General features: G+C 38.8%; 4 protein-coding genes and 1 long non-coding RNA gene across 5 annotated transcripts in view; 4 read left to right on the top strand and 1 right to left on the bottom strand.

Annotated features, from left to right (window-relative positions):
* Positions 1 to 30354: 30354 nt before the first annotated feature.
* On the top strand, positions 30355 to 31944 carry LOC133792178 (zinc finger protein BRUTUS-like). The gene is made up of 3 exons (XM_062230093.1): positions 30355 to 30958; positions 31055 to 31192; positions 31692 to 31944. Exons 1-3 carry the CDS (start codon positions 30723 to 30725, stop codon positions 31942 to 31944), a joined length of 627 nt encoding a protein of 208 aa, XP_062086077.1. The 5' UTR covers positions 30355 to 30722.
* Positions 31945 to 32839: 895 nt separating this feature from the next.
* On the top strand, positions 32840 to 33797 carry LOC133789902 (uncharacterized). Its single transcript, XR_009873775.1, has 3 exons — positions 32840 to 33065; positions 33151 to 33267; positions 33350 to 33797. It is a non-coding gene; the product is annotated as an uncharacterized LOC133789902 (long non-coding RNA).
* Positions 33798 to 33813: 16 nt separating this feature from the next.
* Positions 33814 to 36216, top strand: LOC133792177 (uncharacterized). The gene is made up of 7 exons (XM_062230092.1): positions 33814 to 33853; positions 33979 to 34229; positions 34778 to 35115; positions 35198 to 35368; positions 35446 to 35550; positions 35643 to 35811; positions 35890 to 36216. The coding sequence occupies exons 1-7, from the start codon at positions 33814 to 33816 to the stop codon at positions 35980 to 35982; spliced, it is 1167 nt and encodes a 388-aa protein (XP_062086076.1). The 3' UTR covers positions 35983 to 36216.
* Positions 36217 to 46280: 10064 nt separating this feature from the next.
* On the bottom strand, positions 46281 to 48048 carry LOC133789900 (protein CHROMATIN REMODELING 5-like). Its single transcript, XM_062227573.1, has 5 exons — positions 47464 to 48048; positions 47309 to 47386; positions 47139 to 47204; positions 46813 to 47004; positions 46281 to 46717 (listed from the first exon to the last, which is right to left on the bottom strand). Exons 1-5 carry the CDS (start codon positions 47467 to 47469, stop codon positions 46646 to 46648), a joined length of 414 nt encoding a protein of 137 aa, XP_062083557.1. The 5' UTR covers positions 47470 to 48048; the 3' UTR covers positions 46281 to 46645.
* A 23705-nt stretch (positions 48049 to 71753) lies between these two features.
* LOC133792176 (uncharacterized) overlaps positions 71754 to 72089 on the top strand; it is a 402-nt gene continuing 66 nt past the window's right edge. Inside the window, exon 1 of the mRNA XM_062230091.1 lies at positions 71754 to 72089. This exon is cut by the window's right edge and continues 66 nt beyond it. Within this exon, the coding sequence (XP_062086075.1) occupies positions 71754 to 72089 (336 nt within the window).

Genomic DNA, 72089 nt, shown 5'->3' with positions numbered 1-72089 from the left:
AATGCCGCGGCCCTTACCTGTTTTTGTACCTTAGATGGTTCTGTTTGGGGGCCATGCCGCGGCATGGGTGGCCTATGCCGGGGCACTTAAGGGATTTTGGGATTTTGAGATTTTAGGCTTGGGAATTTAACCTAGGGTGCTCGGGATTGAATCTTTTACCATATTTGGTCTAGTTCAATGTTCCGGGGGACTAGAACTTGGTTTGAAAAATCATTTAAGATTATTAATGGTATCTTTCATCATGGTTGTGACTAGGTGCTAAGCTAGGGCTCGGGGATTGGATCGCGCTCAAGGAATAATCGCCCGTAGCTAATTCATCTAGAAGCTAAAGGTAAGAAAACTACACCTGGTTGAATATTTGAACGGGACTAAGGGCTCCTTGATATATATGATTGAAAGAATGGTATTATGCCATGTAAATTGTAAACCAACGGCCTAAGCATGCCACGGTTAACTTGTGCAATTGGCACGGCTCGAACACTGGTATCCGAGGACAGCTTATTATGCACTGAGCTCGGTTTAAGCGGGCCGGAGTCAGTGGGTTAAACAGAGGGTGCGACCTAAGGTGTCAACCCTAGTATTTGTGTTAATTGATTATTATACTTGGCTATGAATGTGATTAATGAGATTGTTGAATAATCTGAGTATAGATGAGGTTACTTGTACCTTGAAGTGTGCTTATATGCTGTGGATTAGATATCTGAACATGCTTATTGGAATGTCTGTTTGATAATATTGTTTATGCTGTGTATGTTGTTTTCTTGCTAGGCCTTGGCTCACGGGTGCTGCGTGGTGCAAGTAATGGCAAGGGCAAGATCGATCAACCTTGAATGGAGAGCTCTGCAGGGTGAATGTACATGTCAGGCCGCTCAACCGCCACGATTGAGGAGACTACAGGGACGAGAGGACCAGAACCTTGCCTTAGTATGGCTAATGTTTACTCTTAACTGCTGAATTTTGTAAACCAACTTTTAAACATTGTTGATTTTTGGGGATCCCTTCTGTAAACTGTTTATAACTTATAAAATGTATCTTTTGAGGCCAAAATGTCTTTTAGCCCTAGAACACTTTAGCTAATGACACATTTTGATTAAACGACTTGATTAGCAAGTCTCACACCTTTATAAATACACAGTGTAGCGGTCTTGGCTATCCAGGGCGTTACAAAACATGTCTATACGAGTGATCAATAAGATCTTACACTTATAAGCAATCGGTCACATAAAATGACTAACCCTTTTTCAAAACTTGTAAAAATTAAAATTAATACAAGCCAATTCTTTTAGAAGAATTTTTTATTGATAGTACTTGCGCAAGTGTTCTCCATTCCAATAGTGAGGAACGAGATCTCCGTTTAAGCGAGCAAGTTTATAGGTACCCAGGTGAAGGACTTCTTCAATCTGGTATGGCCCTTCCCAATTAGGTCAGAGTACTCCAGCAGCTTGGTCGCGGGTGTTTAGAAAAAATCTTCGGAGTACAAGATCTCCAATGCTGAACTTTCTTTCTCGCACTTTAGAGTTGAAATACCAGGCGACTTTCTGCTGGTACGCAGCAACTCGGAGTTGGGCTTGTTCACGTTTCTCATCGATTGAGTCAAGGGATTCCATGAATAGCTGTCTGTTCGAATCTTGATTGTATGTTATTCTACGATGCGAAGGCGGATCTAACTCAACAGGCAACATAGCTTCATATCCATAAGCCAAAGAGAATGGAGTATGACCCATTGTTGTTCGGTGGGAAGTTCTGTACGACCAAAGTACTTCAAGCAATTGTTCTGGCCACGCCCCCTTAGCTTCTTCTAGCCTTTTCTTCAGTGCATCCTTCAGCGTTTTGTTGACTTCTTCAACTTGTCCATTCTCTTGGGGATGAGAAACTAAAGAGAAGCTCTTGATAATACCATGTCGCTCGCAGAAATCCGTGAATAAATCACTGTCAAACTGGGTGCCATTATCCGAGACAATCTTCTTTGGCAATCCATAGCGGCAAATGATGTTTTTGATCACAAAATCCAACACCTTCTTGGTCGTTATGGTTGCAAGTGGTTCAGCTTCGGCCCATTTGGTGAAGTAGTCGACGGCAACCACAACATATTTGACACCGCCTTTTCCCGTGGGCAAAGATCCGATTAAGTCAATACCCCAAACTGCAAATGGCCATGGGCTTTGCATCTATTTAAGCTCATTAGGGGCTGCTCATGGGATTTTGGAGAATCTATGGCATTTATCACACTTATGCATAAATTCCATCAAGTCTTCATTCATCGTTGGCCAGAAATATCCTTGCCTTAGGATCTTTTTTGACAAACTCTGCCCCCCAGCGTGGTCTCCACAAAAACCTTCATGTACCTCTTTCATCAATTCTTTGGCTTTCTCCTTTGTAATACATATGAGGAGTGGCATTGAATATCCCCTTCGGTACAAGATTCCATCGACCAGGATATACCTAGCAGCTTGCTGCTAAAGGGTCCTGGCTTTGTTTCTGTCCGTTGGTAATACGCCGTGAGTTAGATACTCTACATATGGTGCCATCCACGTATCTACCATCTGGATTACCAGAGCGGTCTCCTTTGCTTGGATGCTTGGTACAGATAGTCGCTCAACTGGTACTATGCTCAGAGTATCAGCATCCTTCGCACTTGCTAATTTGGCCAAAGCGTCCGCATTGGAATTTTGATCGCGAGGTACTTGCTGGAGACTGTATTTGTCGAACTGAGCCAATAGATCCTTTGTTTTGTTCAGATAGGCAACCATCTTTAAACCTCGTGCCTGGTACTCTCCCGTGACTTGATTCACCACCAGCTAAGAATCACTGTAGATGTCGAGCACTTTTATATTCATATCCTTAGCTAACCGCAATCCAACGAGTAGTGCTTCATACTCGACCTCATTGTTAGAAGCAGTGAAGTCAAATCTGATTGCGTAGTGAAATCGATGCCCCTCCGGCGTTATCAATATCACTCTTGCCCCAACGTGGCACTCGTTAGAAGAACCGTCTGTAAATAATTTCCACGTGGGTGCTTGGATTTGACATTCAGGCTTGTTGGGCTCTTCAGTCTGCTCGCCATTCGTAAGTTTAGTGAATTCCCCAATGAAGTCAGCCAAGGCTTATCCTTTTATCACTGCTCGCGGCAAGTAAGATATGTCGAACTGCCCGAGTTCGACTGCCCATTTTAGCAATCTACCTGCAGCCTCTGGTTTTTGTAAGACTTGCCAAAGAGGCTGGTTGGTCAAGACCGTAATTGCATGAGCTTGAAAGTAAGGCCGCAGCTTCCTAGAGGCCAAAACTAGGCAATAGGCTAGTTTTTCAATGGGCGGGTACCGCTGTTCTGCTCCAATCAGCCTTTTGCTTACGTAGTAGACAGACTTCTGCACGCCTTCTTCTTCCCTTACTACAACGACACTAGTAGCGTATTCCGTGATTGCTAGGTAAATGAACAAAGTTTCTTTATCGACTGGCTTTGACAGGATGGGTGGTTGCGCCATATGTGTTTTTAGTGCTTGAAAGGCCCGTTCGCACTCCTCTGTCCATTCAAACTTCTTATTGCCTCTAAGTAGATTGAAGAATGGGACGCACTTATCTGTTGACTTTGAAATAAATCTACTAAGAGCGGCAATTCTTCCAGTTAAGCTTTGAACATCCTTGACTTTTGCTGGCGACTTCATATTGATCAGGGCTTTAATTTTTTTGGGATTGGCTTCAATTCCTCTCGAGTTAACTGTAAATCCCAAGAACTTCCCTGATCCTACTCCGAAGGAGCATTTAAGGGGATTTAACTTCATCCGATATTTATTCAAGACGTTGAAACATTTATGCAAATCCCTTACATGCCCTTCTGCTTTCTTCGACTTGACTAGAATGTCGTCGACATAGACTTCCATGTTTGTACCGATTAGCTCCTTAAACATGTGGTTGACGAGTCTCTGGTAAGTCGCACCAGCATTTTTTAAACCGAAGGGCATCACATTGTAACAGTAGAGCCCTGTATCAGTCCGAAAGCTAGTGTGATCTTCATCAGGGGGATGCATACTAATTTGATTATACCCGGAGTACGCATCCATGAATGGGAGTACCTCATGCCCTGCAGTAGCATCGACCAGCTGGTCGATCCTTGTGAGTGGGAAACAGTCTTTGGGGTAGGCTTTATTTAGGTCTATAAAATCCACGCACGTACGCCATTTTCCATTCGACTTGGGCACTAGTACTGGATTAGAGACACACGTGGATAAAACGCCACCCTGATAAACCCATTCTCCTTCAGCTTCTCGACTTCCTCTTTCAAGGCCCTCGATATATCTTTGTCGAGAAGCCTTCTTTTTTGTTGTACTGGTGGAAAACTCTTGTCGATGTTTAGGACATGGCTGATGACTACAGGATCTATCCCGACCATGTCTTTGTACGACCAGGCAAAGACCTCATGGTTCCTCCTTAAAAACTCCACCAGTGCTTGTTTTGTTGTTGTCTCTAAGTTTTTACCGACTTTCACAACTCTGGTCGGATTTTCTTCATCGAGTTGGACCACTTCAAGGTCCTCGATGGGCCCCACTTCTTCTTCAAAATCCCCAAAGTGAGGATCTATGTCCCTATACTCACTTTGGGCAACGCCCTATTTGGTGACATTATCACCCGAGTGGGCCTGGAAATTTGTCGCCACTTGCAACTCCTTTACGGTGGTGTCTCTCGATACACCCTTCTTCGCCTTGGTGATCGAGGCATTTTAGCACTCCCTCGCTTTCCTCTGGTTTCCCAATACGCATCCTATCCCTGCGTCTGTTGGGAATTTCATGGCTAGGTGCCATATCGAGGTGACGGCTCGTAGGTCGACCAAAATTGGTCTCCCGATTACAGCGTTGTATGCCGAAGGACAATCAACTACTATAAAAGTAGTGAGTAATGTCCTATTAGTAGGTGCAGTGCCTGCTGTAATTAGGAGTATAATCAACCCTGTTGGGGCGAGCCCTTCTCCAGAGAAACCATAAATGGTTTGGTTGCATGGCTCCAAGTCCTTCACGGAGAACTTCATCCTTTCCAGCGAAGAATTGTATAGGATGTTGATCAAACTTCCTGTATCGACCAACACCCTTTTCACCATCATGTTTGCAATCTGTACGTCCACGACCATCGGATCTGAGTGTGGGAATCGCACGTGCTGGGTGTCGTCATCAGAGAAGGTTATCAGTTCCTCCTCTGTTAGAGCCTTTTTTGGTGCTCGATCCTCGACACTCATCATCTCGATGTCCTGGTCGTGGCGCAGGGTTCAAGCATATCGTTCCCTTGCCTTCCCACTATCCCCTGCAAGATGTGGGCCTCCGCAGATGGTGAGTAGAGTTCCTGCCATAGGAGCTAGCTGTAAAGGTGGCGAGCATTGGCGTGCAGGCGCCAGCTCGTTGCCACCTTGAGCCTCTCGCTGAGAACCTCCCGTGCCTCGCACATATCTTCTTAAATGTCCCTGCCTTATTAGGAACTCAATTTCCTCCTTCAGCTGGTTACACTCGTTAGTGTCGTGCCCGTAGTTGTTGTGAAAACGACAGAACTTTGTGGTATCTCTCTTGGAGATTTCTTTCCTTATAGGTGCGGGTCGTTTGTAGGGCATGCTTGAGCTGGTCGCCTGGTAGACCTCAGCTCGGCTTTCAACAAGGGCAGTGTAGTTGGTGAATCTCGGTTCATACCGATTGCCTTTGGGGCGCTTACTCTCGGAGGTCGAGGGTTCGTTGTTCGCCCGCTTTCCACCATTTCTACCATTGCCATTCCCATTGCCTTTTCCATTGCCATTGGGTTTTTACGACCCATTGGCGGCTTTGGCGGGTTCTTCCTTGGGCCCCTTATCTTTTGTTGGCGATTTCCCTTTGTTGGCAATCGCGTCTTCGAGCTTGATGTACCGATCAGCTCGATCTAAGAACTCTTGGGTGCTTCTTACCCAATTCTTTCTGAGGCTACTCCAGAGGGGTGAATGGTGTCTAACCCCAGCAGTTAGGGTCATCATCTTACCTTCATCGCCCACAGTCTTGGCTCCAGCTGTAGCTCGCATAAAGCGCTGAACATACTCCTTCAAGGGCTGTCCCTCTTTCTGACGTATCTCGACCAGTTGGTTGGCCTCAGAGGGGTGCACGCGACCTACATATAACTGTCCGTAAAACTCCTTTATGAACATTTCCCATGATACTATACTAGCAGGAGGGAACTTAAAGAACCACTCCTGGGCGGTGTCAGACAGTGTTGCCGGGAAGATGCGGCAGCGAACATCTTCTGACACCTTTTGTATATCCATTTGTATCTCAAACTTATTAACGTGAGATACCGAGTCTCCATACCCGTTGAAATTTGGCAGTGTTGGCATCTTGAATTTACTAGGGGTTTCAGCCACAGCAATCCTATGTACGAAGGGGGTGCCTCTCCTCCGATCATACTCAATGTGGGATGTTCGCCCCCCGACCAGCTATTGCACCGCCTGGTTCAGGGCATCGATTTGAGCCTGAACAGCTTCTGGGATTGCTGGGGCCACTGGTGCCGGGGGAACATACTCATCGTGCCTTTCCCGGCGATCGTTAAGTACGTCCCTTAGATCATCATCTCTTCATTGTTGCTCGCTGGCTCCCAGCCGACTAACGACGTTCTACTGCCTGGGCTGCCCCCCAACGTTATGGCCTGCTAGCCGGTCCTCTCTAGGTGGGGGGCTCCTGCCTCCACCTCTTTCTTCATTCCTCCGACCAGCATTTCTTCTGCCAGAATAAACTTCATTGTAGTCATGGCCATCTCTGAATTGTGGCTGACTATGGTGTGACCGGCTATTCACTTTGTTACCTCCTCGGGCTGGCATTTCCTGAGCGTTAGGGGGAGGCCTGCGCTGGTCGGTGGGTCCTCGTGCATTGTTATGTCGTGGGGGGGCCCTGACCGTAGAGCCTTTCTCGGAGTTCCTTCTGTTGGCAAAAGGACGCTGCCCCCTGCTTGGTGGATGTGGCTCTTCATCCCCTGGGCGTCTAGGGCTGCGGGGCGGTTGCTCAGCCCTATTCTGCCTCGAGCACTGGGGATTGTCTCGAACAGCCTGAAATGGAGGCTGCTGCTTAGGATCCCTAGGCGGGACATCTACCTGAGCCACAGGAGGCTGCTCCGGCCTTTGAGGGCTTATAGGCTGGAGCGGAGGACTAGGATTGGGACCCCTTTGAGGCGGCCCGTTTGGTGGCTGATCTGGCTGGGAGGCTGGCGCAGCCTGATTCCTAGCTAGTTGGATGGCTGCTTCAAGGGCGGCCATGGAATCCCTTTGCCGACGATCCATCTCAGCCTGCCGCTCGCTCAGCTCCTGACGCTGGCACTCTATTTCTCTTTGCTGCGACGCCATTATCTCTGCAACATTCTCTTGATTGGCCCTCAGATTGGCCAACTCATCCTGCAACACCCCCAGCGTTGCCTTCAAGGTTTCAGAATCTAACTCCTCTTCATCAAACTCCAAGTGTGGTTCGTCCTCAGACACATTTGGAGGAGGAGGCTGGGATGATGCAGCACCAGCGGGCTGTCCTGTCCTCTTGGATGTTTTCTCCATTAGATTCTTTCACAAGCTCTAAATGAAAGCACCAGAATGTTGACCCTCAAATTAGCCAACGACACCGAGTCAAGAATACGACAGGATATAGAACGACGCTTGAAAAGATAATCTAATGGAAAGGGAAAAAACACCAAGGAATTATAGTGGTTCGGCCCTAGTGATTGGTAATGACCTACGTCCACTTAGTGATATTGTTATTATTGAATCTTAAAGTCGTGATCAAAGAACTAGGGTTCTTGAGTTTCACAAACCTTAGGCGTAATACAATAAGATGGTAACAACTCACTTTAGCTCTTTTTCTCTCAATCTTAAGCAAAAAAGCTAATGAGTCCCAAGTCCCTTCCTTGAGCTATTTCATGCATATTTATAGGCTCAAGGAGGGTTACACATGCTAACGTGTCCTATCTTTCCTTAATAATTGCGTATCAAGGATTATTATGAAGAAATATTCAAATGCAGTTAATATTAGATTACAACTTAAGAAGGAAATAAATAGGGCTTCACGAATAGCCTGGTCGTATCAAAAATTAACACTGACGATAAGGCGCGCTTCTAGTTGATAGTCGAACAGCACCTTTGCCCTTTAATTTTGCCACATGTCAATCCAGTGTAAATAATCTTTGCCACGTCATCAAAAACCATTTTTGGGTAAACAGTTTAGTAAAAATATATTTTGTTTATTTATTTTAAATAGAAGATCCAATCATAGTAAGTGTGGGCTTCTTCATTTTAGTTTTAGTCTTGTAAAATATTCACATTTTTGATCTTGTAACTTGTAACAACCTAATTTAACTAGGACATATTCTTTGAATAAACATTTTAAGTGCAAAAGAAAGTAGTCTTTATAAATTATCCGAATTTGAGTTTCATAAAAGATAATGCCAAAACATGAAATTACATAAAATATGTCCCAACATAAAATAAATATATTTCATAAAACAAATAATAAACTATGGTGTTCTTGGGATCATCGCCATCCATGCGGTCCCCTCACAGAGCACATACACATTCTTGGAACGGTCCCCACTCACCATGCAATGATCAGTTCTTTCATGTGGAGAGTTAAAAGGGGGTGAGCTAAAGCCTAGTAAGGAGAATCAAACAAAACATCAACATAAAGAGCAAACCTCAAATAGCCAAACCATAATCTCATATCATAACAAGACATAACATCGTCAAACAGAAAACCTATGTGCGCACTACGCATGTAAATGGGAGAGATACTACGAGGAAGCACTTGTGGTCCTCTCAACGACCACTATGGTCAAAATTGCGGCTACCTTTATCCACCTTTTACCTTCCCAAGTACATGCCCTGAAATATTTAGCATACAACATGCATTCCATAAACATTAGCAATCAAGCAAACATGTCTAACCTCCTTACCTTGGCACATGTGTGTGGAGTCTTTGAAAAGATGAGAGTGATCCCACTTCAATGATCAAATTTAAACATAAAATAAGAGTCTTATTGTAAGAACCAACATCATGCCTAATACCTAAGCCACACGTCCAAACCATTTTTGCATGGGCCATGCACAACATGCAATGAATCCATAGTATCCAAACTTATAATCAAAATTAAACCTAAGCAACGTTAAGTGAGCATAAACTTAAAAACAATAACGATAATGATTCCTTTAGAGATCGAAATTCGAATCCTACCCTTCCTTGAATCCTTGGTATTCGAACACCTCTAAACGACACTCCAATGACCACCAAGAAGAAAAGAAGAAACTCATAACTAAATTCAAACCAACTATCGAGATCTTACCTTAACCTTTGATCCCTTCCTTCACGAAAAATCCCAGCCCTCAAGCTAGGCCTCCACATTCTCAGCCACACCTTCTCTTTCTTTCTCTCCTTCTTTTTCACGCTTACTTCTCCTTCTTCTTTTTCTTCTTCTTATTTGTGCGAAAATGAGAGCTAAGCTCTCTCTATTTATAGGCTCCAAGGCCAGCCATCAATTCCTCTCAATAATTTCTAATGGATTCCAATCACCAATGATTTGATCATATCCTAACCATAATGGCACGAACCTATTCCTCATTCTAGCCATGTTCTTCAAACACTATCACCATCCATGATTTCCTAGAATCAATCACCATTAAATCATTTTAATCCTTTATCAACCTAGCCTTAATCTTGCACTCTACACATGATTGATTTTCCATCATCAAATCCCATGAATGTCGAAATTCCCAAGCTAGAATAAAGAGACAACTCTTCCATTTATATCACCAAATCAATCAAGAGAAACAAGCATTGCTTGATTTTCGAAAATTGCTCTCTAAGTCTACTCTTGATGTCACTCAATCAAGAAACAAATCTTGCCATTCACATTGTCATCTTCTTCCCTTTGAAAATTTTAAAACTCAGCTTGTAGTGTGAACAAGAAATCCTCATTAATTCTCCACAATTTTATCCAATCATTCAAGCATTAATCCATACAAATCACTATGATCTCACCACATTTTTATTTCACACACACCACACGCCCAAGGCTTTTCATGCACACACATATAATAAATAATATAAACACACAATTGAATAATTAAACAAGACAACAATAATAAAACGATACTAAAATAAAATAATTAAAATAATTAAATAAAAAAAATAAATTAAAAATAAAATAATAAACAATAAATAATTAAATGTGTGTTCGGATATTACATAACTTTGGTTTTAGAATGCTTGAATTATGTTCAAACCATTTGTAAATATGAGTTTGTAATTTTAGAGTTATTTTTCGTATATTGTTTTGTTGACATATTTTTTCTCGAAATTTTAATGTATATGGTTTGGTGTGATTATGAGTTTTGTATTTGTTTTTTAGATTTGAGTAGATTTTATTTTTGTAAATTTTTTTAGAGTAATGCTACATACACTTGCAATTTACACACAAATTTTACATACTATGATGTGTCACAAATATCAACCATTTAAAATTTTTGGGTGGGACCCTCACATTTTAAATTGTGTGATTATAAAGAATTGACACATCATAGTGTGTAAGAGTTATGTGTAAATTGGATCTTTACTCATATTTTTATTTTTTGTGTTAAATTTTATAAAACATTTGTAATTTTCCTGGTGAAACTACTATGCAACAGTGTGAAATCGACGCAAAAACGTGGGTTTCCAAGTATTTGTGACAATTGGAAACTAACGAAAACTTGGCATTTGTGACAGTTGCGAACTGACGCAAACTGTCGCGAATGTCTTGTTTGCGTCAGTTGGAAACTGTCACAAATGCTTTCCAGCTTTGAGTCATGAGATTTTGCATCACTTTTTGAACTAACGCAAATAATCATTTGTGACAGTTTTCAACTGTCACAAATGACATTTCTTGTAGTAGTGATGAATAATTTCATGTTCCTCATAAAACATATTAAATTTAGAGGAAATTACATTTTATATGAGATTTTTAATAGAGTGTGCAAAAATATGACTTTTAAAAAAAAAAAGTTAAGCTATGGCTTTTTTTTTCTTTTAAGATTTTTCACTTTTATGGGTTTATTTTCCCATATTTTTGTATAAAAGTTTGTTTATGCCATAGTTTTACTCTTAATCAAGTTTTATTAATTTGGAAGGGTATGTTTGTAATTTGATTATTATTTTTTTTAGCTTATTTGTTTTTTTATATTATTTTTATATAACTAATTTTATATTAAATTTTTCTTTGGTTGTTTTGCAATTTTTATTTTTGTGATATGAATTGTGTTTATTATTTTTTTATTTATTATAAACATTTTTCCTTATTTTTATATTGTGTGTTTCTTTTTTCAAATCCTGTGTAAGGTAACTAGTTACTTGATTGATCTTTGACAATTATGTGAACATGTACCAGCTAGGTTAAATAACATGTACCAGGAGGAGTAACCAATTACCCTAAGATGAGTAACCCTCTGCCATAAGAGGGGTAACCAGTTACCATAAGAGGGGTGACGGGTTACTCATATTAAATATGAAAATAAACATCAAATTTGAATGAAAAAAGGAAGAACACTTCGTTAAAAAGGAAGAAGTAAGTATGATTTTAGTAACATAGGTAACCAGTTACCATAAAAAACCCAGAATTACACAGACATCATAACGTGAAGGTAACCAGTTACCCCTAGAAATATACACACACAAAAATGTGAATGTAACCAGTTACCCCCAGAAATATACACACAAAGAATGGGAAGGTAACGAGTTTCCACAAATCTGAAGATAGAAAAAAAAAAATCAGATCCACCCCTTTCCCTTCTCTCCCATCTTCTTCATATAATTTTTTTTTCTACATTTGAAGTTTCCCATTAGGGTAACTAGCTACCCATTCATGTTTTCATATTTTTATTAGTTTTCTTTCCAAATTTTGAAGTTCCTATAAATGGTTACAGTAAAAAGAAAATGTTGAAAAAATTGATTTGATTTTTTTTACATATAATGGAAAAACCTATAAAAAAATTAAAATAATTATGTAATGTTAAAATATGTGTGAAAAAGGAAAAAAGAAAAAGAAAATGAAATGAGAAAAGAATAAGCACAAAAAAAGGAAGAAAAAAGAAGGATGTTCATGTCATTTTTCGTCAACTTAAACAGTAGAGAAATTAAGCAAATGGAAAATGGAGCGAATGAATTTAAAGAGGAAGATTAGAAGGTTTTTACGTGGTTCAGCAGTTAATTTTTCCTAGTCCACGAGTCTATATTATTAAGACTTGGAGTTTTCTGAAAATTCTTCAAAGATGAATTACCCAGAGCTTTCTCCCAAGAAATTAGAAGTCAGAATTCGATCTCTTACAAGTGGTGATTCCTTCTCTATTTATAGGGAAGGTTACAGAAGTCATTCCCACATATTTCGGGAAGATATTCTATATATCAATTGAAATAATGATATTAAATGCGATATCTCCTATATACATGGAAGCGTCCCACAGAAATCGGGAACAGATAACAGATTAAATGATATCCCTTAAATATTGGGATTACACAACAATAAATATGTTCACACGTAATGGGCTATCCCAGGTGACTCATCAGGTCTTCGAGATCAGCAATCGACATTATGACTGTCAAGACTTACGGAACCGTTACGAACTTTTCACCTAACTTCAGGCCATGCTCGGAGTAGGTAGATACTGTCGAAGCTGTTACACCCGAGCTTGCACTTCCCAAGCTCGGACTGTCTTATCTGAAAACAATCGGCAACAGATATATCCCAGTGTCGTGCCATTTCGAACTCAGAAAATATCCCGAGGTTACACATCATTGAGGTCGTTGCTTTACTTCAGAGATTTTACAGCTGGACCATACGATGTTTTCATACATTTCGAGCTCACAATTGACGAGCCCAGTCTTCGGGGTCATAACCTCTTGTCTCAAAATTTGGGTGTAACATTTCCCCCCTCAAAAGTATCAGTTTGTATCCTATGAGAAGGAAACTTTTGAACTGCTCTTCTTGGAAACTGTACCATCAAATACACTCGAGTGTGGACATGCATCGTTCACCTGTCAACTTTATGGTACTATCATCTCATCGGTCCCTGATTGTCGGATCAGATACAAAATTTGGCCAATGGTCCAGATTAGTTCGGCTTTTAACATTCCCAGGGTTCTATAAATACATTTCCATCATCTTCCCCATTTTATTTTCGTCTTCAAGCTTTCGGAGAGAGAAAAGGAGAAAAAACAGAAGTTTCTTTGCCCAGCTCTTGCAAGTTCTCCAAGCTGAGAAGTCAAAGAAACGTTAGCCTCTTCGACTCCGTGAGATCGTCTTTGCAACCGCTTATTTGGTCATCAATCTCTCTGTTTTCGCCGACTACATTGTGTAAGTTTAAGCTCTTAGTTTCATATTCCCATGTGCATGCATTGTTTTTATGCACGTTTATATTGTTGCACCATTGGTTCACTTACTAGTTTTGCACACTAGAGTGTTTAGTCGATAAGTATTATTCTTAAGTTCTAATATCATGGGGTCCAAACCCGAATTCTGTGTAATAGATCCAAACACGGTTCTTTTACTGAGTTTTTGAATTTCAGATGACATATCGTGTACACCAAGATACTGGGCACAAGATTAGGGTTTTCAAATTGCACGTTTCCCAAAAATATCACTTTTTGAGTAACCGCCAACTTTTTGCCTTGAAATATCGAGATCTTCAAAAATAAATCCACCTTCCTTGTAATAACCCAAATTTGGTAATAGGGCTTAGGGCCTTGATTAGTGTGTCTGGAGGGCAATAAGTGAATTACGAGTATAATATGTGAATTTGTGTGAATATGTGATTAGTGATGCATGTTTAGGTCAAATAAATATCCATGCGGGCCATGTCTGGTTATTAGGGGCATGATTGTAATTTTAGCTCGTTGAGGGTATAAACATGATAATTGTGATATACTTGTGAGATAACTGTGTTGCACGACCCGAGATAGTTCAAGGGAGCAGTTAGCTAGAAAGTCACAATGGGGTCGAAGATCCGATTCGGAGCGAGTCGAGGGATATTTCGGGTGTTAGTCATTTTTGGAGTTATTGGTTTATGGAAATAAATATTTGGAGATATATTTGAGGTTAGAATGCATAGGAGGGAATATTGGGAAAATTTACCATTTTGCCTCAGGGACGTTTTTGGTACCCTGAACCTGGAGGTAACCACATGGATTTAAGTTAAATAAAACAAAATATAGGAAACCCCTAGACTTTTTCTAAACCGAGCCACTCCCTCTCCTTTGCTATGGTTTTCCTACACTCTTGAAGGCCTAGTGACATCTTGAAGAAAACCAGCCAAAACTAAGGAATTGAAGCTAGGAACCAAGCTAAAGTTTTGGAAGCTTGGAGCTTAGGAAACTGAGTTATGGATTCAATGATGTACAAGGTTAGCTTCTTAATATGTTGAGTTGTGTTAATTTGTAGCTGGTTTTACGTTGAATATTAGATTTTTGCATGTTGGAGGGATGAAGATTCAACTTTGATTTTTATAAGGTTTTTGGCTTGAATTTCTGTTGGGTTTTGCTGTTGAATCTATAGTATAACCCCTGTGATAATTGGTTAGGATTGTTGGCTTGATTTTGGGGATAATTGGACTAGTTTTTGAGGTGAAAATGGTGAGTTTTTCTGAGCTCGAGGGGTCGGGCCGCGGCCCTGTTCTTGCTGAGTCGCGGTCCCCTTGATCTTGGGGATTCTGGAATTGCAGGCGCGCCGCGGTGCCCTCCAGGAAGGGCCGTGACGCGTGTGGGCTATTTTGAGGCAGGGCCTCGGGATGAGCTGGGGGCCGTGGCATGAGTTCGTAGGGCTGCGACACTTAGTGCATTCTTGGGTTTTTAAGAGGTTCTAGGCTCGGGAATTCAATAGTTAAGGCTCGGGATGGATTTTATCGCCCGGATTGATAGAATTCAATGTCCCGGAGATTAGAGTTAAGACTCGAAGTTATTTAATGGATTAGAGCTTGATGGATGTATATTGTTAATACGTTGTGAGTAGGATTTCAGCGAGGCTCGGATTAGGGGACTGTGCTCAAGACATCGATGCCTAGAAAGCACGGGACATAGGTAAGAAAACTACTATTCCCATAGAGATTGTGTTGCAGGGCTCGACCCTATATGATTGTGTTGCAGGGCTCGGCCCTATGTGATTGAGTTGCAGGGCACGACCCTATATGACTGTGCTACGGGGCATGGCCCTTTGATTGAATTTATATGTGTTTAGATTTCTGCTTAGCTTTATCATATGTTTATGAAAATGATGGAACGGCAAAGGCCGGGAACGGCGAAGGCCGACAATGGCAAGTGTTCGAGTGCAGCGTTTAGCACGTGGAGTGCGAGCTGCCAGGGTGAGACCCCAAGGGATACATGGGATATCCTTACGGTTTAGACCGCGAACCCAGGGCCTGGTAAAGCGCCTGGGGCGGCATGGCCGTACATGTATGACCTGGTGTTGGCTTGATTTTATACTAAGTGCTTAATATGCGTTTATTATCTTCTTGTGAGGGTTTTCTTGTTGGGCTTCGACTCACGGGTGCTCTATGGTGCAGGTAAAGGCAAATGGAGAGTCAATCAACCTTGAGTATGGCAAGCGGAATGAGCGGTGCGTACATGTCCGCTCTGTCTGGCTGCCACGACCAAGGGTGTTTTTGGGAGATGTTTGTGCAAAACCTGAATTTCATCGTTTAGTCGACTCTAATTATATTTTGAGTTGTAAATACTTCTAAACAATATTTTTGGGATCCCAAATGTTAGACGTCTTATAAATTTTCAATAAAATGTTTATTATCAAGTTTATGACTCTGATTATGATTTAAATACACTTTTGTCTTAAAACACGATTAGCGAGTTAATTGCACATTTTAAACTCACTTAGTAACGACTCTAAGGTAGTAGGGCGTTACAACTTGGTATCAGAGCGAGCCAAGGTTTATTGTTTTTGGAGAATGACCGAACATGTACGCACGCTGTCAGTGGCAAGCTCGACTCAGGGTTGGTTTGTATGATTGACTATTATGTTGAAATATGTGCTTAAATGCCTTGTTTTCCTGCTTATTTGATATAGAGCATGATGAATGATTTAATGTATGCATGATGTCAGGGCATGGCCCGTTGTGTGCTATATGTTATTTGAATGTGATGTGGATCGTTGCTTGTGGTTGAATGATGTGATTGGGAGGTGGTTTTGGATGTTGTTATCATGCCTGATGAGCGGCGTCATTGAGTATAGGCATGTTTGTTGAGATGCCTCTTCAATCATCTAGACTCCGCAGCAGTCGGGCCGAGGATGATAACCAGGGTCAGGATCCTCCACCTGCCCCACAGAATTGGCAACATATGTTTGCCGAAATTGAAGCAAGACTGCAACGAACAGAGGAAGAACTTCACCAGTTGTGGCATCAGGCCCCTCCACAGGTTACTGGGTTGCCTATTCAGCAGGTTATGGCACCAGTGCTAGTTCAACCTGTTGTGGAGAATAAATGGGAACCTTTGTATGAGAGGTTCAGGATGTAGCATCCTCCCACCTTTGAGGGTGGACTAGACCCACTGCGGGTAGAGCAGTGGATGAATATGATCTCCTCTATTCTTGATTTTATGAGGGTTGAGGGAAACAAGAGGGTAGCTTGTGCAAGCTACATGTTCAGAGAGGATGCCCGCATCTGGTGGGATGTAGTAGTCCAGAGGAGGAATGTGATAGTTATGACCTGGGAAGAGTTTAGGAGCATTTTCAACGAGAAATACTATAATGTTGCAGTCCGAGCTGCGAAGGCTGATGAGTTTATCAACTTGACTCAGAACCGGTTGACTGTGACAGAGTATGCCTTGAAATTCGATCGTTTGGCGAAGTTTGCGCCAGACCTAGTGCCGAAAGATGTGGCAAGAAGAGATAGATTTGTACGGGGATTGAATGTTATGATAGCCCGTGATGTTAAGATCACTTTGGATCCGGAGACTACTACCTACGCTCAGGTTGTAGACAAGGCCCTTACAGCTGAGGGGGCCGAGGACCAAATTTGCAGAGAGAGCGCTGTTAGGCGTGATGCCAAGAGAACAATGCCTCCTTCTATTGGATTCAGTCGGGGTAGTGGCTCCAATGAGCAGAAGAGGAAGGCCCCAGATACCCTTGTTTCTCTCAGTTCTGATAGGAGGGCACGGGGTGGTTTTAGTGGCCGTCAGGGTGGAAGTGACAACTGGAGGAGCTTTCCAGTGTGTCCTCGGTGCAGACGACGACATCAGGGTGAGTGCAGAATTAGGGCCTACTTTATCTGTGGGAGTACCAATCATTTGAAGAAGGACTGCCCACAAGCCAGGAAGGAGGAACCAAAGTAGGGCGATGGTCTCGCTCCTGCCAGGGTGTTCACTTTGACTCAGACGGAGGTAGAGGCTAGCCCCTCAGTTGTGATAGGTTAGATCTCTAGTGCTGGTTCTTCTTATACTGCATTGTTTGATTCGGGAGCTACCCACTCGTTTGTGTCTGCTAGAGTGATAAATAAGCTCTGTAGACCTAGTGTTGTGTATGCTAGGGGTTTTCAGACATTGTTGCCGACTGGGGAACTGGTAGTCTCTAGGAGCGAAAATTGACTGCAAGCGCAAGATGGTGACCATTGAACCAGAAGGGGAGGTATCCTTTGTATTTGTGGGAATAGCTGGTGGACCGCCGGTACCTATGATTTCAGTGTTGAAGGCTAGGGACCTAATCCAGGGAGGTTGCATAGGATTCCTAGCGAGTGTTGTGGATACCTCTAAGGATTTTTAGGTTGGACTGGGGGAGACCAGATTGGTATGCGAGTTTCTGGATCTATTTCCAACAGATATTCCAGGGCTACCGCCGCAGCGGGAGATTGATTTTGTTATAGAGTTGGTACCAGGAGTGGAGCCAGTATCTAGGGCACCTTACAGAATGGCTCCAGTAGAGTTGAAGGAGTTGAAGATTCAGTTGTAGGAATGACTGGATTTGGGGTTCATCAGACTGAGTTTCTCGCCATGGGGTGCTCTAGTGTTGTTTGTTAAGAAGAAGGATGAATCTCTCAGCATGTGTATTGATTATAGGGAGCTGAACAAGTTGACCATCAAGAATAAGTACCCACTTCCTAGAATTAATGATTTGTTTGACCAGCTGCAGGAAAAGACGGTGTTTTCTAAGATAGATCTCCGGTCAGGTTATCTAACGACCCCAAATTCGCTAATGAGGCTTAAGGGCCTTGATTAGTGTGCCGGGACGACATTATTGGGTTAAATGTGATTTGAATGACTTTATTGACTTAAATGCATAATTATATGATTAATAATGCTTGTATGACTATATTGATGTTAATGTGATATATATATGGTATTGGTGAGAACCACATTATTATGTGGGTAGGCTTGCAGAGCACGACTCGAGGCGATCCTAGGGCTAGATAGCGGGAAAAGTCACAACAGGGCTTAACAGATGACTTTGGATAAGTCAGGGGTGTTTTAGGTATCGAGTAGCTATTTAGACTATCGGGTTATGAAAATAAATATATGGAGATATATTTGAGGTCAGGAAGTCTAGGAGGGAATATTGGGGAAAATTACCGTTTTGGCCCCGGAGACGTTTTTGGCACCCCGAGCCTCGGGATTGACTTAACGGGATAAGGTTAGACTAAAGCTTAAGGAAAACAGTAGAAAGAAATAAATATACCCTTTCTCCTTCTCAGCTCTTTTCTTTCTCTCAAGGAAACTAAGAAGGAAACACAAGGAACACTGAGAATTTTGGAGAAATTGGTGGAATTTGAGCTGGGATTTCAGAAGAATTCTGAGGGGGATTAGAGGCTAGCTCAAGGATTATCCAGGGAACATTTATTCAAGGCTAAGGTAAGAATTAAACTGTGTTTTGAAGTTAGAAACTTTGAGCTTTTGGCTGAGTAATGAGGTGATTGTGAAATTGATGTTTAAGGTTGAATTGGAGCTGGAATACTTGGGAACTAACAGAGATTCTGCTTAGGAAAGGCGTTTAGCGGAAGAGGTAAGTTATAATTCATGATTTAGAGGCTTAAATTTGAGTTTTGCATGGTTGGTTTTAGTGTTTGAAGTTCTTGAGTTTCAGAAATTGAAAAGAGATTTTAATGTGTGTTAGGCTGGGTTTTTCTGTTGAATTATGTTGTTTAAGTCATTCTAAAGGTGTTGGGATTAATTGGTTTGAATTGGGGAGATTTGGGATGGCTTTGGATGAGGTTTAGATGTTGGAAATGGTGGGTTTTCTGGGCACGAAGGGAAGGGCCGCGGCTCTGTTCTAGAGCGCTGCAGCCCTAGGATGAAGATGAGCCAGGAGGGCTCGGCCAAGGGTGAGCGCCGCGGCGCCCAAGGCAAGGGCCGCGGCGCGTGTCTTCTTTCAGGCATGCCCTTGGTTCTATTTTGAGGGCAGGGCCATGGATAAGCTTCAAGGGTCGCAACCCTTAGGTGCACACTTGAACATTTGGGGATCTTAGGCATGGGAATGTGGTCTAGAATGCTCGGGATCGATTTCACACTGTGCTTGGTGGAATTCGGATTCCCGGAAGTTAGTTTTCTATCCATAAACCCTTATTTGAGTATTAATGGAACCCTATACCTTGGTTGTGACTAGGTGATAAAAGCTAGGGCTTGGGAACAGATCATGCTTGAGAAGCGTTGCTCATAATCAGTAACCGCAAAGATTAAAGGTAAGAAAACTGCACCTGTTTGAATATATGTGATGGGACTAAGGGTTCCCTATTGTGTATGCTTGAAAATATGGTATTATCCCATGCAAGCTAATTAGTGATCCAACGGCCTAAGGGTGCCAAGGGGTATTCTAGCGCACAGGGCGCAGCTTGGCCACTGGTAGTCGAGGACAACTTAATATGCACTGAGCTCGGTTTAAGCGGGCCAGAGTCAGTGGGATAAACAGAGGGTGCGGCCTAAGTTGTCGGCCCTAATTATTATGTGATATGAATGTTATAAGTGTTTGATTGCATCCATGATTCTGAGTATATGCTGAATGATTAATGTGGATTATATGATGAGGGTTCATGCTTAGTGAGTTTATTATCTATTATTACTGCTTGTGTTGCACATCATGTTTTCTTGTTGGGCCTTGGCTCACGGGTGCTATGTGGTGTAGGTAAAGGCAAGGGCAAACTTGATCAGCCTTGAATTGGAGAGCTCTGCGAGCAGAATGTACATGGCCAGTTGCTCAGCCGCCACAGTTGAGGTTTAGGCAGGGACGCGAGACCCAGAAATTGTCGATTTTGCCTTAGTATGGCTGACAGTTGTTTGTATTATTTTTAAGTCTGTAATCCAACTTTTAAACTCTGTTTCTTTTGGGATCTCGTGTATATAACTGCTTAATTATATCAAATGAAACTTTTGAGACCAAAACCTTTTTAACCCTAGGCTATACATGTTTAGTGACACGTTTTTAAATTATTGACTTGATTAGCAAGTCTTGCACCTTTATAAGTACACAGTGTAGTGGTCTTGGCTATCTAGGGCGTTACAGGTTACCATCAGTTAAGGATCAAAGAGGAGGACATACCAAAGACCGCTTTTTACACGAGCTATGGACACTATGAATTCCTGGTTATGTCCTTTGGATTAACCAATGCCCTAGCAGCTTTTATGGATATGATGAATAGGGTTTTAAAGGATTATGTAGACAAGTTTTTGATTGTGTTCATCGACGATATTTTGGTGTACTCACAGTCAGAGACAGAGAACGAGCAGCATCTATGTTTGGTATTGTAGCGATTAAGAGAGCATAAGTTATACGCTAAGTTCAGCAAGTGCGAATTCTGGTTACCACAAGTTACATTTCTGGGCCATATTGTCAGTAAGGAGGGGATTCTGGTTGATCCAAATAAAATTGAGGCAATGAGAGACTGGCCTAGACCGAGCAGTGCTCCTGAAGTGAGGAGTTTTCTAGGATTGGTAGGGTATTATCGGCGGTTTGTTGAGAGGTTCTCCAGAATAGCTACACCATTGACAGAGTTGACAAAGAAGAAGACGAAATATGTTTGGACAGATAGATGTGAGAACAGTTTTAAAGAGTTGAAGCGACGATTGATCACCGCGCCAGTGTTGAGTTTGCCGACAGACAATGAGAAGTTCGTGGTTTATTATGATGCTTCCAAACAGGGTTTGGGCTGTATGTTGATGCAAGCTGGGAAGGTGATAGCCTATGCATCGAGATAGTTTAAGGAGTATGAGCAGAGATATTCCACACATGAACTAGAATTGGCAGCGGTGGTGTTCGCACTTAAGATTTGGAGACATTATTTATATGGTGAGAAGTGCGAGATATACACTGACCATAAGAGTTTGAAGTACTTCTTTACTCATAAGGATCTGAATATGCGCTAGAGACGGTGGTTGGAGTTGGTCAAAGATTATGATTGTGATATCTTATACCATCTTGGGAAGGCTAATGTAGTTGTCGATGCATTGAGCCAGAAGGGCCCAGGACATCTGTTCAGTTGAGACAGATATCTGATAAACTAGCAGAGGAGATGACTAGAGCATGTATAGAGTTATTGGTTGGTCAGTTAGCCAACATCACTCTTCAGTCTACACTCCTTGAGAGGATCAAGGAGGCACAGGGGAGTGATTCTCAATTGAGGGGTTACAGGGAAAACGTCTTAATCGGAGCGACTAAGGACTTCTCTATCTCGAAGATGGGGTTACTGAAGTATAAGGGTTGGATTTGTGTTTCGGTGGATTCAGATATTCGGCGAGAGATTTTAGATGAACTGCATACCACTCCCTATTCCTTACATCCGGGTGCGACGAAGATGTACCAGGATCTGAGAACTTTGTATTGGTGGTCAGGTTTGAAGAGGGATGTGGTGGATTATGTGGCCAAGTGCTTAACCTGTCAGCAGATCAAGGCTGAACATCAGAGACCAGCAGGGTTGCTGCAACCTCTAGGGATTCCGAAGTGGAAGTGGGAAGATATCGACATGGACTTCGTAGTTGGGTTGCCGAAGACCGTGGGACATCATGATTCCGTGTGGGTGATTGTGGATAGGTACAACAAGTCTGCCCACTTTTTACCAGTCAGGACGACTTATAATGTGGAGCAGTATGCTGAGCTATATGTGAAGGAGATTGTTCGACTGCATGGGGCTCCGAGGTCGATAGTATTCGACAGGGACCCAGCCTTCACATCCAAGTTCTTGGAAAGTTTGCAGAAAGCTATGGGCACACAGTTACGGTTTAGTACCGCTTATTATCCTCAAACAGATGGACAGACTGAGAGGACGATTCAAATATTAGAGGACATGCTACAAGCCTGTGTGCTAGATTTTGGGGGATCTTGGAGTAAGTATCTTCCTTTGATCGAGTTCTCGTACAACAACATATATCAGGCGACTACCGGAGTGGCTCCGTATGAGATGCTCTATGGGAGGAAGTGCAGATCACCTATCCATTGAGATGAGACAGGTGAGAGGAGGTATTTAGGTCCTGAGATGGTTTAGAGGACCAATGAGGAAGTTGGGAAGATTAGAGCTCAAATGCTCACCTCCCAGAGTCGCCAGAAGAGTTATTCAGACCTGAAACGTAGGAGGGTAGAATTTCAGGTTGGTGACCATGTGTTCCTTAGGGTTTCACCTTTGAGGGGAGTGAAACGGTTTGGTGTTCGGGGCAAACTGAGCCCTAGGTTTGTTGGCCGCTTTGAGATTCTAGAATGGGTTGGAGAAGTAGCTTACAGATTAGCGATGCCTCCAGCTTTATCAGGGTTTCACGATGTCTTTCATGTGTCCATGCTCCGGAAGTATGTGTCAGATTCGACAGACGTTCTTAGTTAAGAGAATTTGGAGCTGGATCAGGATTTGTCCTATGAGGAGAAGCCAGTTCGGGTTCTTGACCGGAAGGATAAAGTCTTGCGGAGCAAGACCATGGCCTTAGTGAAAGTGCTGTGGAGGAACAACAAGGTTGAGGAGGCGACGTGGGAGCTTGAATCAGAGATGAGGGAGCGGTATCCCGAGTTGTTCAGGTAATTTAGAGGGCGAAATTTCTGTAAGGAGGGGATAGTTGTAACGACCCAAATTTGCTAATAGGGCTTAGGGCCTTGATTAATGTGCCTGGAGGGCAATAAGTGAATTACGAGTATAATATGTGAATTATTGTTTAATATGTGAATTTGTGTGAATATGTGATTAGTGATGCATGTTTAGGTAAAATAAATATGCATGCGGGCCCCGTTTGGTTATTAGGGGCATGTTTGTAATTTTTTCCTGTTGAGGGTATAAACATGATAATTGTGATATACTTGTGAGATAACTGTGTTGCACGATCCGAGACAGTTCTAGGGAGCGGTTAGCTAGAAAGTCACAACGGGGTCGAAGATCCGATTCGAGGCGAGTCGAGGGGTATTTCGGGTTATGGAAATAAATATTTGGAGATATATTTGAGGTTAGAATGCCTAGGGGGAATATTGGGAGAATTTACAATTTTGCCTCGGGGACATTTTTGGTACCCCGAGCCTTGAGGTAACCACATAGATTTAAGTTAAATAAAACAAAATATAGGAAACCCCTAGAATTTTTCTAAACCGAGCCACTCCCTCTCCTTTGCTATGGTTTTCCTACACTCTTGAAGGCCTAGTGACATCTTGAAGAAAACCAGCCAAAACTAAGGAATTGAAGCTAGGAACCAAGCTAAAGTTTTGGAAGCTTGGAGCTTAGGAAACTGAGTTGTGGATTCAATTCTGTACAAGATAAGCTTCTTAATATGCTGAGTTGTGTTAATTTGCAGCTGGATTTAGGTTCAATATTAGAGTTTTTCATGTTGGAGGGATGAAGATTCAACTTTGACTTTTATAAGGTTTTTGGCTTGAATTTCTATTGGGTTTTGCTGTTGAATCTACATTATAACCCCTGTGATAATTGGTTAGGATTGTTGGCTTGATTTTGGGGATGCTTGGACTGGTTTTTGAGGTGAAATTGTGAGTTTTTCTGGGCTCGAGGGGTCGGGCCGCGGCCCTGTTCTTGCTGAGCCGCGACCCCCTTGATCTTGGGGCGTTTGGAATTGGAGACGCGTCACAGCATCCTCTAGGAAGAGCCGCGGGTTGAGCTAGGGGCCACGGCATGAGTCCCTAGGGCTGCGACGCTTAGTGCATTCTTGGGTTTTTAAGTGGTTCTAGGTTCTGGAATTCAATAGTTAAGGCTCGGGGTGGATTTTATCACCCGGATTGATAGAATTCAATGTCCCGGAGATTAGAGTTAAGACTCGAAGTTATTTAATGGATTAAAGCTTGATGGATGTATATTGTTAATGCGTTGTGACTAGGATTTCAGCGATGCTCGGATTAGGGGATTGTGCTCGAGACATCAGTGCCTAGAAAGCTCGGGACATAGGTAAGAAAACGGTTGTTCCCATAGAGCTTGTGTTGCAGGGCTCGACCCTATATGATTGTGTTGCAGGGCTCGGCCCTATATGATTGAGTTGCAGGGCTCGACCCTATATGACTGTGTTGCGGGGCATGGCCCTTTGATTGAATTTATATGTGTTTAGATTTCTGCTTAGCTTTATCATATGTGTATGAAAATTATGGAACGACAAAGGCCGAGAACGGCGAAGACCGAGAACGGCAAGGGGTCGGGCGCAGCGTTTAGCATGCGGAGTGCAAGATGCCAGGGTGATACCCCAAGGGATACCTAGGATATCCTTACGGTTTAGACCGCGAACCCAGGGCCTAGTAAAGCGCCTGGGACGGCATGGCCATACATGTATGACCTGGTGTTGGCTTGATTTTATACTAAGTGCTTGATATGCGTTTATTATTTGCTTGTGAGGGTTTTGTTGCTGGGCTTCGGCTCACGGGTGCTCTATGGTGCAAGTAAAGGCAAAGGGAGAGTCGATCAACCTTGAGTATGGTGAGTGGGACGAGCGGCGTGTACATGTCCGGTCTGTCTGGCTGCCACAGCCAGGGGTGTTTTTGAGAGATGTTTGTGCAAAGCCTGAATTTTGTCGTTTGGTCGACTCTAATTATATTTTGAGTTGTAAATACTTCTAAACAATGTTTTTGGGATCCCAAATGTTAAATGTCTTATAAATTTTCAATAAAAGGTTTATTCTCAAGTTTATGACTCTGATTATGATTTAATTACACTTTTGTCTTAAAACACGATTAGCGAGTTAATTGAACATTTTAAACTCACTTAGTAACGACTCTAAGGCAGTAGGGCGTTACATTCCTTCCTTTTCGTGGAATACACGCTCCGAGACTGGCCTCGTCCTTTGGATCGAGTTTGCCCCGTAGCCTCGATCATTCGAGCTTAGGTCATCCTGATTTTCATTCTTGATTTCTTGTTCGCCTGACCCTCACCCTTTTACTCTTTTGCTAGATGTCGCAGAACTTGGAGAAGCGGTGGGGGTCAAAGCTCGCAATTCCTTACTCACTGAAAACTCCGAGCCCGGAGTCACCCTTCACCCAGAATCAGCAATTGATTCGGGAGCACCACCTAAGGCATGAGCAAGAAGATATCTGAGATCACTTTCGACGTCAAATTGACGAGGTCGAGGAGAGGAAAAGGAAGAGACTAAGGGTCGCCATCCTCCCAGATCCCGACCCCGAGCCCAGACCAATCCCCATCGATCCCACTCTTAAAGTAACAATCGCCTTGAAGCCGGGGGACCTTCAATTTTCACTGATGGGAGAGCCATCAAACCCCCCTTCTACCTCGCAGTCAACCTCCATTCATACCTCGAAGAGAGAATTCTTCGAGGCCGAGCATTATTGGAGCTCGATTTGTTCATTTGGGCAGATCTCCGACATCTTGGCCCTTCACAATATTGGACTATCGGGCTCGTTGAGGTGTCGAGCTCCGACCTCCCGCGAGCGAATTTGCCGTGCCCCGGGAGATGTTAATCCCAACAATAAGCTAAGATATGCGACTTAGAGTCAGGAGCACATGAAGGCAGGGGCTTTATTGCCCTTAAAGTCCTTTTTCAAGAACCTCTTGGATTTCATTGAGCTTGCTCCTTTCCAGCTCAACACCATCTCTTACAGGGTTTTTACAGCTTTGAGGTCGCTTTACCACGAGCTAAAGTGGGAGGAACCTTCATCACAAGAGATCCTGTATCTTTTTTTTTTGAAAAGCAATCCCTCCCGAGCTCGGGGAGGAGACGACTTCTACTACCTTTCGAGCTATCCCAAGGAGAAGAAAATATTTGAGGATTTACCCAACCAATCCCCCGATTTCAAGAAGGCTTTCTTTTGGACAGATGGCCTAGCCCCTTCCAGATACTATTTGTTCAGACTAATTCATAAGTATAAAAAATCTCTTCTTTTTGTGCTCAAATATTTTTCTTAGGCTTGAATCACTCATGATATGTTCATTTCTTCAGCCAATTATCATCGGCCTTCTCCCTTCGATAAGATGAAAGAGCATAAGGAGACCTTGCTCCAATTACCTTACGGTAGGCGCTCCCTTTCGTATCTTCTTCACGAAGATATGCTTCGAGCTTGTGGCTCTGGAAAAGGATCAGTCTACCAATGACTGGTCCAACAAGAAATATACCAAGTGGGAGTTTGTGCCTCTCCCAACTGGCAGCCTCCCTCCGAGGCATAGTTCTAAGCCATAACCCCTAGCTCGACATCCTAGGAGTCCGCAATCGGGGAACGAGGCCAACGACGAGGCCTCAAGCTTGAGTGACAGAGGTACAGTCATCCTTAGCTCAGACTTATGGTCTCCCTCATTACTCAAGCATAAGCCAGATAGATTAGTCTTGTGTGAAGATGATAGGGACCACTTTTATATATGGTCCTGGGTAGATGAGAGAGTACATAGGTTCGATAGTTGGCTAGGGAAATATGATACTATGTATAGTCTGAACGAGGTATGGAATGGAATATCCGTTCAATATGGGAAAAATGATTATAGAGACCTTTCGAGGTTGACTTCCACGTATAGGGAAGGTACTCCCCCCGCCTCCTCTGAAGATGGGGGAATTATGTGGTTGCCGAGCTCGAGCTTGGGGGAGAGTTCCAGTTAGGTTTCTCTTTACTTGTCCTTTTATTCCTTGCCTGTCTCAATCATGCTAACTTTTTGTCTTGGAATTTCTTATAATGTGGTGTAATTGTGCAGGTGCCATGGACTCTGATCTTGACACCGTGCTCACCAGTGGCAAGGGGGCTCAAAGGAGAAAGTACCCGAGGGGCTCACGAAAGTTAGACCGACCCGCCAAGGTCCTTAAGAGGACTAAGAAGACTCCTCCTCCATAAGCTCCCATTGTTACGAGCCCAGCTGTGGATCCAACTCCTCAGGTCGAAGCGTCCACTACGGTCATTCCTCCCTTGCCTCCTCCGATCATGGTTCACTCAACGCTCGGCCCACCCCCGAAGAAGCCCTCGGCCTCCAAAACATGCATGCTGTCGATTTCTACTCATGTCGATGAGTATGTAGTCGACAATGCTGCCGGGCCCCATGAGGTTACACTTGGTTCGGACATTCTATCCCGGGTGGGCCAGAGCTTTGGTAGCTTTGATGCTCCTCAGTGGCAGTTTTTGAACAATGCTCGGGATTGCAACACACTTTACGACAAGAGTATCGAGCTCACTGCTGTGATAACTTCTCTCATCTTACTTTTTGTTGTACTTATGCTTAGTGTATGTTTTAACTCGATTTCTTTGTGTGTCAGGCACTTGCTGTCTTTGTTCAGCTTAATTATAAGTGAACAATGAGGTCCATTCAAGCACGTCCTATGCCTAGGAGTCGAAGGATCTCCAACACTACTACAAAACTGTACTTAGATGACACACATGAAACGACGGTTTTAGTAGACCTGTCTTCTTATGTTAAAAATAAACATATGACGACTGACTCTCTAGAACCGTCATGCCATGCACAACAAAACTTACATTAGACAACAGTTCTTAGAAGAATGTCGTCACGTGTTTATTTTTAACATAATTAGACAGTTCTACTCAGAATGTTGTCTTATGTGCGTCGTCTTATTATTATTATTATTATTTAAGGCTTATTGAGATTTTTTCCCCCGAACTATTACCGATCCAAATCGTGCCCCCCGAATTTTTGAACTGGTTAAAAATTCCCTCTTAATTATTCACGTTACTGAAATGTGGGACTTCTTTCCAATTTCGCTAATGGAATGGTGATGTGGTAGTTTGGTGGCCGATGTGGTATTGCCACGTCAATACTTCATTTAGAATATAAATAATAAATAGTATTCTTGCCCCCGAACTATTACCATTACTAAATTGTGCCCCTGATTTTTAAAAATTTACAATTAAACAGTCTTTTGAATATTAAAAAAAATGAAAAAATCATCAAAATTAAAAAAAAATTGACGGTGACAAAAAATTGGCTTGGGTGTTGGGCATGCGTCAGAATGAGGGTAGTGACATCGTCGACAGACTAGGCTCATGTGGGTCCCTTGCGACATTCAACTTTGGTGTCGCCTATGTCGCTTTAAGTTTTTATTTTGTATGATTTAATTTTTAAAAAAATGATTTTTTAGTTTAATGTTTTTAATATTTTCTTTTAAATATTCAAAATATTGTTTTAATTATAAATTTTAGAATTCGATGGGCATAATCTGGTAACTGTGATAGTTTGGGGGGTAAAAGTCTATCTATTTTTTAAATTATATAAGTAGCAATCTACATCAGCACTCCAGTGTCGCCATATCACTATTCTGTTAGCAAAATTGGACGGAAGTCCCTCATTTCAATAACATGAATAGTTCATGGGGAATTTTTAACAGGCCAAAAAATTCAGGAGGCGCGATTTGGTAGTCGTAATAGTCCGAAAAAAAATCCTAATAAGCCTTTTTTTTAAAAGGGTATTAATATATTTAATATTATTGGATCACATATATATTTTAATATTTATAAAAAATATTGTCTAGACATATCTATTAATACTTTAATTAGTTGTTAAATTTTTATATATAATATTATACTTTTAATTAATTATATTATATTAATAATACTTAAAACTTAAATCAAATAAAATCATGCATATGTCTAATATTAAGATATATTACTCATGCATATGTTTCTTATTTTTTTTAAACTAAAAATAATTTATATATAAAAAAAAATTTAATCCACTTGTAAAAAAAAGATTATTCCTTAAAAAAGAAAAAAAATGTTTGCATGTTTAATATGTGATATAATTTTTTTTTTTGAAAGTAATGAGTCATATACACGAAATTAATAAAACAAAACAATAAGAGACTCACTCAAAATAGCCCTCAATCGTCAAAAATAGCCCCAAATGAAATTTAACAAAACAAGAAAAATCCCTAATCTTTTAATTCTACCAGTTGGCTTCTCTGAAACTCACTCAAAATAGCCCCAATCGTTTTTCTCTCACGCTCACCAGCTCACCCGCTCGATCTATTCTCTCTCACACTCAGCCCTCTCGATTTGTTCTCTCACTCAACCTCTGCAAGAACTCAGCTCTCATCTCTCTCCATAACGTCGAGCTGCTCTCTTTCACACTCAGCCTCGGCAAGAACCAAGCGACCCCGCCGACGCAAGAACCAGGCGACCCCGCCGACGCAAGAACCAGGCGACCCCCCTGTCGACGTAAGAACTAGGCGACCCCCCCGCCGACGCAAGAACCAGGCGACCCCCCCGCTGACGCAAGAACCAGGCCACCCTGGGGTAAACTAGGCAGACCTCCAATTGTTTATGAGGTATTTTTTTTTTAGATTCAATTTAATATGGAGAAAATACTTTAAATATAGTAACTGTATTTTTTTGTGTTGGAATTATTTTTAATTAAGAGAATCACTCTGCAACCGAGAGTTTTATGTGTACATAAAAGATTGAAGTGCTGGTTTTTGTTGAGTTTTAAAGTACTTGTTTGAAGAGTTGTTGTTCTTAATTCTTTCCTGTGCATACCAGTTGTTTGTTTCATTGTTTGTACTGAGTTTGAGTGCATAAATGTTTATTATTGGTGCTAAGGTGTCATTACAGGATCTTGATATTGTGTAGGAATTATTTTTGGGTGTTCAAGGTGTCATTACAGCTGAGAGTTGTCTTGACAACACCAAGATTGATTTTTTTCTTCATTGTTTTGGAACAAATGTTTTTTTCAAAAATTCAGAGCAAAGGGATCAAAGCTGATACAATAAGAGAGACAATCTTGTTCTTTTTGGATTTTAAGGCATTTGCTTTTAGCTCATGATTATAGACCATAGAGACAACCTTTATTCCTTTTGCAACATTTTCCCAATGATCATTACCACCTTTCATTTTCCATAGCAGTTCAAATTATGTACTTTCTTACTTCATGGTTATTCAAGCCCTTGCCATTTTCTTTTTTCAAGTGTGAATATGTGATTATATGAAGCATACATTAGCAAGAAGGATATTCATTTGTAATTGAACAACATAAGCTAATCAATATGGCAGTAAATGAAAGTTGCACGCTTTGTATGAAGAATGCATAAATGTGATTTATGAGCACATAATAATAGTTTATGCATAATGGCATAGAATAGTAAAAGTCAGAACCATGCCCTCAGCTCTGTGGGGTAATGCATAGTATGACCATTTCCTTTCTTTTGTTCCCTCCATTGAGATAAAAGGATTCTTCCTGCCTTTGTCTTTCCAAAATTTCAAAACAAAAGTTGTTTTTATGTGATATTTGCTTGATCCCAGAAGAAAAGCATATCTAATTCAAAATTTGATGACCAGGTATGTTTGTGTTTTAATCATTTTGATCACTTTCGGAACACGAGTTCACATGTTTTAATAAATTTATGGGTTATGCCAGTGGCTTTATAGCTTCCCAGCAGAAATCAACTCTAGCAACTGGAGCTGGTTGTTCAAATGATGAAAACTTGCTTGAATGCTCTCCTTCATTTTGTGATTTAGAGAAACAAGTTTTTGGATGTGAACATTACAAGAGAAATTGCAAACTCCGAGCTGCTTGTTGTGGCAAGTTATTTACATGCAGATTTTGCCATGATAAAGTCAGCGACCATTCAATGGATCGGTAACCTTCTATTTGTAATTCATTTGGCATCTTCAATTATTGGATTATATGTATTTGATTCAGGGTGGTGGTTATGTCTATGTAATTAATGTGTAGGAAGGCTACAACTGAAATGATGTGTATGCAGTGCTTGCAAATTCGGCCTGTTGGACCAGTATGCAAAACGCCTTCCTGCAAGGAGTTCTCAATGGCAAAGTATTATTGTAGTATTTGCAAATTTTTTGATGATGAAAGGTATGCACCTTGACTATAACCTTTCCACTTATATAGATATACGAATATTACTAAATTTCAGAACTTGAGGTGTATTTTTTTTTTCTTCGTCTTTTTGTTTTTAACTTGTGACATTATTTTATTAATGAAGTGTACTCATCAAAGAAAGAAAAATTCGTTCAGTATATACTCAGGAGTTTGCTATTGCGAGTTTTCATTTATATTTAACTGTATATTGAAGGTCCTGATACAACATTTGTGAAAAATACACGCAATAAATAGCAAAGATGATACAGAATTTTATATATTTCTTGTCTCTGATATTTTTTCTCAACGTTTTGCATTCCCTTCATTGCACACATGCTGCCAACGAAAGTTTAATATAATCTGCATTTTCTATCATTTTATCATCTAGGAGAATTGTCTGAATGGTTTGATATGGTTAGTAGGTTTAGTTCTTTATACATCCTGGACACTCATCAGTCATCAAACATTCTTCTCTTCTTCTTTGTCATATCAGGGAAGTTTATCATTGTCCTTTCTGCAACTTATGTCGCGTTGGAAAGGGACTTGGTACTGACGTGTTTCATTGCATGACTTGCAATTGTTGCCTGGGAATGAAAGTCCCAGAACACAAATGTTGGGAGAAAAGTCTGGAGATAAACTGTCCCATCTGTTGTGAATTTTTGTTCACATCTAGTGCAACTGTGAGACCTCTTCCTTGCGGCCACTACATGCATTCATATTGCTTTCAGGTTGGTTCTTTTTCATAATCTTTGTTTTGATTCAAGTTCTCATGTTAGTTCCATCCCTTTCCCATTTCCGAAATACCTTTTAAAAATTGTTGATACGAGATTATGCTATTTTTCCCATCTTGTCAAGCATATACTTGCAGTCACTACATTTGTCCAATCTGTAGCAACTGTTGGGCCGTATGTACGAAAAGATGGTGATGGAATTTGGATAGTAAGATTTCATTTTTATGAATGACATATAATATTATCTTTTACTATAAATTTTCTTCGTTGATCTTAATATTTCTTTTACTTAAAAATTTACTTCATTGATTTTTACATTTTCTAATAATTTGTGTTTCATGTGTTGACAGGATCATGGACCCATTTGATGAGCACCTAGAGGGTGATGATGAGCAAGCTGATGTTGATTCCATCGATGAGCAGACTGATGGTGGTTCCATGGATGTTGACCACGAGGAGGAGGATAATAATAAAGAGAACGTGGAAGATAAAAACAAAACACATAAGCGGACACGAGGCATAGTGCGATTGACGAAGATCACAGCAGATAAAATTAAAGGAATCAAACGCCATTTGAGGTTCAATAGCAGGGGGCAATCGATCGGGACCCCAAACAGAGAGCTTCAATGTTATTTAGGAATGCAAGCCAAAAGTATGGTGCCAATTAACATTGACAATTGGTGCGAAGTTCCTAAATCTATATTGGACAGCTTATGGAAGGATGTCAATGTAAGACATTTTAATATGTTTTGAAATAAATTGATGAGTTTTATATTTTCTTTTGCTTACAAAGTTTCTTAAACTATTTGCAACTAGCTTTCCACCTAGATGAGAATATGCGAAAAAATATTATTGGCTTAGTGGGTAATAAGTGGAGACAATTCAAATGTAATTTGAACAAGAAGTTTATAGTCCCTTAACTTAATGACCCATCTCTTTTGGAAGCAAACCCTCGTGGTCTCGATAAACCTCCACCAAGCTATCATATAGAAGAAACACATTGGAAAGAATTTGTCAAGAGAAGGACATCCAAAGAGTTTCAAGATTTTAGAAAATTACAACAAGAAAGACGTAATCATTTACAATACCCTCATAGGACTTCACGCCATAGCTATACTGAATTGGAAGCTGATTTAGTAAGTACATATATAGAACGTATTATGCCTGATTTTATGTTTTCTTCATTTGATGTTAAAATTGACCTAATTCTATTACATGCAGCAAGCTAAGTGGGGCACAACAGAGCAAATAGATCGATCTATACTCTGGAAGGAGGCCAGAAAAGATTCTTCTGGCAACTATGTCATCGAGCGTGACAAGGTCAAGGGAGAGGCCATCGTAAGTTGTAAAATGTTAAATGACTTTTGATAATTGTTTTATATTTTAGTAACAAACATATAATTGATTAGATTTTGTACAGGAAGACATGCTTGAGCAAAGAAAAGAGGGCAAACTGATTGAAATCGGAACAAATGACATCCTAACACAAGTGTTAGGTACTGCTGAGCACCCCGGTCGAGTTCGAGGCCAGAGTCGAGGTGTCACACAAAGAGACTACTTTCATAAGCCTGTTGGGGGGGGGGGGGGGATCTAAGAGGCTTGCAGAAAAAACAAATTGAGTTCGAACGACAATCCAACATACGACATAGGGAAGAGATTGAAAAGTTGAAAGAATCTTTCATGTCCAAGCTTGAAGAATTATCAACCAAGATGGCACATATGCAAGCTAACTTTGATAGTCATTCTAGCTTTGGAAGCCATTCTAGAGTCAATACAATAGAAGTTGAGGCCCCAATTGACACTGCTCCAGAAGTTGAGGCACCAATGGACACTACTCCAGATGTTGAGGCACCAATTGACACTACTCCAGAAGTTGAGGTACTAATGGACACTACTCCAGGAGTTGAGGCACCTGTTGACACTAGTATTTTGTATGAGACAACTACACCTTCACCTTCTATTCATCCTGAGCCACTAAAGGTAAATTCTCTTATATTTTTTAAGAAATGATTATTTAACTTATACTAACTATAACATCATTGCAAAAAGATGTTAAGTGCAAATTATACATTGAGCAAGGTGGTGATGTTGTGGCTCTTGGATGGGTGGTGGCTACCAAAGGCAATGTACATGGGAAAAGTTTAGCACCTGGTAACTATCGCGTGGTTGTTGATAGATGTCTAGATGGGAGTGCAAAACTACCTGTCTCAGTTGGGGATGAGATGACTCTTGTGGTTCATGCGGTCAACAGTTATGTTGCTTGGCCATCGCATCTGATCATTACTTATGATCATGAACAGGTAACTTTTAGTGTGCTGTAAAAATTTTCATCTTGAAAGATCCATAAATGTTTAATTTCATGGAGAGAGGGAGTAAATTGTGTAATAGATGGGGATTTTGACAAAGAAATATATGGTGTGGTACTGGTGAGGAGCCATGTGCCAAAGGAATTGACATAGCATACTTAATTAGTCTCTTAAATTATATATTTACATTATTGGTTTAGGTTGAAATACAACCTATAAATTGCAAGTGCTGCTGCAGACAGATAATAAAATAGTGTGTTAGAAACTTCTCTTTTGCGATATTTTCAAAATGTCTTTCTCATTATGCCCCCCATGAACAACCATATATGTTCACACTCTTAAATTCTTACATTTTTTAATACATTTGTTCTCACCTCCTACAACTAAAAGAATTATAGCCCTCCATGAAGAATATTATATATATATATTTATACATGTATATATGAAAGGAAGAGATCAATTTTGGACGGGCATTTGCATTGATAATAAACTGAATGTATTTTGTGATTTTTTTATCTAACTTTTCTATGTTAATTGTGAAGGAACCCAAGAGACTAAAGAGAAAGAGGATTTCAGCAGCTTGTCCGCCAACACAAGACCTAAAACATCCTCCACAACATCTTCCCACTACTCAAGAAAAGGCAGGATCAAGTATGGCTAGTAAGTCGCCGATTATCTTCAAGGTTCCCACTGGACTTCCCATGTTTTTAAAGATACTTCTAGGTTCAGTTAAGTACGTAGAACCAGGATTCATGATTGACATTCTTATGGAGACCAATATTATGGGCGAACAATATACCTTATATATCTCACATGAGGATATAGTACACTTTGGACTTATGGAAGAAATCGGCGCGTCTTGCATTTCATTCTATATCAGGTAAATTTTAAATTAATAAACATTATATATTTTAGTTTCTTTTTAAGTATAACTATAATATCATTAACTTTCATGTATGCAGTATAATATATTCAGAGTTGTGCGATAGAGAGATATCACACTTTTTTGGTTTCATTGAGCCATCGTGGTCATCGAGAATTGGGACAAATATGGATAATCGGGCTGAAATTATCTCAGAGCGTATCAATAACACAGTAATGGGTCAAACTTGGTTAATGCCATATCATTTCTTGTAAGTAAATTTTTCATTTAATATTAATTTTACTTATACCTTATGATGTTTATTTTAATAACTTTGTTTAAATGCAGACGTCACTGGATGTTAGTGATCATTGATCCAGATGACCATACATGTTACTATCTTGATCCACTTAGAAAATCTCCTCCAAATGATTTGAAGAACCTTATGAACAAGTAATACATTTGAAACTCATTTTAGAATATAATATGGTTATTTGATATGGAAATAAAAAATTAATATGCTCTTCATATTGATGTATATATAGTGTCTCTTCACACATTAAGCGAAAGACAGGAAGGAATGAAAAAAATTACAAGTGGAAAATAGTCAATTGCCTTCGTCAAACATCGTCAGTAGAATGCGACTTTTATATCATAAGGATGATGAATGACTATTGCTTGAATGAGACACCAATGCGATGGCTAACTAGTAATGTAAGTGTATCTATTAGTATTGAACTACAATTCTATTGGATTTAATTTCTGACTTAGTTTTTATTTTGTGTTTTGTAGTGTGGTGGAAAGAATACATATACACTTGGTGAAATTAATGAAACTCGAAATGAATGGGCAGCCAAGCTTCTTGAGCGGATGAGTTATAGTTAGAGTAACTTTTGAAATCAGAATTAAAAAATATACTAATTGTAGTATTTAGTTAGTACTTACATAGTTATTCCAAGTGTATATTTTGATATTGTAATTTTAGATTTGGAACATACTGAGTTCTATTGATTTTTTCTGCCTATTGATTATGTCTGAACTATGTTGTAATTACACAGGAAATTATGAATGAATATAGTGGTTGAAAATAGAGAAATGAAAAAATTCTCATATTCTACATGGGACGTCGGTCTCCATGAACTTGTCGTCTTATGTATTGCAGGGGACAATGCTTGCACATAAATTGTCATCTCATGTACTGCAGGAAGATGACGCTTTAGTAGGAACTGTCGTCTCATTTATTATAGTAGATGATGCTTGCACAGAAATTGTCGTCTCATGTACCACAAGAGACAACGTTTGTATAGGACCCATCATCTCATGTACGACAAGAGATGACACTTTTATTTCAACTGCCGTTTTATGCTTTACATGGCATGACATTGCATGGGACGACGGTATTAGAACCGAAGTATGAGAGTCCATACGACGGTTTAAAACCATCGTCCCATGTCAATTTTGTAGTAGTGCAACTTAAGCTTACTGACGAGCTCAAGGCCACAAAAGAAAAGATGGAGGCTGAAGCTGAACATATGAAGGCCAAGACAGCTGAGCTCGAGAAGGTGAATACCCGGCTCGCGGAGCTTGATAGGATCATTGCCAAGCTTGAGGAGGAGAAAGCGGTCACTTTCAAAATAATGGAGGGTGAAAAGGCTCGTCTTCTCACAGAGTTCAAGGAGAAGAAGGATCGGGCAGTCGATCTAGCCATGTATAGGATCTGGGCCAGTAATGCCGATCTCGATACCAGCTTCCTAGGCTCTTTTGAGGAAGAACTCGTGGCCAAATGGAAAGCTCGGTTCGACGCGGAGGAATCTGCTCGGGAAGAGACAGAGAGGGCCAAGGAGGATGCTGAGAAGGCTAAGGAGGATGCTCCTCCCTCCTAAATCTCGACCCGGGGCTGCGTCCCTCTGACCCTTTGGTAATAGTTTTTATTTCTGTTTTTTATGCCCCTGGGGCCAAGACAATTTATAGCTCGTGTAAGAGCTATTTTTTCTTTTATTCACGATATTTATAATAACGTTTTTGACTTTACTTTAATATTGCTTTACATTTCCTAAGATGAAATATTTCAAGCAATTTATATTAAAGAGTCCTTATATCTATTTATTAATACAAACATGTGATGGATTTTAAGCTCGAGCTTCGATGCATTCATGCATAGTTTACTCGACGTATCCGTGTCCGATCTTGTTTATTTGTCAAGGTTGAAACTTACTTTTACCATGCACCCGAAGGTACTCATATGGCGTGTAACGTAGGTGGTTTAGTTATATCTTGTTTTTTTAGTTACTTTTCCTCGTCCTTGGGTAGCTCCCCAGGGTTATGAGGTCGAAACTATCTGTTTGCAAGATATTCCGGCCTTGATCTCGACTCAACTTGAAGTAGGTTTATTTATGTTCCAACTTACTGTCGATTAGTTTGAGCTGGTTTGTTCCAAACCTATTCAAGTCGTGATTTTGGTTCGTAGTCCATACACTTTTATTTTTGATCTAGTTATGTCTTAGATCGCGCATTTGGTTTTATCCAAATTACTTTGCCTCGTGCATTTGGTTATATCCAAATACTTTTATTTTTAATAATTTGGTTATGTACAAACTATCTTAGCTTGCACATCTGGTTATATCCAAACACTTTTATTTTTCATTAGTTTGGTTATGTCCAAACTATCTTAGCTCGCACATCTGGTTATATCCAAACACTTTTATTTTTCATTAGTTTGGTTATGTCCAAACTATCTTAGCTCACGCATCTGGTTATATCCAAACACTTTTATTCTTTTCGTATATGCTATTTTATTTTTTCAAGCTGACAGTATATATACCACTAATGCCCCCTTAATATCCTACGAGTGTGACCATAGGTTATTAAATCAAGAGAGTTTGCAAAAAATACAGCATATTGAAACGAAAATGAAGTTTATTCGAAATTGAACAATTTATTAACAGAAACATAACAAAGATAAACAAGCATGGTTACAGGTGTCATTGTTCCTATACTATTGATAGTAAGGTCTCATATGTTCGCCATTCCATGCTCGTGGTACACATATTTCCATTCAATCTTGCCAATTTGTAGACGCCAGGTCGAATAACTGATTCGATCTGGTAAGGTGTTGGAAATGTGCCCTGAAAGCATATGTAGTAGACATTGTTTTTATGAAATAAATAAATAAATTGAATTTGTTATGCATATATTTTATGGACTATATTATTCTGTGATAATATTAAGTAAATATCAAGAAAATTCCTAAGTTCATATATGTGATCTCGAACACGTATTGGTACTAGAGGATTGTATTTGAGATAAATGAACTTGAATAGTTCGCAGTAAAATAAAGTTATGGAATCTTTAGATTAATTACTGCAAGTACGGTCCACTAGTATTATGAATACATGTGATGTAGATCCGGATCACTAGTGTGGTAGGACACTTTAGTGGAGGTGCTTTATATATTAGAGAATATATAGAACTGGACCAGATATGTTTATTAATACTTAGTTAAATACCGTTTCGAAGTATTAATTAAATATATCAACTGATGATCATAAACAAATAGATCTTAATCCAGAAGTTACTATGAACTCCTGTTTATGTTATATGAGTTCTTTGATTCACTTGTTAGGGTCTGTCAGAATGATCAGGCTAGAAACTTTTGTTTTGGGAACTCATTAATATAGATGGCTAGGGACATAGTATACAGATATGGAATCTATGCCTTCTCGCAAGAGATTGAATGATGGTTCTCTTAAGGGTTGACTTTTGGGACTGAAAGGTTATTGAGCTCAAATTCATAATTTAGTTATGAATTAACCTTCACTAGTAGAGTCAATGGTAATTAAGGAAACAAGAGATAATTAAAAGGGTAAAACGGTAATTTTATTCCCGATTAATTATGAACCATTATTAGAGGGTCAAGTTGCATGAAATGATTATATCAATGGCGCTTTATGATTATAAAGTACTCAGTAAATGAAATGTCTATAATTACAAGAGTGCAGTCTCATATTTATAGTGGAATAATCATGAGATTAATAAATTAAGATTATTTAATTAAAGAGTTTAATTAATAATCTCAAATTTATTGGAGCTTGGAATTATAGGTCCATAGGTCCCCATAGCGGCTCTATCAACACTGTTCAAGGTAAGAGTTGATATGAAGGGAAAATAGTTTAAAGACATATTTAAGAAGAAATTTGTTCTTCAGGCCAAATATGCAATTATATGATAATAGTGATTAATTAATTAATTACAAATTAGTTGTAGTTAACAAAATTAATTAATATTTAATTATTGTATAATTTTTGAAATTATATTAAATAATTAAATTAATTTCGAAATTTAATTAAATAATTAATTAATTATAATTTTCGAAATTATAATAAATTAAATATTTATTTTCGAAAATTTTAGATTTAATTAATTGGTAGAATTAATTAAATATATTTATTTGAGTGGGAGATAATAATCTGATAAGTTCAAATTGGATTTAAATTTAAAAGATTAATATTTATTCAAATAATTAATTATATTTGATAATTAATTAAAATGATAATTAATTTGAATTCAAATTTGAATTTGTTATCAGTTTGTTAGATCTTATCTGACAAAGTAATTTGAATAAATAATTAAATAAAAATTGAAAAACAAACATCCCTAAAATTAGGGAAGCTACATGTGCACACACAATCCATGGACTGTGTGTGGCGTGTAGGGCAATTTAAGGGAAGGGATTTTCATTTTTATTTATTTATTTAATTAATTAATGGATAATTCAAAATTTGGTTTTTTGGATTTTTTCATTAATAGAATAATTAATTAATTAAAAAATAAATTGTAAAATGGTTACAGATTTATTTTTTAAAATTTGAATATTTTCTTTTAAGTATGACTAATCAGAAAAATATTCAGAAATGTGTATGTGAGACAACTCTGAACATTCGCTCTGTGAAAAATAGAACGATAGTTTTCTCTCCCTGAAAATAAAGAACCAATTCTCAGGCCTATTCTCTTGATCTCATGAGTTGAGTACATCAAGTAGAATCACAAATAAACTATCCTTCATTCTCTAAGTGCCCACACATTTCTTGAGGTGTAGAGAACGCTTTGGAATATCTTGGTGTGAGTACGTGGGAGCGGCTTGGATAGGAAGATCGTTCTAAATACGAAAAGATAGCAAGGACACTTGATAGGGTTCAAGAGGTATGATTTCTATTATTATCTTGCATATGATTAATGTATGTATATTAATGGATCTGCATATTTAAAGGTAGTTTAAATATGTTACAAAATTTTTGTTGTACACTGGGCCAACCACACCACCATTCCGCTGAGTATTAGGAAACTCGTTCCTATCATAAGGTCCTTCCCAATTAGGCCCTAGCACGCCAGCAGTTGGGTCCTGTGTAGCCAAGAACACACGCCTTAGCACCAGATCGCCCACACTGAATTTTCTATGTCGAACGCTCTTATTGAAATACCGACTAGCCCGCTGTTGGTATGCATTATTTTTTATTTGAGCCTCGTCCCTTCTTTCTTCAATTAGGTCCAGACTTACTTCGAGCTGGGATTGGTTCGAGGCTTGGTCATAAGCGTGGGCTCGAATGGTGGGTATTTCGACCTCGATTGGCAGCATAGCCTTGCATCCATATGCCAGAGGAAAATGGGTGTGTCTTGTTGAAGTACGGGCTATGGTTCGATATGCCCACAAAACTTGGGGCAACTCTTTGGGCCATTTCCCCTTAGCTTCTTCCAACCTTTTCTTCATAGAACTCTTCAGGGTTTTATTTACAGCCTTGACTTGGCCATTCACTTGGGGATGGGCCACAGAGGTAAACAAGTCGCTATCGAATTGAGTACTGTTATCGGACACTATTTTCCTTGGCATCCCATATCGACAGATGATGTTCTTTACTACGAAGTCCAGAACTTTCTTCGAGGTAATTGTCGCCAGAGGTTCGACCTTGGTCCACTTCGTAAAGTAATCTACTGCGACTACTGCGTACTTAACTCCACCTTTGCCAGTTGGCAATGAGCCTATGAGGTCAATTCCCCAGACCGCAAATAGCCATGGGGAGGTCATCTTAGTTAGCTCGGAAGGTGGAGCTCGAGGGATTGTGGTGAACCATTGACACTTATCGCATTTTTTGACGCAATCAAATGAATCTGCTTTGATGGTAGGCCAGAAGTACCCTTGGCGTATGATTTTCTTGGATAGGCTATGCTCCCCAGTGTGGTCTCCACTAGGGCTGAGCATTGGGCGGGTTGGTCGGGTTACAAGGCATTTTTACCCGTCCAATGTCATAATCGGGTTAGCAAAAGTGACCCGTAACTTGCCCAATTAAGAATTTTTTTTTTAACCCGTCCAATAATTTGGGCGGGTTGGTCGAGTTAACCCGCCCAAACCGAAATTGTATTTTTTTTTGGCGGGTTGGTCGGGTTGGGCGGGTTGGGCAGGTTGGTCGGGTCAACCCGCCCAAACAAAAGTGGTAATTTTTTTTTTAACCTTTTTGTAATTTTTTTTCTTTTAAATACTAGTACTAATAGTGTGAAGTTTATATTTTTAAGCTTAAAACAATATTTTAAATTTATAGTAAAAAAATTAAAACAAAACTTAATTAATTTATATATTTATTTGAATATATTAAAAATAATAAATTCTTAATTGGGCGGGTTGGGTTATATTGGGCGGGTTGATAATTATTTTTAACCCGCCCAATGTAACAATTGGGCGGTTTAAATTTTGGTCAGTTTATTCGGGTTGCGTTTTTTTGCGGTTTTTTCGGGTTGGTTTGGGCGGTTTATTCGGGTTGTAAAAATTTTTGCACAGCCCTAGTCTCCACAGAATCTTTCATTAATCTCTTCTATGATCTTCTTAGCTTTAGGTGGAGTCACACATCAGAGTAATGGCATAGAGTATCCTCTTCTATATAGCCTGCCATCCATAATGGTGTACCTGGGAATCTGATACATCAGTTTTTGAGCCTTGGTCCGCTTTGCTGGGAGAATGTCAGTTTCAAAGTACTAAATTATCGGGGTCATCTAGGTTGGCTCAGAGTTAATCATGCAGACATCTTCCTGTCCAGGCTCGCTTATACTGGGTGTCGAGAGATGTTTGATTGTCACGACGTTCAGCTCGTCGACCTCGGTGGATGTGGTGAGCCTGGCTAAGGCATCTGCATTTGAATTTTTCTCACGGGGAACCTGCTCTATCGTGTAAAATTCGAAATGCTTGCGTGCAACTCTTTCTTTTTCTAAATATGCAGCCATTCTTATTCCACGAGCCTGGTATTCCCCTAAGATTTGGTTGACCACCAATTGGGAATCACTGTAGCAATGTATCGCCTTAGCCTTGAGTTCTATGGCTATTCAAAGTCCTGCCAGTGGAGCTTCGTATTCAGCCTCGTTATTTGACGCTTCGAAATCAAATCTCAAAGCAGAGTGAAATCGACTTCCCGTTGGGGTGATCAGTATAATTCTTGCCCCCGACCCATTTTCATTGGAAGACCCATCAACATAAAGTTTCCATAGCTCGCGGGCTGGGGTTATAACTTCATCGTCAGTCATTCCAGTGCATTCCACTATGAAGTCTGCCAGGGCCTATCCTCTTATGGTTGTCCTAGGATAGTAAGTGATCTCGAATTGTCTGAGTTCAACGACCCATTTTAGTAATCGGCCTGAGGCTTCTGGCTTGGATAAAACTTGTAGTGGTTGATCAGTCAGCACATGGATCGGGTGCGCCTGGAAGTAAGGTCGGAGCTTTCGAGATGAGTGGATTAGGTCGAGAGCCAACTTCTCCATTAAGGGCTATCTTGATTCTTCCCTCAGTAACCTTTTGCTAACATAGTATACTGGCTTTTGCACCTTCTGTTCTTTTCGGACGAGAACGGTGCTAATGGCGTGCTTGGTCGTAGTGAGATATAGGTACAAAATTTCTCCTGCGATAGGTTTCGACAAGATAGGAGGTTCCGCGAGGTGCTTCTTGAGCTCCTGAAAAGATGGCTCGCATTCCTCTGTCCACTTGAATTTTTTGCCTATTCTCAAAAGGTTGAAAAATGGAAGACAGCGGTCTGTAGATTTCGAGATAAACCTACTCAGTGCTGCCATCCGTCCAGTCAAACTTTGGACATCCTTATGCTTTCGAGGTGAGGGAATATCAATTAGAGCCTGGATCTTGTCAGGGTTGGCCTCTATTCCTGGAGCATTCACAATGAGACCTAGGAACTTCCTTGACGACACTCCAAAAGAGCACTTATGGGGGTTGAGCTTCATGTTGTACCTCCGTAACATAGCAAAGCACTCTTCAAGGTCGTCCACATGGTTATTGTTATGTTTAGATTTAACTAACATATCATCAACATAAACTTCCATGTTGTTACCTATCTGTTCAGAGAACATTATGTTTACAAGACGTTGGTAAGTTGCTCCAGCATTCTTGATCCGAATGGCATGACATTGTAGCAATATAGTCCTTTATCTGTCACAAAAATTGTATGCTCTTGGTCTAGGGCATGCATGGAAATCTGGTTATATCCAGAATAAGCTTCCATGAATGACATAAGTCCATGCCCAGCTGTGGCATCTACGAGTTGGTCGATTCGAGGTAGGGGAAGCAGACCTTAGGACAAGCTTTATTGAGGTCTGAGTAATCAATACAGGTTCGCCATGTCCCATTGGGTTTCAGAACTAGCACCGGGTTGGCGACCCAATCGGGGTAGAAGGCATCTCGTATGAATCGGCTTCCCTTTAACCGGTTGACATCTTCCTTTAGGGCCTTCTTCCTGTCGTTGCCTAGGAGTCTTCGCTTTTTCTGCTTCGGGGGGATGCTCTTGTCAATATTTAGAGCGTGGCTTACCACATTCGGATTTATCCCTACCATTTCCGAATGTGACCATACGAAAACATCCTGGTTCTTTTTTTCAAAAAGCAAATTAATTGTTATTTTGTTTCTTCTGGAAGGTTTTTCTCTACCTTCACTGTCCTCAGGGGGTCTACTTCCTTGAGCTTGACCTCTTCGAGCTCTTCTAACGGCTTGAGGTCAGCTCTTTCCTCTATTCTTGGATCAATTTCTTTGTCTATCTCGAAGACTGTCCCATCCTTATTCTGAATTACAACAAGTGTTTGTGCACTTGTCTGTTTCTTTCCTCCAACGAAAATGCTATAGCATTCCCTTCCTGTGAGCTGGTCTCCTTTCAGTGTCCTGATGCCACTAGAAGTTGGTAACTTGATGGCCAAATGCCTCCAACCCTACTAGGGCGGGTCTCCCGAGCATTACATTGTAGCACTACAAGAAAAAATGCTTTTAATAACACCAAATATGTGTTATCAAAACCTACGATAACACTTTCTGATGTGTTAAGACAAACTATGTTATCGTAGGTCAGGGTACTTTACATAACACTTTATCAGTGTTATACAGATGTGTTATTGTACTGTCAACGATAACACAATTTCTGTGTTATTTTAATATATAGATAAGTGTTGAATTATGTTATTTATAGTCGATACTATAACACTTTTTTTGTGTTATACTACACTTTAGTATAACTCTTTTTTTTGTGTTAAACTACATACAGGGGAGATGGGTGAGGACATGTGGGGGATGGAGCTTATTTGAAAAGAATAATAACAATACAAGAGATTTTGCATAGTTATGTATATTAAAAGAAAGAAGCTATAAAAAGAACCTTGAATATTATAGGATTGCGACCTCCTGAGTAGTGTACATCCTCCAATTCCCCAAAGGGGGCAGGCAAAAGGGCGATGGGAATCTCACCAAAGTAGAGATATGTGCTTCCCTCACTCTTTTCGAATAACTCTGGATGATTACAGACCTGGCACCACACAGTAAAAAATAAATAAAAATTAGCTTCCTCACTTGATTGCTTGTAGCAATTAAATTAATTTCAGGAAAGGAGGTGGAAAAGCATAGCTTACCTTCCTTAGCTGAATGACAATATTCATTAAATTAAGGAGTTTTTTGTCATTAAGTTGTCCACGATTGTTGTCAAATAACTCAGAAAGAGATATCTTGTTCTTGATAGCTCGATTAAAAGCTTGTTGTCGTGAACTCAATTTGCAGTGCACTGTGATCTCTGTTTTCCTGGTAAGCTCTGAAACTACATCTGTTTTAACTCGACGTAGCATGAAAGATTTTAATATTGAATGCTGTGAGAAGAATCAAAAGCACAATACAAGTCAGAAATCAATTTTTAGATGCATCCACTCGTACATTTAAAGGCAACAATGATTGCATCATCTCTTCATTAACAATATGTAAACACTAATAGCAGCATTATTAACAAAGCCTATTTCTCAAAAAAAAAAAAAAAAAAAAAGCCTAAAGCTAGAAGAGACCTAAATGGTAAAAGCAAACAAATACCCTCACAGACCTCACCAAGGTCTCAAGCTCACGAAAAGTTGATACGTCAACACATGATTTGAGGCAGCACATTTCTAATGTTAGCATTGCAAGTTAAAGCAATTGAATAATGTTGCATAAAAGAGAATCTTTGAAGATAAAGAAGAATCTGGGGAGGTGTTGTGGGAGAAGATCAGATTTTGGGTTACTATGTGTGTGTTCAAAGTAAAAGAGTTCAAAGACGTCTTCTCAGATAATGTTTGGAATTGGCAGTGTATTTAGTAATATGTTTCTAAAGTTCTTATCTTTTCTTTTGAATGGTTCTGCCTTCTCTAAATTAGATTCTGGCTTAGTTTTGGTTCTGTTAGTTTCAGGAGTTTGTTTACATTTCTTCCTGTTTTTGCTATAGATTTCTCAATAGCTTGCTCCTATACCAGACTCTATATTTCCATATTTCCATAATCTCCTTTCTAGATTATTATCAGTCACAATATAAGCTGTAATTGTACAACTATGTTATGCATTTTCTTGTTTATAATAACAAAATTTTATTGAAGAATTCAAATAAGAAGAACATCTGGGATTTGAAGCTAATTCAGAGAATGATTATGATAACTAAAATGTAATAAAAGCCAAGAGAAGACAGAAGAGTCAAAAACATTGTAAGAATAAAAAAGAATAGTACTTGAAACAGGAGTAGTTTAGAAATATATTATTAAAATGATATCTAGACACTAGATGAAATTGATGATGGTTCCACTATAACAGCTAACAAAACAGTTGCCAACATCAAAATTTTAGCATATCTAGAAACTGTAGCTGCTTCAACCTCTCCACACATAATTAAAGATGCCAAAAATTATCAAATAGAACATAAGAAATTCAAATTTAATAATTCAATATTTCTGCAAATTTAAACATTAAAGGAATTACTAAGCACAGAGTTTAAACCCGTCCAACAGCTAAAAGATTTGGTATATGTGCTCATAATCACAATTGGTGGAGGGAGAAGAACAAAAATTATTCCCATACTTCCCACTTCCCAGGCACCATAATCAGCTCTAAACATAAAACTCCAAACAAGCTGGACTGTTTTGTTAAATGGGTAATCACATGCATGTATAGCAAATTAACAACAATGCAGAACACACAAAATCTTATATGTCTGTGTTAGTGAAAAAGAGAAATTATTTACCACAACTCTTCCACACTGTTCTGTAATGGAGTACCAGTAATCAGCAACTTGTTCTTGGTGCTAAATTCCTGTCAATCACAGCACTAGCAAATGGTAACAAACTAAACTTGAAAAGGAAAGATAAAATGGGCAGTTGTAAATTCAATTGCCATGATTAACCTACCGAAAGTGTTGTATACAACTGTGCTTCACTATTTTTTAACCTGTGTGCTTCATCAACCATCAGATAGCACCACTTGATCTTTGAAAGGACAACTTTATCTTTCAGAACTACTTCATATGTAGTCAATAGTGCATTAAACTTTATTGGCCTGCCAACATTTTTGTTATTGTAGAATTCATACTGCTGACAAACCTGCATCCAACAGAAAAATTTTAAGAAAAAATGAGGCACACAGGTAAATAGGCTCTTTGATGAATGCAAGACAACACAATTTGGTGAATGGAATTAATCAAAGCAGATTTTCCAACACTAGGAACCCCAACAACCATAACAAGCAGAGTTGGCTCTTTCAAAATCGCTTCCTTCAATTTAAACTCCACCAGCTCAAGAAGCTTCGGTACATACACACATATACATTACACGCCATTAAAATCAATAGAACACGAAAGCAAAACACTATTAAGGAGTAAGAACAAACTGAAGAAAACTTACTTACCTTCCTAACAGAAGTCTTACTGTGTGCATTTATGGGAATACAATCTTGTTGGAACGATTCAAAATGACGAACCCATTTCTACAGAAACGAAGTCCAATAAACAGAAATAACAATAATGGATAATAAATAAATAAATAAAAAATGAAAATGATTACCGGCATGATATTGGGATTGGCAAGGTCCTTCTTATTGAGAGCAATAACGCGTCGTTTGGCGGAGAGGTGAGATTGAAGGTCCTGGTTGGCAGACGACAGGGGAATTCGAGCGTCGCGGACCTCAATGACAAGGTCAGCTTACTTGAGTCGATCGCGAATGGCGCGGGAGGCTGTGGCCATGTGACCAGGGAACCAATTGATAACTCCACCGCCAGCGTTGAACCCCATTTCTCCTAAACCCTTCTTCGCGAATTTCTTTACACCCATCTTTCTGTTTTAGCTAGAAAACACTGTGAAGTGGTCAAGTCTATATTCGAACGGGTTTGGCGAATGAATAAATTAGCAGTTAGTCGAAGCTGGAGGAAGGGTGGTGGCAGCTGCCGAGTCGAGGTGGTAGTGACTGTGAAAGAATGAAGGTGGAAAGAGAAGAGAAGAGAGATAGGTCTACGGGAAAGACCAAGAGAGTACGAGAGAGATAGACCGAGAGAGACCAGGAAGAGAAAGAAAGAAAGATTGAAGAAATGAGTATAGGGGAAATGGGTACACGGGAAAGGAAGAAAAAACTTAGGGTTTGGCGCCTGAAATTTTTACCTTGCCGCCTAAATTTGTCTCATATACAATAACTCTTTTTAAATACTATTATAATCATGTGTTATGGTAATGGGTGTTTGGTGTAGTGTAGGCCGATGGTAGATCCACTACTACGAATTCCATCATCTTGGTTGTCGAGACTGGGAAGTCTCCCAAGGTTACAGGGAGTTCGATGGATCCCATACAAGCAATCCCTTCTCCTGAAAATTCATACAATGTTGTTGCACAGGCCTTTAGGTCATGAAGCGTGAATCCCATCTTTTCTAAGGTGGCCTTATTGAGGATATTCACTGAGCTCCCGTTATCAACCAGGACTCGGTGAACCCTCTTGTTCGTGAGCTGAAGGGTGATGACAAGTGGGTCATTTTAAGGAAACTGCACATGAGACACATCGCCCTCAGTAAAAGTTATAGGTTGAGATTCAACCCTCTGCTGTTTTGGAGCTCTGGGTTTGGGTTCGTAATGGGACCCATCACCTGTTTCCAGCTCATTCACATATTGTTTTTGGACGTTCCTGCCCGATCCTGCAATATGTGGTCCCCCCGAGATGGTTACGACATCTTCTCCATCAATCGGAGGGGGTCGCTCATCCTCCCTTGTTTGGGAGTTGCTGTTTTGGGCAGGCGGTGCTGCTGCTACCCTCTACCTGGTAGAAGCCTGATTGGGGTTTTGGTTCCTTACATATTGCCTAAAATACCCTCCCGAGATCAGGCCTTCGATCTCGTCCTTTAGTTGCCTGCATTCATCAGTTGTATGTCCAATATCTCTATGGAATCTGCAGTATTTGTTGGAGTCTTTCTTTGCTTTCTGGTTCCTCATGGGGTCCGGACGCCTGAAAGGGACCTGGTTTTCATTAGCCAGGTAGATATTCTCCCGAGACTCATTGAGCTCGGTATACGCCTTGTATACGGAGAAATACCTTTCCCTTTTCTTCTTCTTTCCCCCTTCTGCCTCGGGATTATTCCCTTCATTCTTCTTTCTTTTGGAAGGGTTGTCCACAGGGGGTTTTGAGGGCGTAGGATTGGTCGAGGTCGAGGCAGAGTTTGCGTTTGTTGTTGTAGTTATGGGGTGAGAGGCCATATTCAATGCTGACCTTGCCTCCTCTACATTAATAAACCACTAAGCTTGTCGATTGAACTCGGTGAAGGACCTCACGGGTTTCCTCTGCATGTCTTCCCAGAGAGAGCTTCAAGGCATTACTCCGGCTCGAACAGCCATTAAATGGCCGCTATCGTCTACGTCACGAGCTCGCGCGACTTCCAAATTAAACCTTGTAAGTTAACTTTTCAATGTTTCATTCGGCTGCTGTCGGACATTGGTCAAGGAAGACGCCTCAGGCCTTATTCTGACCATGGCTTTGAATTGCTTCTTGAAATCTCTAGACAATTGATCCCAAGATGCAATCAAATGCCTCTTATATTTTTCAAACCAATTTTTTGCTGGCCCTATGAGCGAGGCTGGAAACAGCATGCATCTGAGCTCGTAGCCCACATTACTCGCTCTCATAATTGTATTGAACGTACTCAAATGACTGTATGGGTCGGAATTTCCATCAAATGGTGGGACATAAGGAATTCGGAATCCTTGAGGAAACGGGGTGCTAGAAATATGGGGGGCGAAGGGCTCTAGTTCTTCGTCGAACTTTTCGTCCCGATCCCTACCTCATTCATTTTGTAAGAGTCTGAATGCTCTTTCCAGTTGTTCAATTCTTTCTTGAACTGGATCCACGGGAGGTCTAACTTGCAACTGGTTATCATTGATCGCAACCCTAGTTTCACGCCTCTGCATAGGATTATTGCATCCATTGAGATGATCCCTCAGGTCATGATTCAGGGGGTTATCATTACCCTGATTATGGTTAGGAGTTCTCGTAAATCTGGGTGATCCCTTCGATTCCCAGTATTTCTGCGTCCCTAGTCATACATACTGACCGATCTAGTGTCTCCCGAGCCTTCATTGACATGGCTCGCCGCGTAGTTGTTTTGAGATGGGTTCCTTGCTAGTTTCCTCATCTCAATAGTATGAGACCGAGATATTTGGCTTCCCATGGGTTGGGTACCTCTATGCTCCCTAGCAGTCTCCCCATTCCCATGTCTTTGCCCAGCTCGCCTTTCTCTATCACCCCTAGTCAGTTGCATGTTTCTCCGAGTTGGTGAGGGACACCTTATCGGCGATGGTGGGTGCCTTATGGGTGATGGTGGCTGCCATCCATTACGAGGCCTAGAAGGTCCCGAGTTTGCTCGAACCGGTTCAGGAACATTCTGTGTGTTACCAAGATTTTGGGTTCGAGCCTTCATAGGGGCTTGGTTATTCCCTATCTCGGCCGGTACCTCTGCAGTTGAGTTGGTAGGAGCTCCGGCCTGGGTACTTCTCCGGGGCCTCGATGGAGCAGGCTGTTCTGCTGGTGGTGGAGGTTGCTCTGTTCTCCAGGTGGAGGCGTTTTTGCAAGGTCGCCCGCGAGGCCTGCATGGTGGAACATGAACATCTCGCGGAGGCGGAGCTTGGGTCTCTGGCTAAGGTGGGGCCTGAGCCGCCCATGCCTTGGCAGCCAGTCTGGCCAGTTCCTCATTACGTTTCTTGGCTTCTACCAACTGCTTTCGCATTTGAAGATTTTCGAGCTCCACTATCGGGACATATCATTCTGGATTATAGTACATGTCCTCATCATCCCTAGGGGCTGGTGGTCCTTGAGAGTTAGATGACCCACTCCACTCATCAGGGTCCAAATTCATCATGGGCTGCTTTCCAGCACGTCAGGGGTAGTTAGCTTCATCTAAAATTTCCTCCTCTGTAACGTTGGGATCATTTGCTGCCATTGTCGATTCAGGGAGGCTTTTTGACTAGACTCACACGCGTACTTCTTAATTCTCTCAATGAAAACACCAATCCGTTGACGCCGTTTTTCGTCAACTTAAACAGTATAGCAATTAAGCAAATGGAAAATGGATCGAATGAATTTAAAGAGGAAGATCAGAAGGTTTTTATGTGGTTCAGTAGTTAATTCTGCCTAGTCCACGAGTCTATATTATTAAGACTTGGAGTTTTCTGGAAATTCTTCAAAGATGAATTACCAGAGCTTTCTCCCAAGAAATTAGAAGTCAGAAATCAATCCCTTACAAGTGGTGATTCCTTCTCTATTTATAGGGAAGGTTACAGAATTCATTCCCACATATTTCGAGAAGATATTCTGTATATCAATTGAAATAATGATATTAAATGCGATATCTCTTATATACATGGAAACGCCCCACGAAAATCGTGAACAGATAACACATTAAATGGTATCCCTTAAATTTGGGATTACACAACAATAAATATATTCACACGTAATGGGCTATCCCAGGTGACTCATCAGGTCTTCGAGATCAGCAATCGACATTATGACTGTCAAGACTTACGAAACTATTACGAACTTGTCACCCAACTTTAGGCCATGCTCGGAGTAGGTAGATAATGTCGAAGCTGTTACACCCGAGCTTGCACTTCCCAAGCTCGGACTGTCTTATCTGAAAACAATCGGCAACAAATATATCCCAGTGTCGTGCCATTTTGAACTCAGAAAATATCCCGAGGTTACACATCTTCGAGGTCGTTGCTTTACATCAGAGATTTTACGGCTAGACCATACGATGTTTTCATACATTTCGAGCTCACACTTGACGAGCCCAGTCTTCGGGGTCATAACCTCTTGTCTCGAAATCTGTGTGTAACAAAGGAAAAAAACTTAGGAAAGAAAACTAAAAAAATATGAAAAAAAACAAAACAAAAGAAATGATGAAGGAATAAAAATAGATGAATGAATAAAAATGAAAAGAAGAAGAAGAAAGATAATGGAAAAATGGAAAGAAAAAAAATATGAATGATAAAATTGGTAGAAAAAATGAAAAAAAAAAGAACAATGGAAGAAGAAAAAAAGAAAGAGAAAAAAGCTCATATGTGTGAAAAAAGAAATAAAATGGAAGGAGAAAATAATAAATAAAAAAATGATGAAAAAAGGGAAAAAAAAAAAGAAAACTAAAAAAATATGAACAAAAAAACAAAAACAATACAAATGAAATAAAAAATAGATGAATGAATAAAAATGAAAAGAAGAAGAAGAAGAAGAATGGGAAAATGGAAAGAAAAAAATGATAAAGGAAAAAATTGGTAGAACAAAAAGAAATAGGAGAAAATGGAAGAACAAATGAGTAAGGAGAAAAGAAAGAAAAAATAACTGAAAAAAATAAAATAAAATCACATTCAAAATCAAGAAAATATAACTATGATAAAAAATATAACATTTCTATATTTTAGTTAGCTACTAATTGTGTTTCCCATACTTTAACTTTGTCTTTAATAACTTTTTCCATACAAATTAAGAAAAGTATAATTCCCATATTTTTGCACATTGATGGTATAAAAGCCATATTTTTTAAAAATTCCCTTAAATTTATTATAGAAATAATCACCTCCTTTATTTCTTCTAAATACTTTAATTCTCTTATGTAATTGAATATATGCATAAGTGAACCTTAAACAATCATCTATGAAAGTTAATAAATACATATTTTCTCCACCAGTTAACATGTCATTTAATTCACACAAGTTACTATGAATCAAATCAAGCAAGTTTGTACTTCTATCAACACTAGGTTTCTTAACAATTTTAGATTTGATGCATACTTCACATTTATAAACATTACTAATATCACAATTCAACAAGCCACATCTAACAATTCTTTTAATAGTACTGTTACCTATATGAGCATGTCTAGCATGCCACACTAAAGAAGAATTAGAATTAACAACATAGCAAGAATGAGAGGTATTATTACTTATAGAAAATTTTGGGAGAGGGGAGAGCCTTCAAACCCCGATCTAAAATATAGAAAATTTTGAGGGTGGTGAGTGGATACCAAATCTCGTTATGCCATCTAACAAAATTTACTTCGTCAAAGAAATCTAGCTTCAACAAGTCTTGGTGCATGAATTTGAAAGCCACCATTGATGTAGAGCCTTCTTCCATTGTTAGAGATATGAAAAATCCCAAAAGTAGGAAAATAAAGGATTTTATTATTGGGGATAAGTGGTTTACACAAAAATGGGATCAACAAAAACGTATAACAATATCACAAGAACAAATGAAACAATAACACGAAATACATAAATGCTTACACAAGATGAGAACCTTTGTCCAAAACAATTATTTCAAACAACTATGAGAGTCGCTTGAGGTTTCTACAAGTTGGAATAAGGAGTAGGATAAATAAGCCTATGAAATTCATAAGTCAAGCAATCTTGATGAATTTCTTGGAGAAACTTGAGAGTCTTGGAAAGCAAGGGAGAGTTAGAATGAGTGATGAAGTCCCCAAAACTCTAAAAAAAAAACTCTTTAAATTGGTTAAGCACTGTCATTAGGTCTAACCATTAGGATTAAACTACTCTGAAACACATTTTGGAGGAAAAAAAAAAGTATCTTGTACGAACATAACATGCGACGCGTCACCTACATTATGGTGATGCATCCCCTGTCAGATGATGTGTCACCCTACAACAAGCAACGTGTTTTATGTGAGTTTTAGGCTAATTTTAGGTTGTGTTTTACTAGTTTAGGGTAATTTTGTGCGAATGTATGCTTTTGTTGGTGTTGTTTCGGGTTCGGAAGGCCTCGGTGGAGTGTGGAACGGAAAAGAGATAAAAAGTCAAGAAAAGGACGAAAAAATGCAAAAAATGGCATTTTCAGAAGAGTGGCACGACCGCGATGCATGGTTGGGCTCGACCGCACTTACAGTCAGCATAGGCTAACAACTGAAGTAGCGCGACCAAGTTGTAAGTCTAGAAATGCGAATTTACGACGGTTTATGAAGGGAAATTTTTGTATTTCATTATTTAAATGCAAATCACATTATTTAACACACATTTAGATGTGTTTTAAGTTAGTCTTTCATAGCTCTAAACTCAGAGAAACATCTTGGAGTATTGTGGGGAAATGATTTGGAACATCTTAGATGTGATTTATGCACTTTTAAATTAATTCAATGGATGTTGCTACTACGATTATGAACTAAACATATTTTATAGGATTTGTAATGTAGTCACTTGAACCTCTATTATTAGTTATGATGATTTCTTCTTCATCTATGTATTGAATTATTTATTTATGCTTAATGCTTGTTAATGATTAGTTATCTTTTGCATGATTTATGATTTTGATTCGAGATCTGAGAAGGAAGAATTGAATATACTATTATTAAATAATAATAAATTCATATTGGATGAGAATACTTGTATTACTTGTGTAGATTTTGAGTTTTTATTCTTGATGTTATTTATATGTTAGAATAATCAAAGAAGTGTAGAAAGTTCACATATAAATTGAGTTCTTATACCTTGACAAAGAATAAGATTCTCTTTAGTAAACTCGCAATCATTATAGGAAGAAGAATTATAAAATCTGATTAACAAAATAATAGAGTGGGTAGTTGATGAAGTTAATTTCTCTAGGTTTTCATCCATTGAGTTTTATCATTAATTATTTTCTTTCCACTTTTTCATTACATGATTACTTAAATTTCTCAATCTTATTACTCGTTTACCAAATAGAATTAAAGTTGAAAAAATTGGTAATTAATAATCAATCTTCGTGGGAACAAACTTTACTATCATTATTATTACTTCTTTATGATTATGTATACTTGCGTACTGAAATTTCACAACGACGTGTCACAAGTCATGTCGAGCACACAAATGTGACCTTAAACACCTCCAAATGTTTCCAAATTTTTTTTATCTACTTAAATACCTCATTGTATCACTTTAGACCCAAAAGGAAATATTTTAAATGCCTACAACAAAAAATTAAATTTCACATCACCAATATGTGAAATTGTTAAGTGTTTTGCACAACTTTGTGAAACAACCCTTAGCCTTATATTTAAGCATGAGGGTAATATAAAATTTAAAGGAAGAAGACTTTAAGGACCAAGAACACTACACTACAGTCTCTTTTGGTAACTCATATAAAATATAGAGCTAATTTAGAAGGAAACTCTTACCATGATTGTCGCGTCCCAAAACTCCTAATATGATTAAATACATTGGTTAGCGTGTCGGGAGGGCACATGGGAAAATTATATGATTTATTATGTGAATTATATTATTATATAATTTAGTATGCATGATTATGTGTATTAAATTTGTTTAAAGACCTGCTTTTGTTAAATGGGGCATTTTTGTAATTTTGACTTGTTGATGGTATATTTGTAATTTCAATGTGTTCCATGCTTAAGACCACAATATTATGTTGATATACGTGATATTCAACATGAGGGGATCCTTTCATGCAATTTTAGCAGAAAAGTCACAACGGGGATAAAGACCCGGCTCAAGGCGAGCCAAGGCAAATTGTGGAAATTTTACTATTTTGGAATTATTGGTAAATGGAATGAATTGGTGGAATACTTATATTTGGTGGATTATGAATTAAATTTGGGAATTGGTGGTGTAATTTGAGGTTAGTGGGAATTTTAGGCTAAATGACCATTTTGCCCTTTTGAAATGTTAGTGAAGGAATTTAAGGGAGGGGTATAATGGTCATTTGACCATAAAATTAGACAAATGGGCATCAACCTTAGAGTGAGATCATTTTCACGTTACCCTCCCTCTCCTCTCTTAATTGGTTCTTCATCAAACTTATGAAAAATACACACACTTATCAAGCTAGAAACTAACTTCATGGGATTCTTGGGGATTTTAGAAGGAATTAAACTCCAAGGGAAGGATTAGCAGTTGTTGGGAGTTTGATCATCCCTTAGGAATTCGAATCACAGCAAGGTATGAGCTTTTCCCTTGATTTCTCTTTAAGTTTTGTAACTGTTCTTGGTGGTTGGGGATTTTGTGTCAAATTTGTAATCAATGTGTTTGAGTTGTGTAATTCGGTAAGGATGTGTCAGGATTAAGTATATGAATGGTTTGCAGCTGCAATTTTCATTGGAAAATCATGGATTGGGTGTTGAAATTTCAGATTTGTGGGTATATGAGTTAAGAACCTTGAAATTTCCAATTCATGTGGTTGGTTGGAGTTTATTGTTTGATTGGGGTTTAAATGATGTATAAAGTATATTGTATATGTTTCGAGGTTTGAAATCTAAGTATGGTGCATTTTGAGATCGATTTTTGGGTCTTTTTGTGCGAATTGATGTTCTGAAATTGCAAGGATTTAATTGGGGAAGAACACATTTCTGGGCTCGTTTTGCAATTTCCAGCGACCTAGCGTGACCATGCTAGTGCCCCAGAATCCCAAAAATTTGAAATTCAATTTGGGGCTTCCACGCTACTAGCGCGACTGCGCTAGGGTAAGGCGCGACTGCGCCAGGTGCCTTGAAATGTGGGTTTTCTGATTTTTGAGAAATGGACTCGTGGTTTCTAGGATCCAATTTGGGGGCTCGAGGGACGATTCCATTACCCCATTGAATGGAATTTGAGGTTCTGAGAGCTAGGGTTTAACTTTGGAGCTCATTATCATTCTTAGTCCCTAATAAGTGTACCCTTTATGTTGTGACTAAGGTTTCTGCGAGGCTTGAGAAAGGGATCGCATCAAGGTCATTCCATCTTTAGCACAAGACTCGAGGTAAGAAAAGTTGGCATTGCACATAGAGCGGGCATTGGCCCTATTGTATGTAGAAACAGTTATAACCGTATAATATTGAAATGAGCTAGGGTTGTGTATCCTTATTGCATGCCTTGCTTATTGTGCTTAATATTGATTGATTTGATTGTGGGTATGCGGTTATTACCACAAGCCTAGTGTTGGAAAACGAACTTTGCTAAATAAGTATGCGGTTATTACCATAAGTTTAGTGTCGGGAGACACACTTTACTAGGGATCGACCATGCATATTGTGTTGGTGATGCAAATTACTTGGTATAGTTGGTATTGAATGCCTATATGATTATTTAATATATGTGGCTGTGACGTATGAGTTATGTGAATTGTTATTTATATGACTGACAAATATGTGATATGATTTATTAATCATATGAATTGATATATATATATATACATGTTGTGATTATTATGTATGTCTTATGGAATTTTCTTGCTGGGCCTTGGCTCACAGGTGCTCTATGGTGCAGGTAAAGGCAAGGAAAAAGTCAACCAGCCATTAGTTGGAGGGCTTTGGAGCGATGCTTACTTGTTCAATTTGCTCGGCAGCCACGATTGAGGGATTTGGAGAGACTTAGGTTATAAGTCCAAGTTTGTCGCTTAGGTCGACTATTTTTGTAAACTCTGAATGTAATTATATTTTGAAAAACCTTTTTGGGATTCCATGTAAATATTTAAAGTCTTAATGAAAAAATTAATGCTTTGACCAAAATTTTTAATACCTAAACCATTGTTCAATTTTAACTATATATTTGAGACTAAAACACTCGCTTAACGAGTTAAGTACTATTTTAAACACACAGTGTAACGATCCTTGATTAGTAAGGCGCTACAACTTGGTATTAGAGCCTGCAAAGGCTTTATGGTTCCTGAAGATAACCTGAACATGTACGCTCGCTGCTAAAGACAAGCTCGACTCACAGTTTGGTAATTAATATGTTGAATAAGTGTTTAACTACTTAATTGAATTATATGTCTTATCTGCATGCTAGAATAGGACGCATGGAATATGCTAATATGGCTTGGCCCTTGACAACTATATGAATATGAGAGATATGTCTATGAGCATTATTGTTGCACGTGAATGATGTGTTTATTCAGATTTGACCATGGGATAGTTTCTGCATGTGGTTATCGTGCTTGATAAGTCGAGTCATTGATTGCAGACATACTTGGAAGATATGTCTCCATGGCGGTTGATTAGACTAGGTTGTGTTAATGTCGAGGCTGGAAATGATAATTCAAACGTCCTCCTAATCAAGGACCGTTACACTATGTACTTTAAATAGTGCTAGACTTGCTAATCAGGTCATTTGGTTATAAATGTGTAACTAAGGTTAACGTCAAGGGTTAGGGTTAAAATTTTTTGTCAAAGGAACTATTGACTTTTCATTTATAAGTTTCATACACACATGGGATCCCAAAATATTACAAACAAATGTTTAAAAGGGTGTGTATACAAATCAAAAGTTACAACCAGCTGGCCTAAGCAGCAAAATAAGGGTTGCAGCCCTGGTTCCTCTGAGATACCCTCGGCCGTGGTGGACGAGCAGCCGCATATATACACGCTGCCACTGAAGCTCTCCAACTCATGGCTGGTCTAGCTTTCCTTCCCTTACCTGCACCACATAGAACCCGTGAGCCAAGGCTCAGCAAGAAAACTTAAATATGTGCATGAACAATAAATACAAAATCCAGATACATATCTAACATGCTCAGTAGTAATAACCTACTCATGCATGCATACAATTACAAATAAATGATCATTGGATCATTCTGGGGTTCGCTGCCCTAAATAGACGACCATAGAGTCAACCTGGGGCCCTATACCCTAGCTATGTGACCATAGAGTCACCTGGGGTCCTTGCCCTTAGCTCTAAATAACAAGCCATATAGTTAGCAAAGTGCTTTGTTTTCCAACGACCATAGGGTCGGCCAACATAATATTACATTCCTGGTTGGGTCTAAGCCTCTCAACTAGTGCGCAGCGTGCTATTGCAGCCCTTGACTAAAAAGTCAAGGATTTAATCAGACATTCAGATACATGTAAACATACTTCAGACAATACGAGTATGCATACATATAATTCATGGTATCTTAACCAATCAATCACATACACAGTAATAACCATGTTCCTTAACAGGGCCGAGCCCTACCTACGCAACAAGGCAAGCATTCATTAAACAATTATCCAGACATAGAGTATTCAAGCATAACCTAATTCAAGTTCATTCTCAGAGGCTGAGCCCTATTCAAAATTATATTAAACAATTAGATCAAGTCCTAATCACATATACCACGTATTGGGTACAATTTTCTTATCTTAGGCTCGATTGCAAAGTGTATTATGATGTGATTTTCTATTGGTTGTGAATAGGTTATTGCTAGGGGCTTGGAACCAGGGTTGTGATCAAGGGTCGTTCATATAGTCCCATAATTACAAGCAGTCGCATATGTACACGCCATCACCGAAGCTCTCCAACTCATGGCTGGTCTAGCTTTCCTTTGCCCTTACCTACACAACATAGCACCTGTGAGCCAAGGCTCAACAAGAAAACTTAAACATGTGCATGAATAATAAATACAAAATCAAGATACATATCTAACATGCCCAGTAGTAATAACCTACTCATGCATGCATACAATTACAAATAAATAATCATTGGATCATTCTGGGGCCTACTGCCCTAAATAGATGACCATAGAGTCAACCCAGGGCCCTATGCAATAGCTATGTGACCATATAGTTAGTTGGGGTCCTTGCCCTTAGCTCTAAACAACTAGCCATAGAGCTAGCCAAGCGCTTTGTTTTCCAATGACTATAGGATCAGATAATGTAATAGTACATTCCTGATTGGGCCTAAGCCTCTCGACCAGCGCGCAACATGCCATTGCCGCCTTTAACTAACAAGTCAAGGCTTTATTCAGACATTCAGATACAGATACAGATACAGATACAAATAAAAATATAGATACAGATATAGATAAGCATACTTCAGAAAATATGAGTATGCATACATATAAGTCATGGTATCTTAACTAATCAAGCACAAACACAGTAACTCATTAACGGGGTCGAGCCCTACCTATGCATCAAGGCAAGCATTCATTAAACAATTATCCAGACATAGAGCATTCAAGCATAACCTAATTCATGTTCATTCTCGGGGGCTGAGCCTTATTCACAATTATAATCAATAATCAGGTGAAGCCCTAATTACATATACCATGTATTGGGTGTAATTTTCTTACCTTAGGTCTGAGTGCAAAGTGTGTTAAGAACAACCTTCAAGCATGACCCTGGTTCCAAGCCCCTAGCGATAACCTAGTCACAACCAATAGAAAATCTCTTCAAAACGAGCGAATAAAGGATTCTGGATTGAGTCCTAGCCTCTGGGACATCAAATTCTACTAAACCAGGTAGTAGGATTGATCCCGAGCCCTTAGGTTTGAGTTCCCACACTCAAAAACCCTTCCGGGGCTCCAAAACCATTAAGCGCCACAACTCAAAATAAAGGAGCCGCAAACCACCCCAAGTCAGAGAGCTGTAGCTCTCCCATGCTTCAACCTGCTTGCCCTAGCAGGTGTCACGACTCAAATGGCCCGAAGGCACCAGCTTTTTCAAACATTCAAGAGAGTCGTGGCGCCCCAAGTACAGGGTCACAACTCGACATGAAATCCCTATTTTTTCTCCATTTTCTTCAAGCCAAATCCCTCCAAGAACCTTTCCAATATAGCTAAAACTTAAAAGTAAAGTCCCCAATAAATTCAGTTGCTCAAGCCTAACAAAACCCAAGCAAAAGCTTGGACAAACCCCCTTCAAATCCCAAAATTTGAGTTGAGTTTTCTAAACTCAACTAAAAACTAGAAAACACAAGGATTTAGGGTTGGAAATCGTTACCTCTATTGCCCCAATTGATGGTGAGTCTTTCCCAAAGCAATCCCGAGCCTAAGCTAGCCTCGATTCTCCTTGAACCACAGAAATTCTCAAGAAATTTTAGAAAGAAAAGTGTAACCGAGAGAGCGAAAAGGGAAACGTGTTTTCCTCTGTTTTTCTATGTTTTGTGTAATTGTGAGGTTACTTAGACTGTAAGTAACTCTAAGTAAATCTCGAGGCTCGGGGTCCCAAAAACGTCCTCGAAGGAAAAATGGTCAAAACTCTCATAATTCCCTCCTAATCTCTCTAATACCAAATATATCCTCGAATATTCATTCTCGTTGCCCGATAACTCGTTAATGAACTAGATACCCAAAATACCCCTTGACTCACCTCGAGTCCGTATTAGATCTTGTTGTGACTTTCCCGCTAACTAGCTCCCTAAGATCATCTTGTGCCGAGTAACACAAATATACCCACATAATAATGTGGTCTCACCCATATATCACATATATCGCATATATGCCAAATATACCCATAACAGGCCAAATTATGAAAATTGCTCTTCTAATAAGAAATGGGCCAACATGCATATTTAATACATCTAAACATGCATATCTAGTCATATTATCATATATTTCACATAATCACATACTTACACACATACACGTCACATAATCATATAATTCCCATAAATCGCCATCCTGGCCCCCTTATCAAGGCCCTAAGCCATATTGGATGTTACAATAATCAAGGCTAGAACCCTCCACCTATCCCTCAAAATTGGTAGTAGATGTTTGCAGATGTGCAAGCCAGACTTCAGAGGCAAGAGGAAGAGATTAGATGGTTGAGACAATAGATTCCATCAAGGAATGCTGCCCTGTTTGCTTCCCTACCTTGGTATCAGTTTTGGCTCAGCCAGAGATTGAGAACAGATGGGAGCGCCTATATGAGAGACTTCGTAAGCAACACCCTCCAACCTTTGAGGGAGGCCTAGATCCACTCAAATTTGAGAAGTGGATGGGCATGATTAGTTCCATCCATGACTTTACGAGGGTGACAGGTAATGTAAGGGTGGCCTGCACCACTTACATGTTGCAAGAGGATGCCTGAATCTGGTGGGAAGTGGTATCACAAACTTGAAATGTGGCTATGATATACTAGGAGGAATTCATGTAGTTGTTCAACGAGAAGTATTACAATGATGCAGTTCGAACTATGAACATGAACAAATTTATGAATCTAGTTCAGGGCAACATGACGGTGGCAATGTACACCATGAAATTTGTTTGATACATTCCGTGCTTTTAACCCAACTTAAGCTGAAGAAACTTATTCAATGGTTGGCCAAGTCTGCTTTTGTCTTTGTGCCAACCAATAAGGCTCAAAAGAAATGATTTTTTTAAGCACTAAATTTTAGAATAGCCCTGGGTGTTAGAATTTCTTCTATACCTGAGATTTCTACATATTCTTAGGTAGTGGAGATGGCCCTTACTGTTGAGGGCGTTGAGGAAAAGATTTGGAGAGAGGGCGCTGGAAGGCATGATGTTCAGAGGGTGGTACCTTCGTTTAATGGGTCCAGTAGGGGTGGATGCCCCAGTGATCAAAAGAGGAAGACTACATATACAATTTGTACTCCCAATTCAGGTAAGTGACTTCAGGGTACTCAGAATGGCCAACAAGGAAGAAGTGAGAGTTGGAAGAGTTATCCAATGTTTTCCCGGTGCAGGCGATGCCACTTGAGAGGATGTTGTGTTAAGTCATGTTTCTATGTTCAGTGGTGGGTCATCTCAAGAAAGATTGCACGCAATTGGAAAAAAAGTAACCAAACAAGGATGATAATTCAGTTTTGGCTTAAGTAGTTGCATTGACACAGGTTGAGGCTTAGGTAGTCCCCTCGTGGTGACAGGTCAGATTTTTAGCATTGGCTTTTCTTTTACAGTGTAGATTGATTTTGGTGCTCTGCATTCAATTGTTTTAGTAAGGTTATAGGTGAACTTAGTAGATCCCATTATGTGGATGTTGTGGGGTTTAGGACGTGGCTACCTACTGGGGAAATTGGTAGTCTCTAGGAGATGGAGCAGATATTTACCAGTAAAGGTTGATAGTGTTGGTTTTTGATCATGTGATTGATAGTGCATCGGAAGCATTGGATAATATTTCAATGCCATAATAACAATTATTAAAGTATAAGAACGAATCACTCTAGGAGCCATAATTACAATGGGATCTTTCTCATACGACATGAATCTGAATGAACAGAAAAATATGAATACATTTTTGTAGATGTAGAACACGTGTAGATCAAATAGCATCTTAGCCTCCTATCCCACCATCTACCATACTATGACTCGCACAAAGAGAAGGAGACAGGTGGAGGTCTATGCTATTTCGTAGGATACACAAGAACCCACATGAGAGAGTGTTCTTCTCACAATTCAGAGAGTTTTTCTCTATTAGCAAATATATCGTGAAATTACATTTGATCTTCTTCTTTTCATGATGTTATATTCTATTAATATAACAATCTAAAGAAGACCCATCCCTAATCATATTGGGCTTATGCGTGGGCCACACTCCATTTGGACTGTGGTTGGCGCCAACTATAGGGCTGTGGGCCCTATGGTATTTTATCTCTATAAAATGCTATTTGTTGGGAATTTGTCATATTATTGTATGCAGTATACAATTATACCACAAATTATGATTAAATTAAGTTTCAATAAAAAATTAATTTCACAAAATTATCAATATAATTTTATTTGCCTATAAATATTATTTCATAAATAATATTTGAAATATTATTTCACAAATAATATTAATTTGTGAGATTAAAAATAATACTTTATTATTTTTAATTATTTCCTTTTAATATTAAAATTCTACCGCAGTGTTATCGAGCTAGTACGGGGACAATATGAACAGTATGAACCCGTAGTTCTAAGCTCCAATAATTTAATTAATCTCACTAACTCTTAGTACCATTAATTAATTTATTAACTATGAATTATTCCACTAGATATCAATAGTTCAACTCTCAAAACTACACTCTTATATTATTAGAAGCTATAACTATAAAGTTGTCCATTGATTTAGTCATTTGCATGAGTTATGACCCTCTGCTAGTTGTTCATAAGTAAAGATAGGTCTTAATGTTTGTTAACCACTCTTATTATGTTTTTATTAATTAGTTTCATTGATGCTCTAATGAACATTATTCTATAAATTTAATTGCAGAATGAAATTTTTGTTATCTAACAGAAATTGAGCGATCTATGTTCAAGCCCCGAATCAACAATAAAAGGAACAACTAATATGTTTTCATTTAAGTATATAGCAGAATCCATTTATGTGAAACATGTTCCCAGCCACTTGTAGTTATTTGACTCCAAGATATCAGGAATTCAGTCCTAGGAATATTGAACCTTACCCGATAAGTCAAAAGTTACAAAAGCACAAATAGGAGTTCATTACTCACTTCAGGATTGAGGTCAAGTCTCAAATGACTATCGATTCATGAATGTTGAACTTCTATATTTTAAGAGAGATTATTAGAAGTTATTTCTTTCATCGTGTCCCAATCTAATACAATCTATATTGTATGCGGAACCTCTTTCTCTTTGTGTCGCTACACTTAACAATCTATATAAACTTCTTTGTCTTAAATAGAAGATAGACAATACTCATAATTTTTATTAAATAAAGCTCTCGCTTTATTTTACGATTACAAATATTTTTATATTATTATCTTGAATTAAATCCTATTGTATATATATCATTATGCATATATGATAACTCTTGAATAAAGAGTTATTTTTCATACTTTTAAGCTTAGTAATATAGAATTAGGTTGAGTGATGTTTGTGTATTTCTGTTATTTTCTTTCCTTTTTCTGTTCTTGTATCCTTTTTGGTGTTTTAGAGCTGAAAGTGGCAAATAAGGAGTTTATGCATGAATTTATCCAATGAAAACAATGAAAAGTGAAATGACTCTTAATTGTTTATTTTGTGCATAAATATCAGGTTTTGCTAGAGTATTTTCAATAGGATTGAAATAGGAGAATTCAACATATAAAGGATAGACATGTGGCATGTCATTAATTGACTTGTCAAAGGGAGGTGAGGTGGAAAAAATCAGAGTTTTTGGCTGCATTATAAAGGAGAAAATTTTGGAAGAATGGAGAGTATCATGTGTGGGAGGCTTGGAGGGCATTTTTGGGCATGAGGAAAGAGGATTTTGTACCCTAGCTAAAGAAAAAGAAAGGACAACCTCCATTTACCTAATTCAGACATCTTTTTGAGAGGGAAGCACCAAGTACAAGAGAGATCAGCAGTACAAAGAAGGAAAAAGAAGAATGAAGAAGAGGAAAAGAAGAGAAGATTGATTCCTTCATCATTTTTGGGATATTTCTTCTCCTTTGTTATTTATATCCTATTTTTTTTTAGTATTTGGTGTTTGAACTCCCATGGACAGATTTAATTTTGTATTTGTGTTTCTTATTTTATCCATGAACTAGATATTTTGAGGCTTGGATTATTAATGAGCTCTTTGTCTTAGTTCTTAATTTCTAGCACTTTATCTTAGAAATTTACCCATTTGTTCATTCAAATGTGCTTATTGATGATTTCTTGTTGTTGATTGGCCACCAATGGCAAGATATTGAGTTATATTTGTGCTAGGAAGTTTGAATATAATGGATAGATTTGAATGACACGAGTGAATAATCTTGTTAGGTTATGTTTGTGAATAGCATAGGAATGTGTTATTTACCTTGTATAAAAATTATGAATTGATGCTTAATTCCGGGTTCTTAAACTTAATTGGCATAAGAATATGTTAAATTAGTTGAAAGAATTAACACCATAGGATTTAGAAAAGTCCTATGAGCATGTTTTGAATTCTTGTTAACTTTGTGTAATTTTGCTGAGATCTTGCTACAACAAAATGTATAGGTCATTTGACATAGAGGGATTTAATAATTCAAGCCTATTTCAACCAATTGATTTTTACCTCATTTTTAGATTAGCATTGCTGTTTATTTCTGAGCATTTTTAATTGATTCCAAGTAGTGTAAGTTTACAAAATCAAATCAATTTAATTTGGTTACTTTTGGCAATTGTTTGGTAATTAATTTGTGCATTTAGTTTTAATTTGCAATCCATATGGAGATGATACTCAACTTATCACTTTATTACTTGTTTTGTGACTATGTACACTTGCACATAATTGATAGACAAAAATCACAACAAGTTTTTGGCGACGTTTCCGGGGATTGAAATTAAAATTTTGTGTATTATTAATTACTTAACAATTTGTTTTTCTTATTTTGTACTAATCTTGTTTGCTTAATCTTGTGCTTAGCTAGGTTGATTACGTTGCATGAACGAGCATCAAGACTTTGAGCTAGCCCATATTGATCTTGAGACTGAATGTACATTTCGAAGAAGGCTAAGGGAACATCCGGCTCAACTTCACCTTGCTATGGCTCAAGAAGGTGAAGGGGTTGAGGAAATTAGAGCTCAACCCATGCTTAATGTGGCTATTGTAGTTTTTAATGAAGTAGCCAATGCTTTGAATGTTGCTAATGCAATTGTTATGCCGGATGATAGAGAAAGGGCCATAAGGGAGTACGCTGCCCCAATGTTTAATGAGTTGAATCCTGGCATTGTTAGGCCTGAAATTCAAGCAGCTCAGTTTGAGCTAAAGCTCATGATGTTCCAAATGTTGCAGGTAGTGGGTAAATTTAGTGGGCTGCCCACAAAGGTCCTCATCTCCATCTTCGTTCATTTTTGGAGGTGAGTGATTCATTCAAGTTACAAGGCGTTACTGAAAAGGCCTTGAGGTTGAAATTGTTACCTTTTTCTCTAAGGGATAAAGCTAGAGCTTGACTCAATACACTTCCTTCCGACTCAGACACTACGTTGATTGAGCTAGCTGAATATTTTTTGATGAAGTATTTTCCTCCAACGAAAAATGCTAAGTTTTAGAATGAAATTATTTCTTTTCAACAGTTGGGAGAGGTTCAAAGATTATTGAGGAAATTCCCACATCAGGGTATTCCACATTGCATTCAAATGGAGACTTTTTACAATGGTCTTAATGCCTCCACACACATGGTTTTGGATGCTTCGGCAAATGAGGCTATTCTTTCTATGTCTTACAATGAAGCATATGAGATTTTGGAGCGGATTGCCGACAATAATTACCAATGGTCTAACGCAAGAGCCCAACGGGAAGGAAATTATCGGGTATTCATGAAGTAGATGCTTTGACAGATTTGATCGCTCAAGTTTCATCTATGACCAACCTTTTGAAGACCATGAGTATCACTACAAGAAATTCGACCTTTACCTACCAATTTTATTTGTGGGTAAAAATGGTGCATTGGTAGGTAAATCCCTTTACCTACCAATTTTGACCAATAACCTATTGGTAGGTAATAGTTAGTCGAGAAAGGTATTATTACCTACGATTAGTATATTGGTATGTAAAAATCGTGTGGACCCCACAAAAAATGAGTCAACGTCATTGACCTAGTGTTTGATGTGGCATTATATGTGGCAAGTGATGTGGCACTCCACGTGGCACATGACGTGGCACTAAATGATTGGGTTACTTGTCCCTTTTTATTGGTTACGTGGCACTAAATAACTGGTCCACATGGCATGAGCTGGTATACCTATTTTTACCTACACTTATTTATTTGTGAGTAAAGATAATGTTTATATGTAGGTAATTTTAATTATATCTTAAAATTTAATTTAATATAAACAATAAATGAAAGTAATTAATTTTAAAAATATTTGTCATTATTCCTCAAATAAATTATTTAACATGAATAACAAAATAAAAAAACATATATTATAAAATATGCATTGCTTATTAAATGATGAGTGTTGCACTAATTACATTTCATAAACTAAAATATTAACAATTCTATACAATTCTCTTTTCTCTAACTACATTTTTCTTGATATTCTTCACTTTGGAATTATTGCATGAGAGCCTCCTTCCTCTAACTAAACTTTGAGAATGTCGATGATGGCTTTGAGAGGTGAGGTTTGGGTTGGCAATAGTGGAAATGACTATAATTAACTTCAACATAAAAAATATCCCCAATTTAATCATCATAAGGATTTCATATTATATATGACTTATTGTTATGGGCATTTATGACACTTGACATACCAGCATATATTAAAAACAAATATATGAGCACATCAAGTCTCATAATCACCAACATAGAATAAGTACACTTATTCTTGAACACCATAGGCAAAATAAATTCAAAGTAACAATGGTGAAAATCCACAAACTATAAAAATCAGATTATAGACACAGAACCAGACCTGACAGCCAAAGAGCATTACTAAATCTTAATACAAATATCAGAAACAAAGTATCAAACAAAATATACTAAAATATATCCTAGCTCAAAATATATCCCTTCATATATAGGCATTAAAACAGATTCCTTCCTCAAAACAGAACCACACCCTACACTCAAATTGCAACACCAAAGCTAAATACAAATCTCAGAAACAAAGTACCAAACAACATATATTAAATCAAATCCTTACTCAAAATAGATCCCTTCATATATAGACATATTAAAACAGATTGTTTGCTCAAAACAGAACCAAACCCTACGATCAAAGAGCAACACTAAAGCTAAATACAAATATCAGAAACAAGAGCAAATCTAACTTGTAAGATGACACATTTAAAAACATTAGCATGTGTACCCAAAAGAACCAGTGCTTAACTATTAAAAAAACTTTGGAAACATAACAACAAATAAATAAATAGAATCAGTGCTTAACTATTAAAAAAACTCATCGTTAGTCAATTTCATCAGCTATAATACATAAAAGAAAGCTTGATCGATCAGATTTAGGACAGTGAAACACACTAATACTTGAAACATATTAGTTACTCTATAAAGAAAGATACATTTCCTAAGTTTCCCATTAAAGTTTATACATGAATAAATAAAAGTTAAAAACTGCATTCAAGTATAATCAATCAGATTTATATAGAACTACATGTAAAACTAACTTTTCATCAAAATAAAACTAATGAAAGCGTAGGGAAAACAATATCAGATATGACAAACTCCCTGAACATGAACAAAACCCCAAAACCATGAGTCACAACTCAAAGCTTAAGGACAATCAAACAAATAAACTAGAATATATCAATGAAACACATAAACCAGATTACAACAATGAAACATAACTGAAAAACTCTACACAACTCAAAGCCGAAACACACTAATCATCAAAACAGAAATTTGTCAAACCTTATCTCAATAAAACAATAAATGAAGTTTAAATCTGCAAAAGAATCATAAAACCTAGTTTCTTATATACATATATAGATAGCAAGCATATAAGTTAGTTCAAAGAAATCCAGAACCATAGAGAACCATAGAGCCTAGTAAGGTCCATAGAGCCTATCATTTAACCCTATGTAAGCAATGAGAAACAGTAAGTCAGTAATGAATGAGCTACTCTCATTAGAAACAATACTTCATAAGGAAGCATGAGAAAAGAGTAAGATAGTAATGAATGAGTTACTCTCATTAGAAACTAACTAAACCCCCTTTGGATGAGTAGATTTGCATTTCCCTACAGAGGAAAAAATTAATCTACATAACAGTGGAATAAACATTTAATTAAAAAACTTTTAATTTCAAAATCACACAAAATGCAAAGAACTGATAAATGTTCACCATCACAGTCGACAATATTACACAAATAATAAAAATTCATCAAAATATCTAGATTATAAAAACTCATCAATATTAATAACTATTGCTTTCAAACAAGATAAAAATGAAGATATACAAGACATTCTAGAGCCACAAACTGTGACATTTAAAGCTTTTCAGAGACACAAAACATATTAGAAACACACAAAAAAAACTAAATCTAAAACTAATATCAACATAACAAATAATCTTAAAATCTCAAATCCAAAAAAATATCAATAAACAAAACAGAGTAGAAACATAAATTTCCTAACTCTAAATCTGTCAATATAAAAAATATATAAACAATATACTATGCAATTCGAAAACCTAAAATCCAAAACACATGGCAGTAAACAAACATGGAAAAATATGCCTCAGATTAATGAAACATCACTAATCCTTCAGATTATTGGGGATTTAGTCATTGTGATCTCATACAAATATTGGGGATTTAGTCATTGTGATCTCATACAAAATACCTCAATCTGAAAATCTCAAATCCACCAGCCAGTCCGAAAACATTCATAGCTTCCAAGCAATCCAAAACCCTCCATGCATCCAAGCAATCCAAAATCCTCAATCCAAACAAAGCAATCCAAAACAGATATTACTAACTACACATATTCTAAACAATAAACATAAAAAAATTACTTACAGAGAACAGAGGGCCTCAAGATCAAAGATGTACTGAGAGAACAAAGGGTCACAAGCATATACAACACATGATAGAGGCTTAGTCATGGACGCAGTGGCTTAGGTTGAACGGTGGCAATCTGGGTTCAAGATTGGAGATGAGGCGCCTGGGTTCAACACTATAAATGAAGACATTCAGGTTCAATAACAGAAACAAGGCGTCTGGGTTCAAGAAAACAGGTGAAGGCATCTCAGTTCAACAATGGAGAAGAAGGCATTTGGATTCATCCATGGAGATGAAGGGTCTCGCCTATTCTCAGCCATGGGCTCAGAGAAGAGAGAAGAGAGAGGCAGGGCTTGGGGCGGGGCTTGGGGCAGGGCTCAGAGAAGAGAGAAGAGAGAGGCAATGCTCAAAGAAGAGAGAAGAGAGGCGACTTAGTGTTTGGAAGAATGGAGATGAGTTGAGAGATAAGTTAGGTTTAGGGTTATAAGTATATAATGATATTAAGTAATAACTTTATTTATGTTTTTATTATATTATATATGTATTGATAAAATGTGTAAATTATAAAATAACTATGGTCACACACTAGGATAATGTTGTACACATCATCATTAATTTTAATAAAATTTAAAAAATTAAAATAAAGTTGGAGGGAAAAATAAGCTCCAAAAGCTGAAAATTTTCCCTCCAATATATATGTAGGTAAAACTCTTTACCTACCAATTTTATTGGTAGCAAAAAATAAATTTGATATAGTTAATATATTTTGCAATATTTACCTACGAATAGTTCATACCATTAAATGTTGGTAGGTAAAACTCATCTTTACCTACAAATAAATATAAGTAGGTAAAAACTTGGTAGGTAAATGTCAGATTTCTTGTAGTGTATGGGGAGTAACTTACAACCAGCTCCTATAGGCCAAGTAGCGGATGTCTCTTTTGTTTATTATGGAGATGGCCACACATGTGCTAGTTGTCCTTCTAATCCCGCTTCAGTTTGCTACTTGGAGAATCGAAATGCCAACTGCAACAATCCTTATTTGAACTCTTACAATCTGGGTTGGAGGCAACATCCAAACTTTTCTTAGGGAGGTCAAGGGGCTAGTTCAAGTGGTGCAGCCGTGCCTAACAAGCCTACTTATTCACCAGGTTTTTCTCAACAACAACTAAGAGCTCAACCTCATCCTCCACAAGTTTCTCAAACAAGCTCTTTGGAGAATTTGATGATAGAGTATATGGCAACGAATGATTCAGTGATTCAAAGTTAAGCAGCGTCTTTGAGGAACCTTGAGATTCAAATGGGGTAGCTAGCTAATGAATTAAGGAATAGAGTACAAGGTGCATTGCCTAGTGATATCGAAAATCCAAGAAGAGATGGCAAAGAGTATCGCAAGGCAATCACTTTGAGGAGTGGAAAAGATCTGGAGTTGAATGAAAAAGAATCTAAGAGCAAATCCGAGCCCACTTCAATCCAAACTAGTATGGAAAAAGAGGAAATAACTAGAACTTCTAATGTGTCAAATGTGGACCTTTTCTCAGCAAAATGCATTAGAGAAGCTAAATAGCAAGCCACCTCCACCATGTCCACAACGATTTCAAAAGCAGCAACAAGATCGCCAATTCAGGATAATTTTAGATGTTTTGAAACAACTCAACATCAACATACCCTTGGTGGAAGCTTTGGAACAAATGCCTAACTATGTAAAGTTTTTGAAGGACATCTTGACGAAGAAGAAGAGTCTTGGAGAATTTGAAACTGTTGTTTGATAGAAGGTTATAGTGCAATGTTGAAGATTAAGATTCCACCTAAATTGAAAGACCTAGGTAGCTTCACAATTCTAATTTCTATTAGGGGCCAAAATGTTGGTAAAACTCTTTGTGATTTGGGAGCTAGTATTAATTTGATGCCCATGTCCATTTTTAAAAAGTTGGGAATTGGAGAGGCAAGACCAACTATACTCACATTGCAATTAGCTGACCATTCTATGGTGCATCCGGAGGGAAAGACTGAAGATATCCTAGTACAAGTTGAAAAATTCATTTTTTCGGCAGATTTTATTATTCTTGACTATCATGAAGAGATAGATGTTCCAATCATCTTTGGGAGACCATTCCTTGCC

Source organism: Humulus lupulus, chromosome 7 (assembly GCF_963169125.1).
Source record: "Humulus lupulus chromosome 7, drHumLupu1.1, whole genome shotgun sequence".
Taxonomy (NCBI): Eukaryota; Viridiplantae; Streptophyta; class Magnoliopsida; order Rosales; family Cannabaceae; genus Humulus; species Humulus lupulus.
Note: the sequence above shows the minus strand (reverse complement) of the source record. Positions and strands in the feature narration are given on the sequence as shown.

Coding starts and splice junctions, on each gene's coding strand:
- LOC133792178 (XM_062230093.1), top strand. CDS start 30,723: ATGGGTTATGCCAGTGGCTTTATAGCTTCCCAGCAGAAATCAACTCTA. Junction 30,959..31,054: donor AGCGACCATTCAATGGATCG/GTAACCTTCTAT, acceptor ATTAATGTGTAG/GAAGGCTACAACTGAAATGA. Junction 31,193..31,691: donor AAATTTTTTGATGATGAAAG/GTATGCACCTTG, acceptor TTGTCATATCAG/GGAAGTTTATCATTGTCCTT.
- LOC133792177 (XM_062230092.1), top strand. CDS start 33,814: ATGGACACTACTCCAGGAGTTGAGGCACCTGTTGACACTA. Junction 35,116..35,197: donor TGCATTTCATTCTATATCAG/GTAAATTTTAAA, acceptor TCATGTATGCAG/TATAATATATTCAGAGTTGT. Junction 35,551..35,642: donor TTGAAGAACCTTATGAACAA/GTAATACATTTG, acceptor ATGTATATATAG/TGTCTCTTCACACATTAAGC.
- LOC133789900 (XM_062227573.1), bottom strand. Junction 47,205..47,308: donor GTAAGACTTCTGTTAGGAAG/GTAAGTAAGTTT, acceptor TATGTACCGAAG/CTTCTTGAGCTGGTGGAGTT. Junction 46,718..46,812: donor AGTTGTATACAACACTTTCG/GTAGGTTAATCA, acceptor TGTGATTGACAG/GAATTTAGCACCAAGAACAA.